This window comes from Hydra vulgaris, chromosome 04, assembly GCF_038396675.1.
Source record: "Hydra vulgaris chromosome 04, alternate assembly HydraT2T_AEP".
Taxonomy (NCBI): Eukaryota; Metazoa; Cnidaria; class Hydrozoa; order Anthoathecata; family Hydridae; genus Hydra; species Hydra vulgaris.
In genome coordinates, this window is record NC_088923.1 from 20,653,313 (window position 1) to 20,715,000 (window position 61,688).

The window sequence follows — 61,688 nt, forward strand, 5'->3', positions numbered from 1 at the left end:
ATATATGTATTTGTACATATATATGTACGTATGTATATATATATATATATATATATATATATATATATATATATAGTTCTATAGTTTGTTGGCTTTAGGAAGAGCGGAAGGAAAAAAGTGATTCTTACGCCAACACATACGTCACTTTTAATTACTTTTGACTTTCGTCCAACATTTCCGTGTTGGACGAAAGTAAAAACCATTAATTTAATTACAAATTAATCGTTTTTTAAAAAAACCACAAAAACGCAAATTTAATTGACCAGAATGTTTTTAAAAACATTCTAAATGTTTTTATAACATTTTGAATGTTTTTAACAATATAAACAATGTTTTTATTTTTATTTTTTTTAATAAAATGTTTTTATTTTTATTTTTTTTAATAAAATGTTTTTATTTTTATTTTTTTTACTGTAAATCATGCGCGGAGTGTTGCTACATCGACTATCTTATAGCCTGACTCGCAAGGGAGTGCTGCTACATCGACTGACAAATAGCCTGACTCGCAAGGGAGTGCTGCTACATCGACTGACAAATAGCCTGACCCGCAAGGGAGTGCTGCTACGTCGACTGAGGGTTTGGTTGGGGCAGGCAGTCTATCATTATTAAAAAAAAAAAAATTCCGGTCTTGCATTTTAATTTTTACTTTTTGTCAACAAAATATCGAAAAAACTTTCGGACAACATCTAAGGGTTCTATATATATATATATATATATATATATATATATATATATATATATATATATATATATTTTATATATATATATATATATATATATATATATATATATATATATATATATGTATATATATATATATATGTATATACATATATATATATATATATATATATATATATATATATATATATATATATATATGTATATATATATATATATATATTGGGTTGTGACTTTTTATGACATGACGTTCGTGGGTCATAAATCAATGAATATTTGTACAAAAGTAGTATGAAAAATATTAACATTACCCAATTGAAAACTACATAGACCACTGGGTATTTGCTCGACCCATTTTATGTAAGCAATTTTGATCAGAACTAAAATCTGTACTACGTTAAGGCTTCACAAAACACATCCCTTCGTTTGTTGAAAACTGACAATTGGCAAGCCCACATGGGCTTGGAACTTATTTATTAGATCTACTAATTTTCCGATCAGACCACTTAATGAATTTATCCCAAGTGTAAATCCACTAAGGTTTTTCAAAAGATATCTCAATGGTAACTTATTCATATGTACTAAACTTACTAACCAGTGTAGAAATTTGTTGAAACGAAGTTCAAGAAGTCGAATAACTCCACCAAAACTACCCATGTTGAGATTCACGCCATCACATCTAATTGACCAACGTACTGATACAAATGCTTTTTCATTGTAAAATGATACAATGCTTAATTTTATACTTTTTAAAGATTTCTGTAATATTTTAACATGTCCCAGATATTCATTCCTTTATTAACAAAATGGACTCTCCTGTCTCTAACGCTGAATGATAGCTGTTTCCTTTAACGCTCTTTAGGTTATATCCTTGTCACCATTAAAATATAATCCTACCGATGTTTTAGGAAAACCAATTTGTAAAACTTAACTCAATTAAAAAAAATTATACTTATACTTAATCAATCTTATACTTCCCATTTAACCACATTAACGAGCTAATATTGGTAGTGAAGTTCGAATTTGAGAATTCAATAGCTTTTGTGAGCTATATTATTAGTTGATGATGATAACTCTATAGAGTCTCTCATTAAATCAACATCTTTATTACTATTTCTATTAGAGAAAGAAATAAAGATGTTATCTTTATCTAAATCACCTAATGTAACATCTATCCAATTATTTTCTAAGCTACAATCTGTATGTCAATTTTCAGAGATTAAAAAACAAAGATGACAATACGTCGTCGTAATCTCTTTTATAGAGATCTTATTTGAAGTCTTGACAAAATGTAGTAATTATTAAAAATACTAATAAATATATAAGTGCAAAGATGAAAATTAAATCAAATAAAAACAAAAAAACAGAAGATAAAACAACTTCAGAGTAGTTACTTGAGCACAAACGTTTCTCAAGTTAAAATTTTTTATTTTATTAGAACCTTTAATGAATTGAACGACATTATCATACCTTTGAATTCTTTTTGATAGGTTTTAAATATTTTTGGGCTTTTATATGTAAAGCTATTTTTTTTTTTGCATTTATTAAATTTTTAAGGCAGTTTATATGTGTTAGTTATATTTTCTCGAAGATATTAGTTTTCATTTATACTTATCATTTACATTTAGATTTAAACTTTTTGTTTACGATACATAAAAACCAAATGCTAATAGACATTAGTTTCAAACAAATCCATCATTTTCATTTTAGTCAATAAAGTTTTAGCATGTTGCCGTTTATCTTTCAAGTAAATAAGTCTGCAATAATAATTTTTTTGTAGGCTATAATTTTTTTTATGAATTGGTGGTTTAATTATTGCATATGATATGTTTGCATGGTTAAATAAGCAATGAATAAGCTCTAAATAAATTACTTTTAGACTTAGTTTACTAATATATAAGCCAACTCGATTCATAATATCACCAATTCTTGTAATTTTGACAGGATATATTTTAATTGAGGAAGCCAGGATACATGTACGTCAAGAAGAACTCCTTAGATCCTTATACAGGCTTTTTTTATAACTATTTTAGTATTCAAGATAAGATGATGCAACATAAAAGGCAGAATTTTCTTTCTGTTTTTTTAACAAAACAATATATAGGTATTTTTTCAACGTTAAGTGAGAGTTTGTTAGCTCTAACCCAAGTATTTTATTAATTTAGTTCAATATTAATATCTGCATACGGTTTTCTACTATTATTGTTAGTAAGAAATAAAATCGTATTATCAGCAAACATGACTACATTTAGTTTTAATCTAACAAATTTATATATTCATAACTTTTAAACACTGAGAAACAATACTATAAAACTTAAAATTTATTGATGAATATAACTTTAGTTAAGAATAGTAAAAAATATTTTATCGTCGTTTTGCCCCTTACATTTGGGGTAGAGGGGGAAGGGGATAAAAGTTAAGGGTTTTTTCTTTCCCAGCCCTCAATCATTGCAACTTTTTTGCAAATCATCATTATTTGACCAAAGGATAAACATGCAAATGTTTGGAGTTTGCTCTATGTTTGGAAAATAGCTAAAAACCAACAAAATCCTGGATCCGTCACTGGGCACTTTATAATGCCACATGGCAACCCTGTGTTAAAATAATATTATCTCCATCTCTTTTCCTTAAAATAATTCTTAAAAAATCGTAATCGTTTTCTTTATAAGTCTTTTGTTTCTGTACAAAAGGAAATAAAATTATAGGTAAAAAATGATTTGAATGTTTGTTTTTTTAACGATTATTGTTAACCAAAAGTAAACTTAGCAAACTCAAAATTTAGATTAATTAGTGACTTAGATTTAGAGTTGATTTAGAGTAATTAGTTTTCAAGAGTTAGGATAAAAGGCACATAAAAACATTATTAGGGAATAATGTTTTCCCGAACCCTTGTTATCCCCAACTCATTTCTCTTTCCTCCTCCACTTCCTTCCCCTACAACACTAAATCTTAATCCGCCACTGCCAATCAGTACATCATTATGTACATAAGTTATAAAGTATGTTATAAAAGGTTAGCTCACATTTTCTTTTAAAAACCAATTGTCGAAAACCTGTCGCAATAAAAATGCACTTTAAAACTATACTTTACGTGTTTACCACACGAGACTTTGTTGTAATTGTTAAACATTTGCGTTAAAGAATACAATGATATGAAAAAAAGAGTTTTTCTGGAACACAGCAACGAAAAAAGTCTGATAAAAACTAGGGATTGTTATACAGTGTCAGTATCTGACACATATTTGTTAAGAGCTCCCTTTATGATTTCCTGACATATACCAATAAAAGTCGGCTAAGTCCTCTATCAACACTTTTTTTATCTTAAATAATATTCTTTGTTTTCTTGCAACTCCCAATTTAAATATTAGTTGCTTGCAACCTTGTTTGGAGTGAATTAGTTTATAATAAAAAATTGAGCTATAAAAAGGTTAAGCATAGTAAGGTAATAAAAATTGTTCCACAAACGGTTAGGTAAAAAGCTTTTTTCTAAAAACCATTAATTAACTAACCATTAATAAGTTAATTAAGCTCAATAAATTTCTTTAGAATTAGTAAGATAGAATTAGTAAATATAGTAAAAATTTTATATACGACAAGAAGTAGAACGATTTTTTTTTTTTTTTTCAAAATACAAATTTCTAAAATTGTGCATGTATTAAAATCGTCATCAACTTTAAAACGTTTGGTGAAGAAAGCGTTTTTCCTAAAAACTAAAAATATTATTAAAAAGAGCATAAATATTTATGAACAATGTAAAATTTAAATAATTTATTCAAAGATTATTTTAGTAAACGAAACAATTTCTAGTTTAGCATTATTCTAATGACATTTAAGTATTGTTTTTTTTTTCGTGTATAATTTTTATTAAACAAAATATAAAAGAAAATAATATGCAAGAAATTAGTCTTAGTCGTTTTATCACCGAGCGCCATTTTAAGATAAGCATTCTACAATTCTGTAACATTAATAATTTACAAAAAATGAACAACTGTAAAAAGCTAAAAAACAAAAAATTTTATAAAAAAGGAAAAGAAAAAATAACGAAAAAATAAAAAAATATAATAATAGTTTCTTTATTGACTGTTTTACAAGTCAAATTTCCTAATAAAACAAATAAGTTTTTTTACTTACCTAACTTGATAAAAAATATAAAAGTCTTGTAAACAATGTAAATGTAAAATAGTTTAAATAAAGTATGATTATTAAGCTTAATAAACAATAAACTAAAACGTTGAGTCAATTTCAAGAATTATTTTAAAGAAAAAGCGTAATAAAAACCTTCATCCTATTCTAATACTCTCCCCCCCCCCCCCTTCCTTGATCCGTCTCACTGATGATATCCTAATTAATTTTTTGCTTTTTGTTAAATAGTCTAGAAAAATAAAGTAACTTTGCTTTCTACTATTTCGATACTTTCTCCTAATAAAGGCATCACAATAGTTTCCTTTTCAGCTGTAATAGCAAAATATGTTTCATTTCGAATAGATTCTTCAGGAAACTATAAACGCTTATTACGTTGATTAAATAGAGATGCTCGTGGCCCAGTAAATACACTGTATCCATTCGGGTAATAATGTTTTATTATTTAAGTAGCAATAGGGTTTCTGCAATTTATTACTGTAGTGTAATTGTCTGGTTTTGCTGCTTAGACACATTTATGAACAATAAGTAACGTAGCAAAACTAACGACATATTTCTGACCAGATGACATTGTTGATATCTTTTACAATGGTTTCAGAAGCGGTATAATAGCTTGCGACCACCTTTTATTTGTCATTAGCAGAGTTAAAAACATCGCTGATCCAGTAATTTATCAAGAAAGGGCATAGCTTGATTTATATTTTAGCAGCTATCATGGTCTGTAGCAGCAATTTTCTCAATAACAATCTCCCTGTTGTCAGCAGAATCCGGAATATTTTCTCCAGTGTGCCATTCGGATAATTCTTTTGTCTGCAAAATTGCGAAATACAGCCCCAATTCTATGTTTACCCAATCCGCAGATACACAGATATACGCTATGTTTTGATTAAGATGTCTCATGTAAAGGCAACGAACTGCGTCTTCTCTGATTTTAGTTTCAGAGACTTAACAGCCTAGTTGTATAGTTGTATATATTCCTTCACAGTATTTTAAAATTTGAACGAGTTTTAACAACATAGTCTGGATCTGTGTGGCTTTAACGAAACAGAATGGGCGTACATTGCATGCATCAAAACGAAGTCAGCTATTTTTTGGACGTGCACGATATAGTCTGCTATTTTCTGATCCATAACTTGTTTTCTTTCTTTTTTTATTTGAGGCAGAGATGCTGTAAAAAAAGGACGATATGCTTAGTGTGTCTAAACTACCGGTGTCATCATTATTTTTATATTATGTGTTCCAGTAACATGGTGATAGAGTGTGCTTGTATTACCACCTTTTGCAGTCAAAATTGCCTTACAGAGTTTGTAGGTAACGTTGTTCTTATCGATTTAGTCTGGTTATTTTCCTTCAATGTTAATAATATGTTTTTATTGGAATCATTTTTAGGGAAAAGTATAAAGAAGACACAGCAACAACAAGCTTTTACGAAACATATATTTGTTATAAATTAATGACCGCTCTTTTTTGATAATAATTTAATTCATTAAATAATCTTTTTACGCGCACTTTTTGAAAAAGTTAACTCATTTATTGATTTTTTTTCTTTAACAAAAAATTTTTTAAGAAAAACTGAAAGTGTTTTATGCTTAATACTTTGATTAAATGAAACTTGAATCTTTAGCAAAGAGTATAACATTTTCCATAGGAAGGGTTAGGAAGGGTTTCCAGATTGTTTTTTTTCTTTCATCAACAAATTAAAATTAAATAAAAAACAAGCTAGAAATAACCAGCACAGAAAAAAAAAAGAAAGCAAAGAATTAAAATTTATTCTTAACTTAAGTTTAATCTCTCCTTAAATAAAATTAAAAAAAGCATCGATATTTACTTTTTAGACACATTCAAAAAAGTTACGCCAACACGTAAAGATTATCTTAATTCTCACATGCCTCTGTTGTGTAAATTTTGTTTCCAACTTTTAACATCGTCAGAATGTTTAACTCGTAGCAAAAAATCTTTCGGCTCATTAAGTAAGATGGTATGCAAATCACTGCAACCTTTACTTGGTTTGATAACCTATTTCTAAGTTTGCTTTTCACTTAGCTGACCTTTAAAAATACTCTTTTGAATACCCTTTGGAAATGGAACCTTTGCAAAGCTACCTTTTTAAAAAGTTCAGGCGCTCAAACTCTTGAATGACTGGAGTGAATAAAACAGCATAAAGATATAAAGGGCCAACTTGGAACACTTTGCTAATTAATAATAAATTGTGACAGACCTCATTTGTTAGTAAAATAATTTTTCTTCCTCATTTCAACAAAGCAACAAAGTAAGTCATAAACAACTTTTCTCAAACTAACCAACAAGTCGAAGAAAAACTCTGAAAAGGAGATGGGGTGCCTACGCATTCATTGTTTTAATTTATTACTAAAACAATTTTTCTTTCTCGTTTCAATTAAAAGTGCTCTTTTTAAAAAACTGAGTTACATCACTCAGACAAAGAGCAACTTGAGATGGAATTGCATCAAAAGTATTTTTACCACAATGTTTAGGAGCGACAAATGCATATCATCATAATATAGTTTCGCAGTTTAGTTAACACACGAGACGAGACTCGCTTCTGTAGGTCAATAATTTTCGAAGCATCAGCTGAACTGTTACCAATGCACTTTTTAAGAGATAATCCAATAGGGTGGAGGTCATAATTTAAATAATTAAAAGAACTTCGCTAGTTGTTGAGATCACTTGAATGAGACCAAGAAAGTCATTGACAATCTGTCTCTCTTTCCCGAAAAAATATCTCGAACATATTGCAAGACGCTTAGTTGAACTCAAATCCGTTGAGTCATCAATGATGATTGAAATTAGCTTTGATTTGATTTCTTTAGCAATTTCATTTTCTTGAATTGATGAAATGACTTTTGGACGCTTAGTACCTTGAAGTTTTAAATTTTCAACCGGACTGCCTACACCATTTTTTGAATACGCATAAGAAGCAAAACGGACTGCCTACACCATTTTTTGATACGCATAAGAAGCAAAACTTCTGCCTTTTTATTTACACCTGCAATTTTTACTTGAACAGGAAAAATAATCTTCTTTTGATATAGATTCAAATTTTTCTCTTTTTTAATATGAGAAGTTATTTTTTGATGTTGTTCTACGCTACCATTGTGTTGATCTAGAGAAGTGCGGCAGAGGCAACCAAAATCTTGTTCAGCTGCATTAGAGCTTTTTTTACCTAGACAAATTATTTTTCCTTTTCACAGAAAAATGTTAATTTTGACCCAATGTGCATTGAAAAAAAAGGAGGCTGGAAATTTACATTTAATATTGTTATTTTATTATTATATAAAATTTATGTTCAAAAAAAAGTTTACCTTCATGTATTATCCAAGTGGAATACAGCAACCCCTACCTCTGTTGCAAGTATATGTTCCCCATGGGCCTAAAAATAATAAGAATTATTCAATTATTTTTAAGAAAAGGTTTTAATGATAACTTTTACATAAATATAAATTGTTTTTATATTTAACGAAAATTATTTAAAATATCGATATTTATTAGGCACCTTGAAATAAGCTTCCCGAAAATAATTAAAAAAATTATCAGACAATGAACAAATGTTGTTCGCCGAAGCACAAGACTTGTGAAAATCTTTATCCAAATTCTATTACGGATTATAGAAATGCTAAAATTTATCGCCTGTATGACGCTATACGAAAAACTTATTTCGTAATGAAGACGAAAAAGAAAATTCTTTTTGTAAAAAAAATTTCGAAAAAGTCCTTTACGCAATAAACATTTCAAAATAGGCCCATACGAAAAATACCTGAAAACATTTACTAAACTGTTATACAAAGCAAAAGTAAAATGCTATTATTTTTTGTTCAAATAAAAGTAATAATATTACATTATTTTTCATATATTTATATATATATATATATATATATATATATATATATATATATATATATATATATATATATATATATATATATATATATATATATATATATATATATATATATATATATATATATATATATATATTATAAATATATCTATATATATATATATCTATATATATATATATATATATATATATATATATATATATATATATATATATATATATTATTCATATATATATATATACATATATATATATATATATATATATATATATATATATATATATATATATATATATATATATATATATATAAATGTATATATATATATATATATATGTATATATATATATATAAATATATATTTATATATATATATATACATATATATATATATATATATACATATATATATATATATATATATATATATATATATGTATAATTTTCCTCCAAAACAAAGTGGTATTTATTATATTAATTTTTTTTTTTATAAAATGTATCTAAAAATTTTCATATTTCCTAAATAAGTATAAACGTGTAGCGTTTTTTACGATTACATGAAAAAGAAGGGAAAAAGTTTTTATGCCAGCTTCTATAGTTTTGTTTCAGACATGTAAAGTTTTTAGTACACATGCTCACATGATTAATTTTCCCATTTCTTTAGAAAAACTGTTGGGTGGATACGTATTTTGGCATTTATTAAGTTGTTAGAACATGCTTAAATAAAAAACTTATATGCATGACTTTTAAATTATGAGTTAATTAAGAAAAAAACTATAATAAGAGGCTTTTGACTTTGATTAACAACAGTAATGCGACTGCAAACCATTTTTTTGATGGAAGTAGATACTATAGCAGTTTCCCACATGATTTAAATTTTTTAATTGTATGCAAGCCGTGTCAACTTAAAATTTCAAATATTTTATGAAAGTGCTTTAGTTTTAATTTTGTAAAAAACGCTTTATTTTTTAAAAGAAATAGTAGTATCAATAATATTTAAAACCTAAATATCACGTGATAATTACACTACCTTTTCTAATCAAATGGCACTGCAAAATATAATAAAAATTAAAAGTAAGTTAACTTACAACCATTTCGTTTTACTTTTTTAAAACTGTTCTTTTGTTCCTTTTTCATTAAATTTCTCTTCACTTTCTCTTCCTTGACACCGCCTATTGTCTTTCTCTTATTGTCATTAAGCTGATCTGATAATTTTTCTGTACGCATCTTGCAACATTTTGGATTTAAATGACACTCATCGTCATCACCTAATGTAATAATAGTAATTATTAAAATGTATTGTTTAATAGAAACATCCATTCCTACTGGTTAACTTGTTTTTTATATGGGCATATATTGCTGTTAAAAAAACGATGGAAAATTTTTGAACAAACTTCTAATCTTAAAAACCGGGAGTTGAAAAAACCTTTTTTCATAATACTCTTAAAAATAATAAAAATTCCTCTTTTAATCAAAAAAATTTAATTTAATATATTGTCTTCTGGTAAACTGAATTAAAAAAATAAAACGTAAAAATTTTGTTGAACATCTGTACCATTAATAATATTTATTATATAATAATTTTTTTACGTTTATGTGATTTTAAAATAAAAACAATTTTCCTCAGAATAAAATTTGAATATTTTAATTTCAGTTTCTAAAGCTTTTTTTTTTAAATTTATAGAGTTAAAAAAAACAAATTTCAAAGAAAAAAAAAACATTTTCTGCAACTTTTATACTGACGTTCATTTAACTTTTTTAAATTTGCTTTTAAGTAAAAAATATTTGCTGTTCTAAAAAAGGTTTTTTTTTTATGTGAAAATTCTTGCTGTTATATGTAATAACTTATATAAACCATTTAGAATTATTGTGTTTTAATAAAAGTTACAAATAAATGAAAATTTTAAAGTTACTTAGATTTAAAAATGTCGCTCTTTATTTCTTTTGCATTATAAATGATGAAAGTCGTAAGTGCAATAATGCTGTAAAATAACAGCAACTTCATTTCCCTCCTTAGTTACTGCAAAAGATAAAAATACAGATTATATCCTCTCTTTTTCCTCTTCCTCACTTTGTTAGGGTAAAAATACAGTTAAAATATAAGACGTGTGTGTGTGTATGTGTGCGTGTTTGTTTGTGTTAGTGTGTGTGTGTGTGTGTGTGTGTGTGTGTGTGTGTTTGTGTGTGTGTGTGTAATAGTTCAGAAAATGAAAGTTTATAACTTAACTAGCAAAGTATTTAGGAAAACATATTAGCTAGATGCAAATGAACCAGTAACTTGTTTCTATATCAACATTATGATTCATTAGTACTTTTATGTAAAAGTTATTCATTTTAATTTAGAAACATTTGAATATAATACAATAAACTAATTTTGTAAAAACAAAAAAAAAAAACTTAAAAAAATTAAGAAATTTTTAAATTATTGCTTTTATAGTATTTAACTTCAAATCAACTCCAATCTTAAATTTATTTGTTTTAGCCTACGGTGTTCTGGGTTGCCTTAAACTAAGAATAGTTGAGCAAAATATTTCGAAAGATAACTTCGTTCTTATCCACGTCATTACAATTGAATACTTTTTTATTTCGTTTTTTAGTTAGATTTTTCGCTAGTCACTTAACGAGCTTATGACTATCCGTAACCATTCCTCCTTTAGTACCCAATACTAATGATATGATACTTTCATGTTCAGCTTCATTAACTCTTCCTTTTTTTTTCACTTTTGTGATTTTTGCATGTAGCAGTATCCAGATTTTTGTTGGTCATGTAATTGAGATGTGTAACTCTTACTTCAAAAAATGTAGTCTGTCATTTTTGTCCCAAAACTATTTGCAATAATATCTAAACGAGTTTGGTTAGCTTTATTTGCTGTATTGAAACGAATATTTTCTTTAGCAAAAAGGTATGAGATGAGTGTCTCATTGAACATTTATGTTCAAGTTCCTTAAATTATCTTCTTTTGATTAGTGGCGTCTTGATTCGTGGCGTCTCGTGGCGTTAAATATTTTGAGATTAGCATTTACTATCTAATAAAGAGACCGCTTGGATTTTAGTCTGACGCTCATTTAAACTAAAACATCATTTAAATTGTTTTAGAAAAAATTGTTTTTTGAAATCGGAATGCTCTCCTATCATTTTCTTTAGATAAAACTAAGTTCTTAATTGTAATAAAAAATTTTAATATTTGCTTATGCATTAACTCCTTTTTAGTTACTGCAAAAATTAGAAACTCAATTTTTTTCTTATTGGATTATGAAGTAATAATACCGTCGAAATATAAGTTCATATTTGAATGACGAAAACAAACTTAAATAACAATAGATTTTTTTGCTTTGTTTTTTATTACATTTTAAAACAGCAATCTCTTATAAAATATAAATACAGCAGTTTGATAAAATATTTTTGGTATTAAGAAACAACAATGAGTGGGGGCTAGTAGAAAACCGCATAGATAAGAACCGCTAAATAGTTTACTTGTTTTAATTTCTTATGAATATATAGTAAAATGTTCACAAAATAATAAAATGCAGAGTTTAATATAAAATTAATAATAAAACAAAAGATTTAAAAGAAGTTAAAATAATATAAATATATTATCTCATAAAAAAGATGACGTTTTTAAGTTTTTAAATTTTTTTTTTTTAATTTGAACACGAGTGATAGCAAAACTCTTGAGAATTGGCATAGTTTTTTAAAATTATTTTATTCCAAAAGAAAACTCTATGAAATGAAAGATAATATATCAAAAATTTTCAGAATTAATAAGCTGAATGTCGAATGTCGTTATCATTTTGTCAGTTTTATTTAGTTTTTTCTTTTTTGGTATACAAAATATTAAAAGAAACGTGAGATTGTTTTTAGATTTTAATATAAAGCAAATAACATTATAAATATTTATCTCAAATATATTAAATCTTTTATTTCAATTAGTAGAAACTTGGCATAAGTAAATTGGTCCTTGAAATTATTAAGGCGTGTAACATGTTTCTATTAATGAAATTAATAAGGCAATATCTTTTATATGATTTTATTTATATTACCATAAAACATCATTCATAAAAATTCAGTAATTTTTAGTAATTTGTCAGCTTTTTATGAATAAAATCTTCAATTAAGTTAGGTTAAATTTTTATTAACATTTGCAATTACTCATCGTTTTCAGACTAAATTGCTTAACTTGACATGAATAAAAACTTGAGTAATTTTGTTCAAATTTTTATTGATTTTTGTTATATGATTTTATTTACATGATCATGATAAACATCATTCATAAAAATTGCAAAAATAAGTGTGTTTTAAAAATACTTATGTATTACAATTACTTATGTGTGAGTGTGTATGTTTGTGTGTGTGTGTGTGTGTGTGTGTGTTTGAGTGTGTGTTTGAGTGTGTGTGTGTGTGTGTGTGTGTGTGTGTGTGTGTGTGTGTGTGTGTGTGTGTGTGTGTGTGTGTGTGTGTGTAAGTGTTTGTAATAAATTGCCAGTAACCTAAAATTTATATCTTAACAAAAATATTGTTAAACTTTTATTTCAACATTATGATTTATTATTATTATCCTATTATGATAATTATGTTGATCTTAGAATTCAATATCGATAATGGAGACCGCCTGGATTTACGTCTGTCATCTTTTTTTAATTCCAGTATTATTCCTATTGTTTTAGAAGAAAATGATTTTGAAGTCAAAATACGTTGCTATTATTACTTTTTATACAATTTTTTTTATAATTTTTTTCTTTTATTTTATTTCTTTTTATCTTACTTATTTTAATTTTTTATTTAGTTATTGTTTATTAAGATTTTTAATTTTTTTTAACTTTATTGTTTTTTTTTAAGTAAATTTTTAAAAATTTTATTTTTTAGATAATTTTTTGATCATGTAAAATGAGTAAATGTTCAAAAGTTGATATCAAGTATAGTAAGAGATATGTTAATATCTCAAATTTTTTTAAATTGATTAATTAAAATATTTTTGTTAAAACAAACTTTTGTTTTAACTGTTTTTTTCAAAAATCTACCTAAAGCAAGCAAAAATATTTTAAAAAAACTGCGTCAAGAATATCTTTAAAAAGCAAAACATCGATAAAAAAAAAAATCATTGCAATATTTTTTAAGATAAACTGATAACAGTATGTTGAATAAATTATGTTTACTAATTCATAGTAACATTCATAGTAACATTCATAGTAACATTCATAGTAACATTCATAGTAACATTCATAGTAACATTCAAATTAACATTCATAGTAACATTCATAGTAACATTCATAGTAACATTCATAGTAACATTCATAGTAACATTCATAGTAACATTCATAGTAACATTCATAGTAACATTCATTACTAATGTAAAAAAAAAAATTGAAGTCATAGTACTAAAGTAAAAAAAATAATTCTAGAGCGAAAATATTTAACACTCTGAAAACTTTAGAATTAAATTAATTAAAAGCTAAAAACAAAATTACTGAATTCTTATTTTTAAAAAAAAAAACTTATTTTTATTACCTCTATTCTACAGTACATAGAAAAAATAAAGCTACCTAAATAATAATACTTGTTGGTGCTAAGGTCTAATGGTAAACTTCAGATTTATTAACTATACTAATACCAACCTTAGTAAGATTCATATTTAATTTTAGCATTGAATCAGAAATATAATAATAATAACTGTAAAAGTAACTAAATAGTAAAAAGTACAAACGTCTTGAAACTGTATTTAGAGTAGAAATAAATGATATCCTAATAACCCAAAAACTATTTTTATATTATTATTATATATATATGTATATATATATATATATATATATATATAAATTATATATATAGTATATATATATATAAATTATGTATATATATATATATATACATATATATATATATATATATATATATATATATATATATATATATATATGTATATATACATATATATATATATATATATATATAAATATATATATATATATACATATATATATATATATATATATATATATATATATATATATATATATATATATATATATATATATATATATATATATATATATATATATATATATACCAATCGAGTGTTCAATGTTCTTAAAAAACAGAACAATTATAAATTAGTAAAAACACATGCCTAATTTTCTTGGTGAGCCATCATTAGGCTCACCAGTAAGAATGTCAAACACTATTATATCTTTTTATGCAGTCAAGTTTGTCTCAGAGAGCCTGTAAGCATTATAACATGTACGTTACCTCTTAAGTAATGCCAACATTACTCCTTCTAATTAAACAAAGGTGGAAATACCCAATAAGTTATTTAAATATACTTAAACACAGAAAAAAGGAATTCATGCAAAAAATTTCAATAAAGATGCTTAAGTTAAGAACGGATTTTGATTTAAAAATTATAGGGAGGGGGATGGGTTTTATTTTATGACATCAATTTTAAAGGGGTGAAGAAAAAAAGGACAACTAGAGAAAAAGGAGGAGAGGGGAAAGGACGGTCAAAATTTTATGTATTATTGTACATTTTATGTATTTATTATATATTTATGTCTGAAAATAAATACGTCTTTTATAAATATCTCATTATAAATGTATATATGTAATATATACATTTATAATGAGACTTTGGACAGTCTCATTATAAATGTATATATTACATATATAGGGGCTATATATATATAATATATATATATATATATATAGCCCCTATAGCATTTTCATTATTTAATTCTTCAACTTTTATAAGTGAAATTTAGTCCTGCACATGGAACTACCAGGGTACAATACTTTATTTATACAAATACATTTTAAAGTTGAAAACCTTTAAAATATACAGACCTAATTAAAAAATTTTTCTTAGTTTTACGTGTTCTACACTTACGAAAAAAGATTACATGAAAAGACATACATTACTGGTACTTTTAGAGATAAACAATCCAAGAATAAAAGAACTTTACGTTATATTAAAACTACACCCAATTTTTTTTCCAAAAATTTATCTAATTAAACACATTGAGGACTGTCATAAAAGCATATTTCACAAAGAATTTTTTATTTTTTATCAGAATGTGAATTATGTTTTCAGTAATCAAACGGGCAGTTTTTTTACTGGAAAAAAATAGTGATAAAGAAGTAAAAAAAGTTAATTTAATTGTCAAAAAGATGATCATTCAAAATCACATTGCTCTGCTAGTGAACAAGCATGAACAACCAAAGTAAGGTACTACAGAGGGGGTGTTAAATCGGGTGCTTTTGTCCTGCCAGGATGACTTTTAAGGTAAGCAAGAATGGTGTTACAAATGTGCTTTATATCAAAACTCATAATCACACTATTGGTATTACAAATGCCATGTACCTGCCTAATCTAGACAATGTTAAGAAAGATATTTCTGCTAAATTATCAATTGTGTCTGTAGTTTAAGTTTATCAAGATCTTAGGGAACGTTTTGGAGACAAACAAAATAGAAATAAAGGAGACAATTTTCTCAATAAGTCTCATCTTCTTACGAAAAGGAACATTTCAATAAAAAAAGAACGTCAACTTCACCCTGATAATAGAACTTTTTTACTTGTTCAAAAGTTAAGTCTAAAGATTTTATTAGCATTCTGGTTTTTAAGCCACAAAGACAGCAAACTATTATTGGTCCTAACGTGTATGATGACATTTATTTTAGTAAGGATTACTTTGTTATTGCTATACAAACAAAGCATCAGCTGCAAATGTTTGAAAAGCATGCCTCACAAATTGAATGTATAGACTCAACACACTGCACTAATCATCACACATTTTCTCTAGTTACTTTACTTGTTTGAAATGATTTTAAGAAGGGCTGTCCAGTAGATTCTCTTATTTCTAATCATGCCAACGAACATACCATAACACCATTTTTAATGGAAATAATAAAGATAATGACTTGTCGGTTCATTATGTTGTAACGGAGAGTTCACGTTTAGAGGTAATTCTAAATCCTGCTCGTACTGGTTTGTGTGAGCATTTTTATAAGTTGTAATGAATGGTTAGTTATTTGTAAGCATATTCAAAAGTTACAATCATTCCTTCTGACAACACAAAAAAAAGATTTTGCAAATATCTGTGTCTGTTGATATAAATGATAATCAAGTTGAGAAAAAATTAAAACCGTAAACTAACGAGGCTGAAAGGTTAAACAAAAATTCTGAGGAACTATGTTTGTTACTAACTGATCCCATAATAATAAATCTGCAACTTCCATCAATAAACAAACTACTGGAAGACATTGACAGACAAGTTAAAGCTATTGGAAATATAAATTCATTAACTCTAGAGGTAACTCTATTGCCATTATTGCACAGTAACCTCTTTAATTTTGAGCTAATTAAGAATGTTGGATATTCAATTGAGGCCTGATAAGTTCAGGAAAACAAGAAAAGAAATAGAAAAAAAAGAAGCAAAATCGAATCAATATCCTGTGCAAAACCAAAAAGAGGATGATTTAATAATATTTAAATATTATTAATTTAATTTGTACTAAACAATATACAATAATATATGACGACATAAAACTAGTCAGTAACAGTTTTATAAGGTGGGTGGTCTTGAATATATTTTACTCGCGCATTTTTGCTACTGTCTTTTTTTATATAAATATTTTTACACATTTTTAAATGTACTTTTAAATTAGTAAAGGCTGGTTTCAAGATAAAGTCATTGGAAGTTTTTTGTATTGCTTAGAAATGAAGTATCCTTTCATGAAATATTTGGGTCAAACTAAAGCATTTTCTAAGATAATCAAAGTAATTGAAATTTTTATGGAAAGATGTTGATATGAAAATTATAAAACAAGTCCTTATTACATTAAATCCAAATAATTTTTCTTGGATTTTAATATATCTAAAACTGATAATATTTTATTCATTCTGTATTACAATTATTTCCTACTGAGATGTTTTTTTAATATTATTAATGATTTTGGTTATTTTTAGTGTTTGCATTGCTATTACTTTGTCAGCAACTATTTAAAAATTGAACATTACATGACTCGTAATTTTCTTTTTTTTAGAAAAAATATTTTATGATACTTTTGATGAAACAGGTTTTCGTAAATATGTTTATAAGATTTTATGCGTTAGGTGTATATAGAATTTTGAAAGTGGTTTTGAAAGTTGTTACAATATTTTCAGAACAAAATTTTGCTTTCTTTTAATATAATTTAATCAATATGAATAATGCAATTAAATTGATTATAAAATTAGAAAATAATTTTTTTCGTTTTTTCTCAAATTTAAGTTAAAAGTAATTTTGTTTTAAAAGTTTTTTATTTTTTTTTATTTATATTACAGATTTGTAAAAACATGTCTTTTAAAAAAAAGATTGGGTGAGATGTACAAGGTGTCCTGAGTAGTATCATTGTGAGTGTGTCCACATTTCAATTGAAGATGCAGATGTCAGTGAAACTTTTTGATGTCAGTAATGCAGTTCTATTTTATTTAAAAAATGAATTTTGAAGATGTAATTGTCAGTGAAACTTTTTGATGTCAAAGATACAGTTCTATATTATTTAAAAAACGGGTATTTTCATAGCCAAAAATCTTTTTCAAAATATTAACTGACATGTATAATTATTTGAACAAAGTTAGTTCCGTCTCAATTCTATTGTTTTGTGTTTTAGATAAGCATGAATAACCTTTGTTCGAATAATCTTTGTTCGAATCTGAGGGTATGCATAAGGTATAGCCGGTATAGCTTCAAACAAGGATATCTCTTCGATGACGTTTTTATTTGTCATTTGCAGTGTTATGATCAATTACCTATTTGCAGTTGGTAAAAATGGGCAAATTTGGTTTAATTGTATTCATATTATGCTTTGATTTGTAATACTAAAATAGAATTAGAATTTGTTTTAAAGGAATGTTGAGAAGACTTGTTTTCATTTTTTTATTTAGTATACCACTCTATAAGTCTTAAAAAAATCTTTATACTTTTTTTAACCTAAATTACTAGTATTTGTATTTGGAAAACGCTAATTGCATATATTTGTATTTAGAAATCTAGAATTTACGCATTTATTTTTGTAATTGATCAAACGTATTTGACCCATACCTAGGTCATGGGGTCTCAAAACCTTTTCTCTTTATGAACCCTGCGCACTTCTATTAGCCATTTGTTAGTTGTTTTAAAATATGCATATTTTCTCATTTGTTTCTTACTGTTATTACAATGCTAAAAAGTTCCGTACATGTAAGGAATTATTTTCCGTTATTTGCACGGAAAGTGCCCATTTAACCAAAATTAAACGAAAATTTCCCTTCTTTTTAAAAAAAATTTTGAAATACGGAAATTTCCGTTTGAAAATAATTTCATTATGAAAGCCAAAGTAAAATTTTAGCATATTTTAGCATAATTTTAGCACAACTTGACATATTAAAAAGCAATTTTAGATTTTTTAGCTAGGGTGTTTTTTAAATATAACAAATGCTTGTGCATTTGTAACTTTTTTAGCTGAAAAAAGCTAAAGAAATAAAGAATTTTAAATTGTATAGTTCTCCTTAAATTTATCCTTTACAAATGAATAACATAAATAAAGGTACGCGGAAATCTAAGTTTTGCGAAACCGATAATAGTGCTAAAATTCTGTGCCACGTTTTTTGAATTTTTATTTTTCCAAGTGAGGAAGAAACGTGTCTTGATGGTTTATTTTTCAGAAGTTCATATTAATATAGATATTTTTTGAAAACTAGAATATATAAACTTTACTATTATGTGTCTTTTGATTACAATGAAGAACTTTATAAAAGCTTTTATTGACATTTAAAACTTGGTTTTACTTTGAGCATTCATTAAATGTTGATAAAATGCTCTTTTATTTTCCTAACATATTCTTTCATCTAAGTTCACACATTTTCAATAACCGTACCAAATTTCTTTGTATAATTTTTTCAAGCACATGTCCTATTTACTTACGCACTTTTTGTACTTAATTTATATTTCTTCATGTTTAACGGTGGAATTGTAGGGGAAGGGGGGAGGAAGTGGAAGTTTTAAGATAACATTTATATTTCAAGCATTATAATCTGATTTAAATAAAAATCAAATGTTTACTTTGTACTAGTAGATAAAAAAATACATGGTTTGCCAAAATTCTTATAAATAAACAAATACTTATATTTATATTATTAAAACATATTTGACAAAAGAATGTATTAAACCACCAACTCCTTAGCCACCCTAACATAAAAATACACCTCACATAGTGAGCGTTAATTAATTTTATAGTTACCAACGCTAACTATAAATTTAATTAATTACAACATTTTTGTATATAAAAATTACCAGTTTTATAAAAAAAACGCTCATTTATGCAAGAAATAGGCATTTTAGTGTGATAAAGATGATTGTTTGGCACCCCTTTAGCCCCCTGGATACACCCAATGGGTATAGGCTAATATAATCTTGTAGCCCAATATTACATCTATCTTTTGATACCAAGTTATACGTTATTTAGATAAGAATTATTTAGATAAGAACTGACAAAGTTATAACATTTTTAATAAAGAAAACGAAATTTTGACCACAATACTTTAACAAATTCATATACCAAAAGTTTGCTTCTAAAACCGCATAACTTTTCGTAGAATTGCCCGATTTTGATAATTTACTATTTAATAACTGTTTATGAAACCGTTATAACGGTTTCATAAAATTGAAATCTAAATAGTCATAACTATATTTAGTTATTATTATTTAGATTTCAATGTTATTTCGAGATAAAATAAAAAATAGCGCACTCATTTAACAACTACCAAATAAAATATCTATAAAAAGTTTACAATAATTTATGGTTATCTTTTTTAAGATATTTTATTTGGTAGTTGTTTATTTTATTTGGTAGTTGTTATACCCTAGTTTTATGGCATAAAACTAAATATTTTTGACCGATTCTAAGAAAAACGAGATTTTAATTTTAGTTTTCATGTTTGTTTGATCTGTGTTTTATAATGGAAATTCAGATGTCTTTTGAACGTTCCACGCCCACCGAAAAATTTTTTTTTGGCTCCAATAAGGTCTAAGACGTTTAGAACGTAAACTTGTTCGCTTTTTTGTACGTGCAGTGCTTGCTGGGTAGTCAGTAACTTTAATAAGGTTAATTCAGAAATAATAAAAATAAGTTTTTGTTATAAAAAATAAGTTGTCAGTAACTTTGTTTTTAGTTTTATCTAAATCTAAAATTTCTAGAGCGTTAAATATTTTAGAGCTAGATTTTTTTTTTTTTTACTTATACCTTATACCTTAATTAAAAAACCAATGTTACTATAACTAGTATACTTAATTAATTTAATTTTAATTATTAAAAATTTATTTAGAAATTTTTTTTTAAAAAGTTTAAGATATTACTTAATCTCTTAATATTATTTAAATTAATTTTTTAACAATGTTATTTTACACGAGAAAATATATTTTTTCATATAAAATAACATTATTAAATTTAAAAATAATAATAGCAACGTAATTTGATTTCAAAAACAATTTCTTTTGAAACAATAGGATAATACTTGAATTAAAAAAGGATGACTGACGTAAATTCAGGCGGTCTCTGTTATCGATAGTGAATTCTAAGATCAACATATTTAACATAATAAGATAGTAATAATGAATTATAATGCACATACACTCACACATACACCCCCCCCCCCCCACACACACACACACACACACACACACATACACACAAGGATGAGTTTTAATAATAAACAATTATTGTTAGGCCGGGTGAATAAAAAGAGCACTTCTACCAGTTCACACTTGAGCCAGTTTTGTAACTGCTTCGCACTTATGTCAGTATGCATTAATGCCAAATCGCACTTATACCAATGTTTGCAAACTCTTTTGGCGCACTTATGCCAATTCGCACTTATGCAAGTTCAGACTTGTGCCAGTTTTTGCAACTGCTTCGCACTTATGCCAGTTCGCACTTATGACAGTACGCACTTATTCTATTGTTGGCAAATTTTTGGCGCACTTATGCCAGTTTGCTTTTGCACCAGTTTTTGTAACTGCCTCGCACTTATGCCAATTCGAGTTCGCACTAATAAAATTCGCGCTTATTCAGTCGTCTCTTTTATATTTGTCAATTATAGTATAATAGCAACAGTGAAATCATATTTCGACTGTACTATTACTCTAACACAGTCAAAGAACAAAAAAATTGAGTTTCTAACTTTTGCAGTAATTAAAAAGGAGTTAATCTGTATTGCATCAGCAAATATTAAAAACTTTTATAATAACTTAGAATTTTGTTTTGTTTTAAAAAAATAATAGCAACGCATTTCGATTTCAAAAAACAAATTTTTGGAAACAATATTAATAATACTTTTATATAAAAAGGGTTTTGTTTGAGTGACAGACGTAAATCCAGGCGGTTTCTTTAATAGATTGTAGATAAAGGGCTCAACATATTTAACATACTAGGAGAGACGCCACGAATCAAGACGCTATGAACCAAGATACGATATAAGGAACACCACGGGCTAGAACAAATAACTTTAAAATTGGAGTTGATTTCAAGCAGGATGATATAGAAGCAATAATTTTAAAATTTCTTAACTTTTTGAAGCTTTTATTTTTTTTATACATAATTTGCTTATTGTTTATTATTGTTTATTATATTAAAATGTTTCTGAAATAAAAATAATAACTTATACATAATAGGAAGGTACTAATGAATCATAATGTTGATATAGAAACAAGTTACTGGTTCATTTGTATCTAGCTAGTACATGTTTTTCTGAATATGTTGTTGGCTAAGTTATAAACTTTCATTTTCTGAATTATTACACACACACTAACACAAACACACACACACACACACACACACACACACACACACACACACACACACACACACAAACACACACACACACCTTATATTTTAACTGTATTTTCACCCTAACACAGTGAAGACAGATAACAAATAAACTGTATTTTTAACTTTTGTAGTAACTAAGAAAGGAAATGAAGTTGTTGTTATTTTACAACATTTTTGCACTTACAACTTTCATCGTTTATAATGCAAAAGAAATAAAGAGCGACATTTTTAAATGTAAATAACTTTAATGTTTTTATTTATTTGTAACTCTTATTAAAACACAATAATTCTAAGTGGTTTATATAAGTTATGACATACATTAACAGGAAGAACTTTCACATAAAAACAAGAATTTTTCAGAACAGCAAATATTTTTTACTCAAAAATTTAAAAAATTAAACAAAAGTAGTTATGCAAGTTGCAGAAAATGTTTGTTTTTGTTTGAAATTAATTTTATTAACTTCATAAACTAAAAAAAAAAACTTTTAGATATTTAAATTACAATAATCAAAATTTATTTTGTGGATATTTGTTTTTATTTTAAAATCGCATAAACGTCATAATCTAATTATATAATAAATATTATCAATGCCGCTGTTCAACTAAATTTTAACATTTTTTTTTTTAATTAAGTTTACCAGAAGACAATATCTCAATTAAATTTTTTTGATTAAAAGAGGAATTATTATTATTTTTTTAAAGTATTTTTTTTTTAAATTAGAAGTTTGTTCAAAAAGTTTGCATCGTTTTTTAATAGCGATATATGCCATATAAAAAAAACAATTTAAACAGGTGTTTCTATTACACAATACATTTTAATAATTACTATTATTACATTAGGTGATGACGATGAGTGCCATTTAAATCCAGAATGTTGCAAGATGCGTACAAAAAAATTAACAGATCAGCTAAATGACGTTAAGAGAAAAATAATAGGCGGTGTCAAGAAAGAGAAAGTAAAGGGAAATTTAATAAAAGAAAAACAAAAGAACAGTAAAAAAGAATATATACAAAAGTATTGTAAGTTAACTCACTTTTTATTAAATTTTGCGGTGCCATAGAAGGAAAAGGTAGCGTAGTTAAAACATGATTTTTAAGTTTTAAACATTATTGATCTCATTTTAAAGAAAAAAAGGGTTTTTTTAAAAAATTGAAGCTGTAGCACTTTCATAACAAATTTAAAATAGGGGAAACGGGGGCATAATCGTGGCATAGCACATAACCGTGGCATAGCACATAACCGGGGGCATAACTGGGCATAGCGCTTTCATAACAAATTTAAAATAGGGGAAACGGGGGCATAACCGCCCTCGCAACGTTTGAATTAATGTTGTTATATGAAAATAAAAACAAAATATGTAATTTAACAGTTTATTCAACAACCACCCTATTAAGCTTTAAATTGATGCAATTAAGAAAAAATTTTAAGGTTTTTAAAAATGTTATTACACACAAATAACAATTAGTGAAAAAAAAGGTTATGCCCCCGTTTATTTCACTAAGTGTAATTTTTAGGCACAACTGAACCATCACAAAATTCGTTGGGGGTATATTTTTTTTGGTAGACTTTTTTTACATTTTTCACAGCTCATTATTTGCTAATTTTGTTGCACGTTTGCATACTGTAAAGGGATTCTTTGTATTTACAGTCTGAGTTTTCTTATTCGGTATACTCTTAGCTTTAAATTTTAATCAACAATATTTATAAAAATAAAGTAAAAAAATACGAAATTTAATTTCCAACATCTAAAAAAAACTATACCCCAGTGGGCACAATGACGTTGAAATAACGTTGAAACAACGTCGCAAACCGACGAAATGCAATGTTGAAACAACGTAGAAATTTGATGGAATTGGAAACAAAATCCGACGTTGAAAACCACGATGTTGAAACAACGTCGATGAAAACGTTGTTTCAACGTTGTTATAACGTCTTATCGACTACATATCATCCATATTTCAACTTCGATAAAATGAAAATTAAAAGTTCAACGTTGAAATTACGTTGTTTTAACGTCTTATCGACAATATATCAACCAAATATGGTTGATATATTGTCGATAAGACGTTAAAACAACGTTCAAACAACCTAATTTTAACGTTAAATTTTGGTCATTTGATAAAAATTATACAGCCTATTGGATATAACTTATATCCAATAGGCTTCAGCCATGTTAAATTGTCATCGTTAACATGTTAAGTTGTCTCGACTTGGATTGCAATAAAATAAGACAATAAAAAAGCAATATTTTGCGCTAAAAGTAGTGTATTTCATGTTCAAAAAAATATTTTAAGGGAGTTTATATAAGAAATAGATAGAATGTTAACATTTTATATATACATTTTATATTAACATATTCGAATCGTCATTTACGCACCGACCGCCACCATTAGATCTGTCGGGTGCATATTTCAACAAACTCATGATATCTGTTCTGACTTCAGCAACCGTAGCAGTCGCTTTACTAAGCATGACGCTCTCTATAAAAAGAGGTATTGCCTGAGTATTTTGCATCAAGTACAGCAAGAACTTGAAATTAAAGTAGCACCAAATCATCAAATTGTGTTTTTCAATAACAGATAACATTACTCATGACTTACCAACAACAACCTTACAAATGTTTGGGCCCTCAAATTTCTCTTTACCCTTGCCGCCAGCCATGTTGAACTTTGATTGTAAACCATTGGTCATCAACCTTCAACAAAAATTTATTATTTTTATAAATACATTAAACTTTGATACAATATCAGGTTAGGTAGCCCAATGGCACCGCGTATACCGCGGAATTCCGAATGGTTTTAAAATTTCAAAAATTCAATGACTTTTTTTTTTGTAGAAATAGGTCAATTTCAATAAAAATTATACATATATATAATAGATCATCAAGGTCAAATTTAAAAAATTTATTTTCCCCCTTATTTTCCCTCTTAACTTGCTTTCATCTAGGTTGCTTTTATTTTTAGTTTTAAATTTCATCCTGTAAGATAGAGTCTGAATTATATTCAAAATTTTTTTTGTAGAAATAGGTCAATTTCAATAAAAATTACACATATATATAATAGATCATCAAGGTCAAATTTGAAAAATCCGAAAAATTGTTTGCGGAAAAAATCCGGAATATTCCCCCCCTCTCCCCCTTATTTTCCCTCTTAACTTGCTTTCATCTAGGTTGCTTTTATTTTTAGTTTTAAATTTCATCCTGTAAGATAGAGTCTGAATTATATTCAGAATCTACTATTGTAGTAGCCTCACAATTGCTGCTGCTACAGACATCTCCATTTAATGAAGCTGAGCAATCAATACCAATGTCACTACTAAGAAGCTCATTAACCAAAACATTATTCCGACTCCATCGCTTTAACCGGGTAGCCATTTCCGTAAACAACAGAAGGCACTTTTATAGTATATATATATATATATATATATATATATATATATATATATATATATATATATATATATATATACAAGTGGAAGTTTTTAGAATAAAATAGCTAAATTAAAATAACATAAAACACACTGTTAAGTTATATAGTGCGTGATTCTTCACCATTTAGTAAACTTGGCATCGATGTTCATTTTCACGGTATATATTATATATGTATATTTATTTATATATTTATATTTACATATAATATATGATATATTTATATATATATATATATATATATATATATATATATATATATATATATATATATATATGATATTATTATATATAACATATGATATATACATAAAATATATATGTTAATAAAATATTATATTGACTATAATAATCATTATACTATATTATAGTATTTTTATTATTGTTATTATTATTTTTTTTTTTTTTTTTATATTTGGGAAGAGCGGAAGGAAAAAAGTGATTCTTACGCCAACACATACGTCACTTTTTATTTCTTTTGACTTTCGTCCAACATTTGCGAGTTGTCAGAAAGTTAAAACCATTAATTTAATAAAAAACTGATCGTTTTTTAAAAAAACGACAAAAACGCAAATTTAATTGACCAGAATGTTTTTAGAAACATTCTAAATGTTTTTAACAATATAAACAATGTTTTTATTTTAATTTTTTTTAATAAAATGTTTTTTTTTTAATTTTTTTAATAAAATGTTTTTATTTTATATTTTTTACTGTAAATCATGCGCGGAGTGTTGCTACATCGACTATCTTATAGCCTGACCCACAAGGGAGTGTTGCTACATCGACTGAGGGTTTGGTTGGGGCAGGCAGTTTATCAATTAATAAAAAAAAAAATTCCGGTCTTGCATTTTAATTTTTACTTTTTGTCAACAAAATATGGACTTTCTGACAACATATAAGAGTTCTATATATATATATATATATATATATATATATATATATATATATATATATATATATATATATATATATATATATATATATATAACATATGATATATACATAAAATGTATGATATGTTAATAATATATCATATAGACTGTAATAATCATTATACTATATTATAGTATTTTTATTATTGTTATTATTATTATTACTATTTTTATATTTACAAATATATATATATATATATATATATATATATATATATATATATATATATATATATATATATATATATATATAACATTGATAATATATATTTTATATTTATATAATATAAAATTAGTATAGTCAAATATACTAACACACATAGTAAAACAATTTAATCAATTTCTAAAAAACTACTTACTTAAACAAACTCTAAAACAAATTCAAGCAAATTCTTTATGCAATACACACTGATGAAATAAAAAAAAAGATCTATTTAACATTTATCACTAATGCATCGCAAATTAAGCAATGTGGTATCGTTAAATTGAAAAACTCAAAACCTTATGAAATGGCAATAGATGGCCTAATCAATGACTCGTAAAGTCACGCATGCGTATTTGAGTTCTCAAAATGCAAAACGAACGGTGAAACTCATAATACAGACGTTGAATTAACGTTGATTCAACGTCGCGTTAAGTTGATCGTTTTCAACGAATTTTCAACGTTAATAAAATGTTGATTTTTGGTTATATGACGTCGCGACTAAAAAACAACCGTAAATCAACGTTGAAATTACGTCGTGTGTCCACTGGGTCCTATTCAAGTTTTTACATGAACGCATTTACTCTATATTCTCTATATTCTGAGAGGAGCGGGTAGAAGACAATGCGTCTTATCGCCCTGCCCCAATGTTCGTAAAAATTTCAATAAAGTTTTACTTATTAAGTTCCTAAAATATACGTTATATAAGTTTTATACATATTACAAATTTTGTACATATTACAAGTTTTATACATATTATAACTTATTACAGTTCATAAAATATACATAAGTAATAAGATGCATATATACGTGTTAACAAATCAATATATAAGTGTTTTTAAAAATATACAAGAGGTTTTTATTATTTAAATTTGATAAATATCGTTTAATTGTTGCTTTAAATGGTTAAATTGAAATTATGTTTTTTATGTCTTTATTCAGGGTATAGTTTCACAAACGTGGTCCTCGACATGTCATTGAGAAGTCTGATTTTTTAAGGGATGTTTTAGGGAAAGAAAATTGCCAATGGAATGACTTGTAGAGTATTTGTGATTAATTAAGGTGAAATGAGGCTAAAAATATAATGGAAGCATGTTGTTATGATTTTTAAACATAAATATCAGGCTTTTATAGATGTTTAGTACATAAATAATTAAAACATTTTTTTAAGTTAAGGCTCGGCGCTTGCATATCTACCTGCATTCAAAATTAACCGGCTCGCTTGCTTTTGTTTGGTATAAATTTTTTTTAAAGAAGATGAATAATTACTTGCCCACGCTATATTGTCATAACTAATTTGGCTATGAAAAAATGAAAAATACAAGCTTTTCAGCACATTATATTCAAAAGGTGCTTCGTTCTGAAATAGATCCCAAGAGCTTTTAAAATGTTGTTTTCCACTAATTGGATATAGTTTTTCCAATTTAAACAATCGTCAAATATTATACCAAGGATGTTCATTGAATAAACTCTTTTTACTTTAATGTTGTTTACAAATAAATCAGGAAGTTTCAGGGGTATGTTATTAGTTTTCGAAGGTTTTGTGAACAGAATGTATTTAGTATTATCAATTTTTACTGACAGTTTATTGGCTTTAAACCAGTCATTGAGATTTATTAGCTCTGTGTTTACCGTAGAAAATACAAATTTTAGATAAGACCCCGAATCAGAAATATTAGTATCATTAGCAAAAAAAAAAAAAAAATTAAGGAATTTAGAGGATACGTGGAACTCATTAATATGTAAGAAAAACAGCAAACGACTAACTATTGAACCCTGAGGGACACCTCAACTATTAACTTCTAACTGCGTACAAGTTAAATCATACATCACACATTGTTTATTCTCGTATTCAACATAAAATTCGTATGAAAAAAATATAAAACTATTTGCCGTTAAGTTTTTTTCATACGAATTATACATAAAACATAACAGTAACTACCAGTTATAAAACACGAAATATGGCATTATGTTAGCGTTATGCAAGCGTTATGTTTGAAAACCTAATATAACGGGTAATTACCCACTATATTTACTAACTTTAATAAACTTTAAAGTTAAAACATAAAATTTATTATATATATATATATATATATATATATATATATATATATATATATATATATATATATATATATATATATATATATATATATATATATATATGTATATATATTTCCAGACAAACATGACTAAGTAATAGGGGACATGGAGTATGCATTTATTGTCATTAAAGCATCAGTTCTTTGAAATATATATATATATATATTAGCAGAAAATCACTTAACAAAAATTTTTTTCGCTTTACACTGTGTTTCATCAACAAAGATTCATCAGAAATGATTTCTGAAAAAAAAAAAATTAAGGAATTGATTTTCTACTAAAAATTAAGGAAGTGATTTTCTACTAATATATATATATATATATATATATATATATATATATATATATATATATATATATATATATATATATATATATATATATATATATATATATATATATATATATATATATATATATATATATATATATATATATATATATATATATATATATATATATATATATATGTATATATATATATATATATATATATATATATATATATATATATATATATATATATATATATATATATATATATATATATATATATATATATATATATATATATATATATATATATATATATATATATATATGAAGACATCAGTGGAAAAACTGGCGTTGTCACATTTAAAAAGTATTGAGAAAGTACTATTGATTATTAATAAAAGTCTTTATTTAAAGAAAATGATACTAAGCAATTTAAAAAAATTTATATTATATTTATTTTATTTAAAATTTATTCACAACAAAACATTTTGTAATTTTTTATACAAAAATTTTTTTTTCTTTGCTTTAAATAAAGACATTTATTAATGATCAACAAATACTTTCTCTATACTTTTTAAATGTGACAACACCGGTTTTTCCACTGAGGTCTTCATATATGTATATATATATATATATATATATATATATATATATATATATATATATATATATATATATATATATATATATATATATATATATATATGTATATATATATATATATATATATATATATATATATATATATATATATATATATATACATTTCAAAGAACTGATGTTTTAATGACAATAAATGCATACTCCATGTCCCCTATTACTTAGTCATGTTTGTCTGGAAAGAAACAAATATTCAGATAACTCAGAATATTTGTTGTTGATGACTTACCATGTTTCACATATCATTACATATGAGGTTTTTTAACATCAACATAAATTAACAATTTATCAAGCTCGTTGTTTAGCAATGTTGCACTAGAATACCACCATTTTGCAGACTCTAATTCCTCAAATACCATATCAAAAGGGCATTTTGATAGTTACTTCTATAGCAAGCTTTCTGTTGCATTTGTTTTTGTCAAAAACTTGTTGTTTTTTTAATGCTTTTCATAGACAAAAGAGTATATAAATAATTTTGGAAAACATAACGCTTAAGGGGTCGTCCATAAATTATGCCACGCTTTAGGGGAGGGGGGTAGGCCAACTTGTGATGATTTGTTGCGAGGGGGAAGGGTTGTCTCGATTTTGTGATGCAATATTTTTTTTTTTTTTTAGTTTTAAATCTAGAAAAAACTTTCTTGTAGTTAAACTAATCTGACCAAACCAAAACCCTCAGTTGATGTATCTAAATGTTGATTGTAAAATCAACTACGCCTAAATTTTACTTAGTTGATGTGTGCACTCCGTTAACGGAGTAGTTACAGCCTGCAAACGGACTGTTATGGCTGTAACAGTCTACTTGCAGTGCACGTTCTGCGCTTTTAACTTTATATGGTCCAAGTGCAGAACTTTTTTTAGTCGGTGCACAAAAGTGTGCAGCAACAAAAAAACATCTTTTTGCACTAACTAAAAAGAATGGTAATAAAACTAATAATTTGAAACCAAGAGGCGAACCTGGAAACCTTAGTTTATTAGCCTAAAACGGAATCCACTAGGCCACGCTAACATTACAAGGTAAAAGATAATTGTATTTATAAATTAATATTTATGCATTTATAATATGTTATTATATATTATAAATATAATATTTTACTTGCATTATATATCGGACGAATAGGTTTTTAAAATTCGTATCATGTTTATTGTAGCGATGTTAATTTATACAGTTTTACACGGAACTATTTGGGTGGAAAAAAAACATTGAACAGACTGAAAAATACTAATTGATTATTTCAAAGAAACTCAGAGAATTATAGACATTATTATACTTAAAATCGTTTTGTATTTTGTAAAATTCTGCACCCCCAAAAATTTTTAGGATAGAGGGTACAAAATTGTTGCGTAATATTAGGGGGGGGGGGTGTAAACAAAATGTTACGGATGCGTTACAAAGGGGAAGAGAGGAGGGAGTTGGTCAAAAATGACATATTTTTACTAACATTACGGTAAGCGTAACGCTAAACTTTTCAAAAACCGTAATATAACTATTATGTTAGCGTTATATTTTTTACAGTAAGCGCAATTTCTCAGAACGTAACAGGCACTCTTTTTGACATTAGCGAAATTAGGGAAACTGTTTTGCTAACGCATGGTATGCTTTTTGCCATTTATATAGATAACATTTTTCAAAAGTAAATATTAAAGCCAAAGTTTGCACAGATTTGTTGATTAAACAACTTTGTGTTAACACGTCATGTGATTCATATTGCTGCATGCCAGTTATGTAATAACAATACCTTTGAACAACGACATTGATTTGTATATGATTGATCGGTTGTTGTTAAAATTTACTTAAGCCATATATATCGTTATCGGATTTTCTAAAACTTATTTATTTAGTTAAGAGACGATGAATGATAAAAATATGTTTATTGTAAAAATTAAGAAAAAATGTTGTGCCTACATATGAGGTTGAACTCCCACTCCCCTTTAAGGTTTAAGATGCATGACTTGCAGCATTTGCAAATTTTAAATCCTACATTTTTTTTATAGTATATATATATATATATATATATATATATATATATATATATATATATATATATATATATATATATATATATATATATATATGTATATATATATATATATATATATATATATATATATATATATATATATATATATATATATATATATATATATATATATATATATATATGTACATTAAAAAAACAAAAACAAGATATTTATTTTCTTTTTTAAATCATACAATAATATTATAAAAATGATAAATATAACTATAACAATAATAATAACAAAAATAACAATAAAAATAATAATAATAAAAATGATAATCAAAAAAAAATTCATAATTCTATTGATTGTAGTAAGTAAAAATAATTGATTAATAAAAAGTATATACATATAAATAATAAAAATATAAAATAATGTAATAATGAGTAAATTAATTAGAAATGTTTCATAGTAATAACAAAATTTTTGATGAGAATGATGTCACTCAAACGGAACTCTGATCAAAGGAGTGACACCAGTTTTTAAATATGTCGATGTTGGGCCAACGCAACGCACAACGTTGTTCTAACGTTTTATCAATGTATGTGTGCTAGCTGGGCAGTTAGCACATAAAAGTTTTGAGTTTTTAAATATTTGAATAACACAAGATAATTTTAGAACATTCGGAAAAGTTTCATTTACGAATGATATATTAAATAGTACAGAAAGAATATTTGAAAATTCATAATTAAAATCAAGAAAAATGTTTGTGGAAATGCTTTTTGGGCCTATTGATTTTCTCGGCTTCAAACTAGATAAAAGAGGTAAACTTCAGGAATATTTTTTTTAGATAGGAGAAGACTATGTCAATTTGGATATTTAAGATATTTTGTATAGTTTATGTAAGACGAATGAATATTGGATTTATGTTTTTGTGCGACGTTTGCAAGAAAAGTGTTAAACTTTTCAGAGATAAGATTTGGTTCAGTTATATATGTTTCTTTATCTTATAAACAGTTGGGAGATGAATGATTAGAGTTTTTGAAATTTGTTAAATTATTAATTTTATTCCAAATTTCGAGAAGATTTTTTACATTTTCTCTAAAGGACTATTTGAAATGCATTTTTGTACTGAGCTTAATTAAGGTAATTATCATGTATTTATATTGCTTGAAAGTAGTTTTAAATGTGTTTATGTTTTTAATATCTTTTGGCCTTAACATTTTTTTTAAAAAAGATTGCGTATTTTAATTGATTTTAAGATTTCTTTTGTAATCCAAGGTTTAAATCGGTGCTTGAAGTACTTAATGCTAATTTTTTTAATTGGGGCGTAGCGATTCTAAATCAAGGTTGTTTCAGAAATAAATGTTTGGAAACAAGAGTTAACATCACGGCTCTCTATAAGATTATCCCAATTAAATTATAATAAATCTGATTTGAAATTTATTTTATTAAAATTTTTAAAATTTTGCGATATAAATTGTGATTACGTGGTATAAATAACTTGTTAAAATTAGGACAAATACAAAATTGAGGTAAATCATCAGAAACTGAAGTTGTCAAATTTCCTGAAATAATTTCATTAGTTATTAAATTAGAAAAAATATTGTTAATGATTTTTGCAGAGTGGTTAGTAATTCTGGATGGCAAAGTGATGGGCGAATATTATAAAGAGAAAGCAAGTTTAAAAAATCAGACGTTGCAATGTCATTATTTGATTGTATTTGATCAATATTATAATCACCTAGTAAGAAAACTGATTTATTTTCAGCATTTATTTTTTGAAGTAGGACAGACATGGTAATTGTAAAATCGTTGATATTCATGCAAGGGTGTTTATAAATGCAACCAACATTATTATTGGATTTTTCAGAAAAAATTATATATATATATATATATATATATATATATATATATATATATATATATATATATATATATATATATATATATATATATATTATTTTGTTTATTTCAAAATAAGTATAATGTCAATATAAATACATCAAATATACATAAGGCTCCTCTATGTTAACCCAGGTAAGCCGCGATTCTGGGTTACATAGAGGAGGCTGATGTAGCTCTCATTCATTGGTTTAGATAACACTTACACAGATCTACATAGAATTGTTTTTGTATTCTTCAATAAAAACATGACAGGACATAGGTTATTTTAATGTACACTTGTATTTATATGCACAAACAATAAACCGTCATCAAATATGATTTTGTATCATAAGTTTCTGGTCAAGAAATTTATGCTACAAAATCTTTAAAGAAATATACAGAAGGTGAATTAACTGCATCTTGCCAAAGTGCATTCCAGTATTTTGTTACTCTTTTATGAAAATGTTGTAAAAACTTTGTTGTTAAATTGTGAAGAGTTTAAGGAAAATAAAAGTTAACTTCATCGATCTGGTGAATATATTTGAATTGTTGGATTAGGTCACATCTTTTCTTGCCATCCTCAAGTGATGTTAGTTTTAGTCTTTTTAATCTTTTTGCATATGGTAGATGTTTATCTCAGATATTGTTTTCGTCACACTTTTTTGGACATTCTCTATCACCGCAAAACTCTTTTTTAGGTAAGGAGACTAAACCTGTACTGCAAAATCTAGATGTGGAGGAATGTATGCAAGGTACAGTGTTTTCCATAAAACTAGTCTGCAGCTACAAAAAGCTTTTTTGTGACAATTAAGCATAGTCTAATACTACTCTCTTTAGCCAATTAGTTAACCATTTCTAGATCAATTTTAGCATTTTATGGCTTAAGCTGGTAGTTTGTGTAACAAGCGCCTGAATGGGACTTTTTCAAACTCTATAGCAATTTCTGAATAAATGACATATGCGGAAGCCTAGGGTGCATGCTTTGTGTTACTGTGTTTATTTGTGACACACCCTCGCTTAGTAAAAAAACCTTGTTGAGCTTTCGATATAAGATATTGTCTAGAGCAAAATTTCGTTATACGATCCTGTGTGAGACTTTCCATGACTTTTCAGACTATAAATTTTAGTAATATCGGTCTTTAATTTAATGGTTGAAGTTTACTCCTTTTTTTCAAAATTGGTGTAACATTAAATTTTTTCACAAATCTGTGGAAAAAATTTTATGTTACACTAATTAATGTTATCCGTGGATATAGATTTCTTGTAGGTTAGTATGATTGGAATTTCAAAAGTAGAAACACACTTTTTAAGAACGCGTAGATGTATTTCCTTGTAAGCCATGGCTTTAGTTTCAGATCAACATTTAAATTATTTTTTCTACTTCACGCTCATGAATGCTGTTTTCAAGCTGACGTATGGCTTGTGACGTTTGACTTGTGTGACGTAGATCAAAAAGTAGCAAAAAATCTTTTTGTTCAACTGCAAACACTGTCTGTAAATAATTATTTGATATAGCGTAAATTTCGTCTTTTTTTGAAGTTGTTAACCTGTTTGTTGTTTCCAGGCTGAAAGTTTATTCATGCACTCGTTGTTTGCTGCGAACGTGAAAGTGTATGCATTTTGGTTTAGACTTGCATATGCTTATGTGATATGCATAAACTAATTCTTCTTCATATAAAAGTATAAAAGTAGACTATTTTTTAACATTTTTGCGTGCAAATTTTACCTCCGATGTAATCCATTGGTGCACATTTTTTTTAGATGGAATTATAGTTGCTAATATTTGTTCTGCAACAAATTTTTTTAGATATCATTAAATAAGTTAAAATTATCGTTAGCTGTATAATCTTTAAAAATGGTATGCCAGTTGTTTGAAGCTATTTTGCTTGATATTGCATGATATTCGGCTCAACGCTATAATAGTCAAGGATGTAAAAGTTTTGTTTAAACGAGCGGGCCATTATACCAGTAATAAAACAGTGTGATTGACCTGTTTTTGCCAAAAATAGTGGGTCATTTTCTATGAGACTCATAATCTCATAGAAATGACCCGCTATATATCTCCTATATGGATCATCACTATTAATTAAGTTAAGTACTGATGTTGGTTCAACGAAATTTGAATGACTGTAAGATGGAAACCTTATTAGCTGTGTTAAGTTATTATCTAAGTTATTATCTGTCTAAACCAGATTGGAACCTCGACTCTCTAGAGCATTCATCTATCACATATCCAACGATTAAAACTCTACTAGTTATTTCAATAGATTCATACCATGTGTGGCCTAAATTAAATTCACCATATAATAACATAGAGGAGCAGTTATTAGTTAACATGACCTGTTTGGCCGCTGCAAATGATTTAATTGTTTGAGTTGAGCTTCAAAAAAGTCCATTACTTATTTACTACTCAACTTTTTTACTACAATTCCAATAATAATGGCATTTAATTCTCTTTAGTAGGTGTGTTGAAATTAGTGAACATAATTGCTTACAGTGTTGCTTGGCTTTAGAAGACTTTCCAATGAGTGCATTGTTTTTTTATATTTAAAATTTTTAGTTCATTTATTATATTTTCTTGTGCAATAACTTTCTCCTTTAATAAATTTATTGCCAATTGCAAATCTGGATACGCTACAAGTACTGCTTTGTCTAGCTTAGTTACGTATATATATATATATATTGTGGAAAGCCAGCAACTGTGAAGGAAAAGCTCTAAACAACGATTATTTTACATTGGACTTTTCATTGCTCTGTCCAAAGCCTTTGACACAGTAAACCATGATATACCGCTAACTAAACTTGAAAACTATGGTATTAGAAACAAAAATTTAGTTTGGTTCAAAGACTGCCTAACAAAGAGAAAACAACTCATATGCTATGGTTCAAAAGTAACAGTTAACACTCAATAACTTGTAGGATTCCTCAAGGTACTATTGTGGGGCCATTATTTTTTTTTCATTAGATTTCAAAATACTTTTTAAACACTTTTGGTGAACAATTAGAAAAAGTTAATGAGTGGTTTTTAAGTAACAAACTTTCTCTGAATGCTGACAAATTAAATTCGTATTATTCCATAATTCAAATAAAGTTCATAACATCCCATTGCAATTACCAAATCTTATTATAAACAAAACTATTATTAGAAGAAAATCTTTCGTTAATTTTTTAGGCTTTTGGATTTGGATGAAAATCTACGATAGAATTTTCGTATAAATAGTCTAGAAAAATTTTTTTTTAAACTATTAGAATGATATATAGAGCTGAACCATTTCCTAATTTTAAATTACTAAAAGGTTTATACTTTGCTTTTATTCATAATTACTTAACGTACTGTAACATTGCTTGGGCAGGTACTAATCATGCAAAACTAAAAATGCTTTACAGTAAACAAAAACTTGTATTTGGTGCTAAAAGAGAAGAATCTCTTTTAGAGAAGGTTTTTCTCTTCAGAGAAGACAATTTAGTTAACTTCTTGTATTTTAAATCAATCGGATGATTTGGTCTTGATGATGTACCCTGAAATCACAATATCCTTTTCAAACCCAGAATTATCCTAAATCCTTTTAATCCTAGATACCAAGTAGCAGTTTTCAGGATTTGTTCAAACATCATTTTCACAAACAAAATCCTTGAATTTTGATCTGAACCTGGAACCAACATTAGTAGAAGTAAATTTGTACTTAACCTGTGACTCGTAAACGATAAATTAATAGTGTCTCAAAATATCACAACCAGATTGTAGTTGTCTTTGAGATAATCCCACAGTGGGTACTTAAACAGGTAAATATACATCAACCTTTCTGTATCTTCTGTATTATTTCGTTTTTTGCATCTTTTGTCCTATTATTATCTCTTTTCAGCTGTTTTATTCTTTTTCTATTTAAAGTTTCAAATAATAAGTTTTTTTATTGGATTTATTGATAAATATTACTAATTAATATCCTAAAAAGTTCCAAACTATATTTTATTCCCTCTTATACCAATTATAATAAATTTGCTGCTACGGCTTTTATAAGCAATTTCACGAGAATTCCTTTGTGCGGAAAAAATATCTAAATGAAATTATTTGTGTACCAATCATGTTTAATGTCCAAAGGGAATTATAACAACATTTAATAAAGTTCATAAAAATGTTTTAATTATGTCGTAAAGGCATTATATGGTACTAAATATTAGATTTAATAAAAGCATTTTGTGCTGTTGTATACCAAGTAGTGTTGTTTGTAAGTGCACAAAGCAGTCAAACTCAAAATTTACTTAATTATTTTCGGAATACCTAATTCGCCTTGCTTATTAAATATCGATGTTTTAACTAATTCTTATTGAATATTGAAACAAATTATACTCATGTAAAAGTTATTATAAATTTTTTTTCTTAAAAATAATTGATAAAATAATTGATAATTGAAATAAATTGTATTAAAAAAAAAATTGAACAACTCCTAATATTTTTAGGCCCACCAGGAAAATTCATCTGTTTAGCAGGTAGAGCTTGCTGCGACAAATCAGGACGTATATTTTCATGAAGGTAAACTTTTTTATGAATATAAATATAAAATAAAAATAAAATAACTGATTACTTTAAAATATTTAACAAAGAATTATTGGAAATAAATAAGTTTGTTATATTAAAAAACAAAAGCACCGTAAAAAATAGCACTTATTTGAAAAAACTTCAAACTATATCACATAATTGCAAATCGTTAAAAAACACCTATTTTGTTTATTTATTAAAAAAAAATCATTTATCACCGAAAACAAATTAATAACGAGGTTATTTGAATTTATTTTTTACCTAGAGTAAAAAAGTTTTACTGTCGAAGGCTGACCCACCTACTCTTGGTTAATGTACGACTCACCTACTCTTGCTTGATGTACCACCTCGTCTTGATGTACCACCTCGTCACATGTCTCGTCTTAGTTGATGTATTCGACCAACCTATTCTTGGTTGGTTAATGATAAAAGCCATTCTTTTTGAAATTCAGTTCGGACTTAAACCCTTCCACTTTTCTTAGTTTAACAATTTTTTTTTTGTCTTCAGCTTGCAACTTCACAATTGGTATTCTAAAAGAGATATGGAAATTATATTTTGAAAATCTTATGAGGCCTTTATTTCTAACTGCTGCGCCAAGGCTAAGGCTGTTGACGGACACCCGGATATCCGTCCGTTGGTTATTGCCCGGATAGCATTTTTATCTGACGGGTACCCGTAGTTTTACTAGTTCAAGTTTATTTTGATTCTTCTTTTAAGTTTTAAAAAATAATTTCAAAACAATTTAAAAATATCAACTTGATATGAAAACAATTTCTTAAAGATTTTGTTGATTTTCACTAGTTATGATTTTGTCACAATCAGTATATCATAAAAGTATAAAACTTTTGGAATGTAATAGGATACCTTTTTGGTTGTAAAAATAGATTTGATAAACTTTTGGCAAAGCTTTCTGGGATCGTTATGCAGACAAACAGACAAAAAAATGCAAAGAATCTTTCTACCAATTCTGTCGAAAATGTGTGCAAAAGAGCAGTAAAACCATGTTTATAGGATTTATTAAGTGCTGCAGTGTTTCCTGTTGGAAGTTGACAGCCTTATTTAAAAACCATGTTTATAGGATTTATTAAGTGCTGCAGTATTTCCATTCCTGTTGGAAGTTGAGAGCCTTATTTAAAAACCATGTTTATAGGATTTATTAAGTGCTGCAGTATTTTCTGTTGGAAGTTGACAGCCTTATTTAAAAACCATGTTTATAGGATTTATTCTCATCAGATTTTTGCTACCTTCAACGTTTCCCAGATGGTGTAAATTAAAAAATTAGAATAAATTAATGACAAGCTTGGAAAAAAGGATATAAATAAAATAAAGCAAAATTGTATGAACAAAAAGTTTACATCTTGTAGATTTTCATTTAGAAAAGAATGAATAATATTAACATAAGTGTAAATAATATGTATAATCATCATAACAAAGAAATTTGTAAACTCTTTATCAGTTCTGATGTAAATACAGAATACAGCATTGTTGATTTTAATATTGGAAATATATTATAATTTATTAAATTATATTATATTATAATATATTATATTATATTTAATATATTATAATACATGTATACATGAACATGAAAAATTTAATTTGATCGCTTTAATGAATCTCAATTTTCTACTTTTATGACTTTCTTGGACCAGCAAATTATCAACTTTTGTATTTTAGCTCAAGAAGTGTGAGAGCTAAAACAATGTTTTAATAGTTATCAGTTGAAAAGCATAAACACGTATCAAATTTTATTAGTTTAAAAACTAATTTTTATTGTAAATAAAAGCAAAGGGTTTACTGCACTAAACAATATTTTAACAAATTTATTTTTAACGTAACACGCATTTGATTAAAAAAAAAAAAGGTTGTTTCAAGAGCGACAAAATTATAAGACAATTTTACAAAAAACGTTTTATTTGCAAACCGCAGTTGAGGCCAATTAAGAATATTTATTTGATGTAAACACCACAGAAAATTATTAATCTGTAAACTTTTTTGATCTGTCAAAAATTTAGTTTAGGTTTTTTTTTTTATTAAGGATAAAAAAAAATTAAATAATAATGGGTGGTGCTGCACCGTTGAGTCCAGATGAGAAAAAGTGCTCTCTAAAATATCGAAAATGGGTCACTCTAGCCATGTTAGTTACATGGCTAGAGCTATTGGACGCAGCCGAAATGTGATTAAAAACTACGTTAATAGTCCCCATATGTATGAAATAAAAAAATGTCCCGGACGTCCATCAACATTAAGTAACCGTGATAGGCGAAGGTTGTTGAGACAAGCTTCAAATTCTTCATTAACTGCACGTCAAGTTGCTGCATAAGCAGGTGGGATTGCTAATTTACAGTTCAGCGAGTTATTCGTAATACTTTTCACCTTTCGCGCAAAAAAACTTCAGCGAAAACAAACTTTGACAACAAATCACATAAACAATCGAATTACTTTTGCAAAGGACCAGTTAACATAGAAAGAAGAGTGGCAATATGTAGTATTTTCTGACGAAAAACGATTTTATCTTGATGAACCGAGTAGACGAAATTATAATTTTCACGATTTGCGTAAAGAACCAGTAACACAGCAACGACGTCAAATGGGTTGTGGTGGTGTAATGATTTGGTGTGCGATTGGGTATCATGGTAAATAAAAAACTCATTTTATTGACGGAAAAATGAAGGCTAAGGATTATCTTTTAGTTGTTCAAGAATTCTTACGACATGAAGTCTCTGTCATTGGTGGTGAAAATTTTGTTTTTCAGCAAGATAATGCTAGCGTTCATACAGGATAGTAAAGGAATATTTCAACAGAAGTAAAATTGAGACATTGAAGTGGCCAGCTAGATCTCCAGACCTGAAAATTATTGAGAATGTTCAGGCATAGTTGTCACATTTAGTGTTTGAAGGTGGTAAACAATATAGTTTACAAGCTGACTTGAAATCATCCATCGCATCTGCATGGGATGCAATTAAAATTTCGTACATGAAAAAAATCTATGATTCTTTTCCTTCTAAATTGATTGAAGTGATCCAAAAAAATGGTATAAGTACCCGCCATCGATTGTCTAAAATTGAGATGTCTTTTTAGATAAATGACAATTTGTATGAATTTTTTCCAAAAGTGTCTTATAATTTGGTCGCACTAAAAAAACAGTTTTTTTTTAATAAAATAAGAGTTAGGTTTAAAATAAATTTTTTTAAATGTTGTTTAGTCTTGTAATCCCTTTGCTCTCATTTACTATAAATTAGTTTTTAAATTAGTTTTTAAATATAAATGTGTAGTTGAGTTTTATAAATATTTTGGGGTATCTTATCATCATGTCGCGCAGTGTATTTGTATTGCAGTATTTTTGGCGTGAGAAAAGTTTACGATAGAAGAGGCCATGTAATCAAAAAGAATTGTAAAAAGCAAGAGTTTGTTTTGAAATATTTAGTCAACATATTTATTTAGATTCAAATTAAAATAAACAATTCAATCAAAAGTTCAGATTTTTGATTTGATGGAGTAATGCTTTATTTATTGACATTAGCATATTAATTTGTTAATGTTACTTCATAATTGGTAAACTTTTATCAATACTTGTGTGCTTGAATATCTTTATAAAATTTAAGTTTTGTTTTTACAAATTTAACTGTTTATTTATTTTGTTATTATTTTTCGCTATTTGCAAATTTTTTATTTTTGTATGTGTATATAAAAATTCCTTTGTGCAATCCGTATACAATTACTAATACAAAAAAATGTTTAAAAAGATTTAAAACCATTTTAAACAAATTCGTCAAAGTTGAAATTTAAACTTTTTTAAAAATTATGGATTAAAACTTATTCATAATTATTTTTGTAAATATGTACTTATTTTATTTGGTCGCAACTTTTAAAAAGAATTATATATACTTATTAACTAAATATATTTTGAATATTTTTGTTTTAAAAATGCCATTTTAACTGTCAATGTTTAGAGTGCTGCTCAATGTTTTACTGACCTTGTCAAATTCTTTTTATTTAAGTGTTAACTTTCAGGTACTTAATACGAAGGTGGGGTACTTAGATAACTTTTGGAAAATATAGGGGAGAACGGGGTGGGATGGGACAAAAAAATTTGCTTGCGTGCTGCGCTTTAAATTTTCCACAAAAACCATACAAATCGGTTTAAAACTATAGTCCAATGAATTGTCATGTTAAATTATTGCAAAACCCATTATTTAACCATCAAATTAAGTTCAAGGGCTTGGTTTTTTAAAGTGACACTGTTTGTCCCATGTCACCCAATGATGGGGTGAAATGGGACAATGGTTGGGGTGAAATGGGACAATGGTTGGGGTAAAATGGGACAATGGTTGGGGTGAAATGGGACAAAAAAAAAAAACAAATAATTTTAAGCATTATTTTTTTGTTTATTCTACTCCTTATAAAACATAACAATACACAAAATTTATTCATGTTTAACAAAAATAAAATACCATTCTAAATGCATTTGTAACTTTGTTTAACAGGTTGCTTGATGTTTAAATTGAGTCAAAATTACGTTGATGTTTGAGGAGGTAACTTTCTTTTTCTTATCTTTATCTTCTTTTTTTCTTTTACATTCTGATAAACTTTCAACTAGTTCATTTCTTGTTGGTGTGTCTGTCAATACCAGAGACTTCGAACATTTTCTTTTTGCACTTTTTCTCTTTGCCACCCTTTCACCCGCTTTTGGAAATGGCCTTATATCTTCTGCTGTCCAATGGTAGGCAGAAGTGCTGATTTGCTGTTTCTTTTCATTAATAACTTAATATACAATACACAGTGATGTGGGGATTGTTTGTTTGTCGGAATTGCCATTTGCTGGAATTGGTCGATCAGATACATGAGAACATAAAAAGTCGACATCACTGATAACATATAGATCGTACGGGAAAATGCCAGCTGCTTTAAAATCATTTTGAATGTTTTGGGAAGTAAAGGCTCTCGCATAAGCTATTCCTAAATTTTTAGAAATGTCATATATTGTCATAGGAGTATTTGGATGTGCCTTTAACCATGAATCACATGCTGAATTGTAACACTTCTTTAATGGCCCAAATACTGATCTGTCAAGTGATTGGAGTTTGTGGCTGCAATGGGGTGGCAATGTCAAGAGCACATCCTTAGCTTTATCCATCTGTACAATCGATAAATATGTTTTGTGGTTGTCCATTATTAAAAGTAATGGATGATCCTTGCTAGGATGTCCATACTCTACAAAATGATCAAACCATTTCAAAAAATTTATGTATTTATCCATCCACTAGGATTAGCATCACCTTTTGTACCTGTTGGTGCATCTTTAAGCATATCGCTACGAAAAAGGACACGAGGAAATATCAAAAACGGTGGAATAAAATCTCCAAGGGCATTAATGCAACCCACCATTGTAACTAGGGTTCCCCTTTCAACAGAAGTTACCTGTCCTACTTGCTGTACTCCTTTACCAGCAATCACTTTCACTGGCTTATGAACAGTTGTCAGACCTGCTTAATCAATGTTGTAAATGCAATCAGCAGAAAAGTTATAGCGCTTCTGCACACTGTCAAGGTTTTTGAAGAAAGTATCTACATTTGTGTGATTGAAACTAGTTGTTCGACTGAGGCTGGTAGCTTCTGGCATACGAATAGATAACTTTGTACGATTTAAGAATAAATAAAACCATTCAGTTCCAGCTGTTTCACTTTTTTCCAGTTTTCTAGTATTTTAATGTCATTTTTAATTACATATTGATATGCAAGTTGCTTTGTTTCTCTAACATCAAGTCCATAATGCAGATGCTTGACAAAGATATATTGAAAGTTCATCTTCTTGTGCCTTATTAAAAATATATTTATGTTGTTCATCAAAGTATAAGTTACTGTAAGAAGTTTCTTTATTAACCTTTATTTTCCGCTGCGAACTTGATTTTGAAATTGTATACTTTTGTGCAGCTGCTCGTAGTGATAAACTGCCTGTTTCGACAGCCATCACAGCAGCTTTTATTATATGAGCATCAGGCTTTAACCAACTTGTCACTTGTTTGTACTTTCTTGGCATCTGAAAAATTATTACTCATATTACTCACTCCATAATTAAAAAAAATTATACTCTTTTTAATTGCATTAACCAAAATCCAGATTAGGCTATAAGTTTTAAATTTATTTTCATGAAAATAAAATAGTATCACAACCCTATAAAACTTATAATGTGAATAAATTTAATAAGGCTAATAGTGAAGAACTTTATTTAAACTGAATTTAAAATACAAAAATGATTGGCATTAAAACAATACTTACTGTGAAAGGTGTCTTCAGGACAAAGAAACAAAAAAATCCAATATAATTATTATTATTTTCTATGATAAAAAAACACTTTACTATAAAGTAAACATTGAAATCTTATCATAAACATAAACATAATTTTCTGTTCACTTGCTTTTTTACAAAAATATTGATTATAAAAGTTAAAGTAGGGGAAACCGGGGCTAGTTGGCCGCAGGGGTAAGTTGACAAACTGCGTTTATCTTTAGAGCCTTTCATCAGAAAGTGACAAAAACTACTCAGAAACTTCCTTATTGACCATTTCATCATTCACTGTAGTATTGTCAGAATTCGCGCATGCGCAAGGGAGATATTGAGATTTATGCGTTTTTTGGACAAAAACGTAACTTTTAGAACATCGCTTCCTTTTTACTTTACAAAGAAAATATTTAGTCGTATGAAAAAAAAGTTATTGTAAAAGTTCCAGTCACAATTGGTTTACTATATCCAGTCAGCCCTTTTTTTCAAAGCTGCCGTTTTTCAGGATCTATAGACTGTTTATTAAAAAAAAAGCTTACGGGGTAAGTTGACAAATTTTTCACGGGGTAAGTTGGCTCATAGCATTTACTATGGAAAAAATATTTATTTTTATAAAATTATTATTTTTTTTTTTTTTAATTTTTAACAATATTGAAAATATTTATTCTTACAAAAAAATTAAAAAAAAAAATTTTTTGGTTTTTTTTCCACAGATAAAAGGTGGGCTACTGTTTGGCTTTTATACGGACTAATATTTGGTACCAGCTAAAAGTAATATTACATTTTGGGATAAAATTGTTGCAAAAATTAATTAAAAAAAAATTTCTATTAATTTTGCACTTAAGGTGGTAGACCACTATTAAAAATCGAAAAAATCATTTTTTCAATTTTAAAGTTTTTAAGTAATATAATTATGGTAGATTACGAATTTCATATTAGTTTTATATAAAAATAAAGCTAACCCTATTAAAAATCAGTTTTTAATAATGCAGTTTAGGCATTTTTATAAATTTTTCCGTAGCAACGGATTGTTTATTCCGTTGCTATGTAGCAAAAATGGAAGTTATCCAACAAAATACCTTAAAATTAAGAAAAAAAACTTCATTTGTGGTGACTGCGACTCTAAAACTACTTTTTGTTTATTATTAAATGCTTTTGGTGCAGTGTGTTACATGGTTTTTAACAAATTTCTTTAGTAAATGTCTAATTACTTTACAAAAATCACAACTTTCTTCGGCTAATTTTTTGTCTTCTTTACTTTGGTTAAATAATAACTGAAATAATGGGAAATAAAGATAAAAGAAATAAAATAAGGTATAGCAAGAAACGCAGACTCTTCAGAAGAAACCAACATAAATCATCTAACGTTGTAGCTGAAAAAAATCTATCTAATTTAGAAGAATTACAATTCAAATGTAGCTCTGCAAAAAAAAAATAAAGATATTGTCATCCTGTCAATTGTCACTTTTTATTTATTTACTATAAACAAATATTTAATTAAGTTGATAAGAGTTAAAATTGAAACTAAATTGCAAATCAAAATAAAAAACTTTTTTTTTCATGTGTTTTTTTTAGATGTGTTTTTCTCAGTTCTTTAAAATTCACGACTTTGCGGTAATTATCTCTTGATTCTCTTCACTAATTTTCATAAAATTTTCAGGAGTTGTTCCTTTAGTTATTATGGATGTCCCCTACCACTTTTATTGCATTATGATAACTCGATAAAAAGATATTAAAGTTCAAATATGGTCAAAAATGCCCCTTTTTTGTTTTCGAAGTGTTTTTTTTATTTAAAAAAAACTGTTTAATGCTTTTCTTTTGTTTTGGTACAGGATCTTTTTCATTATATTAAAAGCAAGTCTGAAAAATTTCAAGTTGATACCATACATAGTTTTTGAGATATTCACCGCAACGAAATAACCCTATTTTGGGGTTTACGGGACCAAATTTCTTAAGCCATTTAATAATCAAAAAAAAAAAAATTGTCATTAAAATGTAAATTTTAATCAACTTATATAAAAATAATTTTCAAAATGTAATTTTTGAAGGATATTTTTTTATTAGTGGTCTACCACCTTAATAGTGCATTAATAATCATTTTTATAGTTTGCGCCAACTTACCCCGTGGTGGAGTAAGTTGGCGCAAATTTTTTTTTTTTTAAGGGTCCGGAAAGGCCCCAAGAATTTTTTTTTGTAAATGAATGCAAATTTTATAAGATACCCTTATCCATACTCTTTAAAACTACACTTTAATATTTTTAAAAAAATGTACTGTTAGGGCAACAGAGCTCATAGAGTATAAACCGAGCCAACTAGCCCCGGTCTCTCCTACAGTAAATTAAAAAAAAATGCTAAAATTGAACAGTGTCCCATTTCACCCCAATTCTCCTGTCCAAAAAAGCAGAAATTTAGCTTGATATGTGTATCTGTTATCACTTGGCAAATTCAACTGCTGACCATTTGAGTGAAAACATTTTAAGAAATGGTGTAGGCAGTCCGGTTGAACATTTAAAACTCTAAGGCACTAAGCGTCCAAAAGTAAATCCAGAATGTCATTTCAAAAGAAATCAAATCAAAGCCGTCTTCAATCCTTATTGATGACTCAACGGATGTGAATTCAACCAAGCACCTTGAAATATGTGTAAGATATTTTTCAGAAAAAAAGAAACATATTGTTGATGACTTTCTTGGTCTCATTCAAGTGCTCTCAACAACTGGCATTATGTCTTTAATTCCTTGATTTATGAACTGCACTGGATTATCTCTTAAAAACTGTATTAGATGTAGTTCAGATGGTGCACCAAATGTTATTGCCATGGATTTTTTTTTTTTTTTTTTAAATGCCCCAAGAAGTCCTAACGGTCTTGTCACAGAGGACTGCAGAAGTGCATTTAACCAGGAAGTTCACGCCTCCTTCCTTACAGTGACGCAAAAATATGTCTCGAGCTCGTTTCGAGCCTAGATCTCCTGCTTATAAAGCAAGTGCTTTAGCGATAGCACCATAGCCGCATACATTACTCAGTCTGGTCTCGTGGTTAAACTATACAGTCAAACTGTATTATTATAATGATGCGCATTTGTCAACCCCTGTATCTCGTGTTGCAAAATGCTTTTAATGCAATTCCATACCCAGTTGGGCTTTTTTGAGTAAAGTTCCTGGTTTTTACAAAAGAACACTATTCGTCAAAACGAGTATGAAAAATTATTTGAACTCATGAATCTAAACATTGAATGCAAGGGACTCCAATCCTTTTTTCAGAAGTTTTTTGCGATTCGTTGGTTGGTTCGAGAAAAGTTTTTTATAACTTGCTTGTGAATTGGCAAGAACTAAAAGCATTTTTAATTTGTGCTGAAATGAATGCAAACTCTGAGATCCTTTACAAAATCTTTACAAAAGCAAAGTGTTCCAAGAAAAAATTAGTTTACTCAAATTTTGTCTTAAAAAATTAAAGTAAAGTTTACTCTAAAAAGTAAAAAATTAAAGTAAAGTTTACTCTAAATTTTTGTTTAATTAATAATATTGGGTTTAGGTAAATGTTTTAAAAAAACTTTTCAACACCTAAACTAACTTTTAAACATATTTTTTTGTAAAAATAGTTTTTTACCTAAAATAACATATGGAGGGGGAGGAGCTAATATAAGAAGGGTAGGGATTTTTTTCAAAACTAATAGGGTATCGCAACTCTAACACAATTTTTGTTAAAAGAATACAACTTTGAAATGAAAAAATACGATCTTTTATGATAAAATCGAGATAAACTCCAGAGTTAACTATATAATCTCAAGCAATAAATGAAACAGTTTAACATGAAATATTGAAATTCCTTGTAAAATAATTTAATCATTTTAATGTTCACAATAGTTAAAAATTTTAAAAAAGGAGAGAAAAGGACTACTTGAAACTGTTTATACCAAACTCAATCATACTTTTCTTCAGCTGTTTTGTATATTTATTGTGTTCCAAACGAAGCTTGTATCACTTTCATAACTGATAGTAATAGTGGTGAGCACTTTCTTCAGCCTGCTCAGCATATACACCAACCCCAAACTGACTGTGCTGAAGAAAAGGAACAAGATGACATACTAAAATATGAACTTTTCAGCTAATATTTAAATGTTAGTTAAACTAAGATGAAGCTGCAGATTTTGAAAATTTTTTTAAAATATAAAACTGATTCAGCAACATATTCTCCAATAAACATACTAAAACCTTTTGTTTTAATAATTAAAAAATTTCTAAAACAGGTAACTACAGGTTGAAGAATTTTTATATTCGGAAATATAGAGCTTGCACTTAGAAGGTTAACTTCTAAATTATCTAATTTATCTGAAAGCCTCCATGAACTCTCATCATCCAAACCAGTGGTAACCTCTAAAGGTTATATAATTCGACTATAGCCACGAGTCAAAACCAGGTCACAGTGTAATTAATATTTTTACAAACATAGAACCAATACCAATAGAAATACATAAATCTGGTTGAGGAATGAGATGATCTACTAAAGTTTCTATAGGTTCAGCAAGATACACAACTCTAAGAAAAATACAGTTTTTAAATTCTATCATGTAATTTTTTTTTGCATTCACCTTCAACAAACTTGTTGTAGTTGATATCCATTTAAGGTTCTTTTTTTTTTTGCTCTCAAGAGTACCTTCCCCTTCACACCTGAGATATACATACTTGCTGCTGTGACTGCTTAAACCAAATAAAGAGTTACAACATTTTAAATCAAATGCTATTGAATATTTTGCATTACTCAGAGCTAGTGGTTTCAATAGTTTGCTAAGATTACCATTATGCTCTGAAACATCTTCAACTAAAGCCAAAACCAATGATCTTTTTAAACCGGAATCATTATTACATTCTGAAGTTGTATGTTTACATAGTGGATCAAAAATAATTATAAATCATTTTAGAAAACCCTGTCCACCATCAATGGAAGTTCTAGCAATAGTGCAATAAGGATTCAAACTTCTTTCATTGATCATACGAAGAATTAAATCAGAAGTATCTTTTACAAATACCAAACTGCGACTTATCTCTTTATCTCCTGAAATGAATGATTCAGTTTTGACATCATAAAAATCTGAAAATATGTTATGCAGTTCATCTATCTGAGTTGATATATTAGGTTCTAACATTTTCTTCTCTAAGTTTAGTCGCAAACGTTTACAAAGTAGCTTATAGATTTCCATTATAGTTTCTAGAGATAACTTTTTAACGGATGCTCTGCTTCATATATTATCAGGTGTACCAACAACAACAATAAGGTTGTTTCCAAAGGTTTTTAAAGAAAAGTTGTCTCCAGATTCAATACTGTCTCTTTTAATTTTTATTTTGATTATCCCAGAAGCAACTTGTTCACTGGATACATTTCCAAAACCTTCAGCCAACATAATTATGTTTTTACACCTTTACTCTTACAGCAAAAGTGAGAGATTTCTTTGCCTAAATAAAATTTAAAGTAGGAAAAACTCTGACATTATTATATTTGTAAAAAAATAAAAATGGCTAGCGGTTATTACCAATAAGCAATTTTTTCTTAAATAACTCTGAAATGCAATCATAGATTGCAGATTAGCTACAAGTAGTGCAAAAAATAAAATAAAAGTGGTCTGCTTTTAACGCAAACCCAGATTTTGTATCTGCTGGCAAATTATCTAACGGCAGTGCAAAAAAAAAAGAACTTCATGCAATACAACCACAGACTTTAAATTATGTTCCGGCAATGCAAAGTAAATATAATTGTGAGTTGCTTGCAATGCAATAACAGGCATTGAATTATCTACCAGCAGTATGATTACAAGCCTGTAACTCCTTACAATGCAATCAAAGACTTTGAATTATTTGTCGGCAGTGCAAAATTTAATATTAAAGTGAAAGTTTTGGAATGCAATAAAAGATTTTAAAAGATCTAACGGCAGTGCAAATTATAACATGAACTGCATGCAATGCAAGAAAGACTTTAAAATATCTGCCGGCAGTACAAAAAGTATGTAATTGTGAGTTGCTTGCAATACAATAACAGACATTGAATCATCTACCGGCATACAATAACGGTATTGAAATGCAACAAAACAAAAAAAGTTAAATATTTGCACGCAATTTGGTCGCGTTAACCATTCAACGTAAAAGTTAAAACATTTGTTTTGAATATTTACTTTAAAAGTAATAGAACAAATGGTGCACAATTTGGTTCTAATATTTTTTTAAAACAAAAGGTTACGTGAATTAACATTTTACTTTAATTATCATTTTACTATCATTTTACTTTAATTTATTAAATTAATTTTAGAAAATTTTAACATAATAAAAGTTTACCAACTTTTGACTTGAATCGTCGTTTGTTCTTGTTCCATATTTGATCTGATTGTTGCCTAATGATTCAATAGGTAAACTTTGTGTAAAATTTTGTTACTTAAATGAGCATAATTTTTTGTGGAATTGTTATTTTTGTTATGAAAATTTTACTACTGTAATGCGGGTTTTAGCCTCTTTTCAATGATATATAATAATCAATAAAAAAAAATTGTTTAAATTTTTACACACATCCCTAACTGATGAGAGCACAATAAAGCAATAAAAAATATAATATTTTTAGCCCTCTTAACTGTAGCGCTGGTAAGGTGACCTTAACTGTAGCGCTGGTAAGGTAACCTTTACACCTTTCTTTTAATACCAAAGATATTTGATATGAACCAAGTTTTGTTTTTGACCAAGTTGTAGTTAAAAACCTACTTAATAATAAAAATCTGTTACCTAGGAAACCTTTTAATAAAATTGACAGATTAAAAGTCATTAAGCAATAAAGATTATGAGCGATTAATTTTTAATCTATTTAAATTCATTTTACTTATTCCAATTTATTTATTTTACTTATTCCACCTTAGATAAAAGATCATGTTAAACATGATCAAAACATGATGTTATATTTATATTAAGTGTTTACTTACACTTGTTGTGTTCTGTTCTTTCTGTTGTGTTCTGTTCTTTTTGTATCCCGATTAATTGGATGGCAGTTGTCTTTACAAAATTTTAGCAGAGCTTCTTCTGCTTCTTCAAAAGATGAATAAATGGCACCGTGACAGAAGTTAGCCATTTATATTAACAAGATTGTTGAAATTTAAAATATTTAATCTTAAAAGCTAGATGTGCCTTTTTTAAAAATTAAAGTATGCAAAGAATTTGATACTTTTTTGCGCATACTAATTGAAAATTGATACTTCAATACTTCCTGCCGGCAATTAACCCCAGAATTAACTGCTGGCACTGCCGGCAATTACCTTTTGCGTATAGAATAATACGCTAATATTAAATAAGTCATATTAATCATAGACTATGCATTGACTAGCATAAATTCAAATTTTATTTGAATTTATGCTACTATGCTAAATTTAAATTTTGTTTTTTTAACAATAATTGAAGAAATACTTTATCAACTAAAATATTATATAAGTTATACAATATTGATAATTTGTTTAAGGAAATTATACCTACTGTAGAAAAGCAAGAAGGACACAAGGTCTTTATAATAATTTTATCAACGATATTTTAATTATTTGTTGTAATCTATTCAGATATTTCACTAATATCAGATTATCTTCTGAGACTTTGTCGGTAAATTTGAGATATTTTCTCAGTCCAATCGGTTAGTTTTAATGTTACACCCCTGTTCAATGCACATAAATTTGTTTTGCAAGAAATACACATTTTTTTGACGCAACACTCTTTTTCTACAACATATTCTCTCCATAATAAATTTTGAATATGAAGTTGTACTGCGTTAGTTACTTCGAAAAGTTTATGTGATCCTCTTCCAAAGATAATAAAGCAACATACACTAATAAGACATTTTTCGTCGGACATTTTGACAAAAAATATAAGTTTTATATGATCGCTTTTAACCGCAATAATAAATATTTTAACTGCAGCATTTTGTATCAATTTGAATAGTTGATGTAATCATAAAATGACGCAATTTATTTTAGACATTTTTATAATATAAATTTAAAATTTAATGTTTTTTTTGATGTTTTTTTTGTTCTTTTATTTCTTCATAATAACTATTACAATAAAATAAATGAAAGAAGAATGCATATAAATTAAAAATTAAAAATTTTGTCACATATAAAATAAGAACGCGGAGACTTGCAGAAGATCAGGTGATATTGTCGTCAAGAACCGCTAGACGTTTTTTAGAGTTAGACGTTTTTTAGAGTTAGAATGAAAAAGAGACCATTTTGTTTTTTCAATATTCAGTGAAAGTTTGTTTGATATAAACCATTGAGAAACTTTCATTAGTTCATTGTCCATACAAGAAAATAGTGTCGTTATGTGGCTATGAGATAAAAAAAAATTTGTGTCATCAGGAAACATAACTCTCATCACATTGGATGCTTCATAGAGGTCGTTTATGTAAATGAGAAAAAGAAGAGGTCCTAGTACAGATCCTTGAGGAACTCTGAAAGTTATTTCTAATAATTGAGATCGCGATGATTGGTAGAAATGAACAAATTGTTTTCTATTGCGTAAATAACTTTTTAATAGCTTGAGAAAATTTCTTGTGATTCCATAATATTTTAGTTTTTTGAAAAGGATTTTATGGTCAATCATATCAAATGCTTTTGATAAGTGAACAAAAATTTCTAAAGTAAATTTGGACTTTTCAAATGAATCTGTAATATATTGAGTTATTTTTAGTATAGCGTGCTCAGTAGAGTTATTTTTCTTAAACCCATATTGATTTTTACATAATATATTATTTTATGACAGATGCTGGAAAATTTTGTTATAAAGAATTCTCTCTAAAATTCTAAAAAAAACAGATTGAACAGAGATAGGACGGTAATTACTGACATTCAACAACTCTCCTCCTTTAAATATTAGTTCAAACAGGGGCAATGAAAAGTAGTTTCGACAACTACTTTTTATTGTCCCTGTTTCTAACAATTTTGATGAAAGAGCCTTTTCACAGGTCATCTACGCGAAAAGCGAGCAGAGAAACAGAATGTCAAACCAACTATTGGATGTTCGCATAACATCTTAATTAATGAGCTAAAAGAGTTGTTGCAATGACTTTAATATCACTGTTTCAATGATCTCAAAGATTGAAAATAATATTTAAACAACAGATTCAAGCAGGAATGAAGATGATCTTCACGTAATTAGCATCACGATATTAAATGTGTCGAAATATACATAATGATGCTTTTTTTAAATTGTATTTAAAGAGTGATTAATACTAAAGCAATATTTAGTAAACAATTTTTTAAGATTAAATGTTTTCCTCTACATCTTTTTTTTTTTTTTTTCTTTTTTGGTTCTGGTTTATTTTTGGTTTGTTTTTTATTTAAATTTGGCTTGCTGCTGAAAAAAAACCTCGCAACCTGCTGCCAGGCATATGGAAAATATAATTTCTATATTTTCTCTTTGCTAAAAGTTAAAGTTTCAGTTAAGCAAATGTTCATACATAAAATACTTTGTTTATTGTTAAAAACATTTTATTTGAAAAAAAAAAAAAATTTTAATTAATTTTTTTTTAACGTGTGCGTAAAAAGAATATTTTAAACAGTAAAATATTTTCAAAAATAGTAGTTTATAATTTATTACAAATATATGCTTTGTAAAAGCAAGTTGTTGCTGTGTGTCCTTTATACTTTACCTTTAAGATGATTGCAATAAAAACATATTATTAACAATGTAGAAAAAGTTAGTTGCTAAAGTATCAAAAGTGTGGTCTTATGCAAACCAAATTGATAAGAACATCGTTAAGTCCAAACTCTGTGAGGCAATTTTGAGTGCGAGTGGTGGTAATACAAGCACACTCTATCTTCATATTACTGGAACACATCGTTTAAATAATGATGGCACCGGCAGTTTGAACACACTAAACATATCTTTTTTATACAGCTTTGCTGCCTAAAGTAAAAAAAGGAAGAAAACTAGTCTCGCATCAGAAAGAACAGACTTATCGTGATGCACGTCGTAACAAAGAAGCTTCACTTAAATTTTGTAATGACAAAAAATTATTGGAAGCCGTCATAAACTAGTTTACTTAATGGAATTTCACGCTTGACATGTTAGAGTTGGGTGATTAGAGCCGTGCTGTATAATTGTTATTGCTATATAAGCGCTAAAATGACTTGGTCGCAAGCCATTATACCGCTTCTGAAACCATTGAATCAGATAACAACTACTTCATCTGGTCAGAATTATGTCGTAAGTCTATCCAGTGTTGGCTTTTGTTTAAAAATGTGTCTGAGCAGCAAAACCAGAAAATGGCACTGCTGCCATCAATTGCAGATTCTCCATTGCTATTGAAATAACAAAACGTTATTACCCGAGAAGATACAGTGTAATAACTGGGTCAAAAGCATCTGTATTAGATCAACGTTATAAGCTTTATAGTTTTCTAAAGAATCTATTTGAAATGAAACATATTCCGCTTGAAATGGAAGTTGAAATGGAAGCTATTGTGAAGAGTTGAAATGGAAGCTATTGTGATGCCAGTATATTGAGAAAGTATTGAAATAGTAGTAGTCAAATTAGTGCCAAAGCGAGACCAAATCTTGTTGGAACCAAACTTACCAAAAAAAAACGTCTTTAATAAATTGGCATTGCCATGCACAGCTAACGAAGACTAGGAGATGAGGATTAACTTGCGTCTTATTATTCGTAATTGCCGTTGAGTGTCAACGGAAACATCTGAGATTTTTGGGGAGATAATACCAAACGTTACGCAAAGCTTACTATTTTTTTTGGCTTTACTTGTTTGTATAAACATTTACTCGCACCCTTCGCGCAATTACCAATGCATACCAACAAGCTGAACAAAAAAAACATAACATTAGCAACTTTAGTGCCATCAGTAAACGCTCTCTTGACTGCTGGGTATGTAGTGTATTAACAGCGTGCATCTTTGGTTCCCGAGACAATGGGCGTACGAGTGTTTTTAAACCACAATTAATACTTTTGTATCCTGGATACTTAAAGTAAAATAAATTTTAGATGAAAAAAAACGGAAAAAAATAAAAAGTTTAAATTAAATATAAAGTTTTGATGGAAAATAAATGAAAGAGAACAACTATTTTAAAAACGTTTATTTTTAAATATATCCGCGTACCTGCCCATTCGTTTGACAGGTTTTTTTACAATTTTCAACAGCCCTAGCTAAGGCTCTTATTGCTCTTATGGCCAATTATTTTATTAATAACATAGTATTTTAAATAATATGGTATTTTAAACTTATATTATTCAGAAGACTTCTATATTTTTTACGAAGTTAAGTAAGAAATTTTATTTACTTTATTTACAAATATGACTTGTAAAAAAGTCGATAAGAGGTAAAAAAATACTACTTAATTCTGATTAGTTACCATGGCACCAACATTTTTTTTACCTCTTACACCCACGTATTATAGCGCTTTGTGAGCTTTATATTATAAATTTGTTACATTAACGACATTTATATACTTTTATCTCACACAGGTGATTATCAGTTTTCAGTTTATTATCTAGAGTTTAGACCATAAATAGTAGCACATTTATTAGCCTGTTTTTTCTTTTTATATTGCCCGTACTATCATTTTTGATCATTTTTCTTATTATTTTGTTATCTATTTATTTATTTTTTTATTGTTTTTGTATGGTGCGATAATTTTAGCTAGGTTGCCGTTCATAAACCAGCGGATCTATATTGACTTGTTTAGTCATAAACTAAACATTGTTTCATCATTTGTTTAGGATGACTAGAGCGTGAGTTATTGTTCACCCTATCCCTGAGACCTAACATTTTATTCCTTCTGCAGAATAGTCTTTACATTCATTTATGATTCTCACTCAATGACATTTACAATCTACTTCTATTTTCACATCTCCCAGGTCTACGTAACTGGACGGCTTCGTTGGTCACTTTTTGCGACCATTGTGTCGCATAAACGAACAAATTTATTCTTTGTGGATGGTGAGCCCCAACTTCTTCCAATGTACACTACAACGACAAAACGGACATTAGGCTATCCTGCTGGATGTGGTTACTGCGCCCAATAACCTAATGGCTACGCTAACACTCACGCACACGTTCATTCGGAAGCTCCACAATGCACGTTGGATCAGCGCTCGCTGACTATGTGCTCGGATCTAAAATCTCACTTCATAGCACATCATTCCACACCAGCACGGGGCAGTAGCTCTTTTGATTAAGAGCGATGGCTTGTGGCCTACGGTGACTAATGTATGCATTCGATCAATTGAAATCCATTCTGCTGGTCTTACGTCTGGCTCTGATGTGCTAGCCCATAAGCGCAAGGAGTGAGTGTGTTTAGCTTTCTATTCACCCGATTTGAAAGTGAACGAAAACATAGCGAGACCATACGAGACGACCAAAAAAAACCTTTTCTTTCCTTTTTTTTTTTTTTACTCTTAGCTATTTTTCTTTTTAGTTTTAGAAAAAAATTTTTGCTTCTTGCAGTTGTTATTTTTGTAAATTTTTATATGTTACGGAACGGTAAAATGCGTTTCTTAAAACGGCGCTTGGTGATAAGCCGACTTAGATCGTTATTTTCTCATAAATTATTTTCTTGTATATTTTGTTTAATAAAAACTATACACGAATAATACAACTGTAATACAACAATAATACAAATTATACACGATAGCAAAATAAACTAAACAGTATTTAAATTAGAATAATGAAAAGCTAGTTTATTTTTTTTTTACTTTAATAAATCTTTGAATAAAAAATTTATGTTTTACGTTGTTAATAAATATTAATGCTCTTTTTAATAATAATTTTAATTTTCAGGATAAACACTTTTTTACAAAAGGTTTCAAAGTTGATGACGAATTCATTACATGCACATCTTTACAAATATGTATTTTGGTTAAAAAATAAAAGTTATTTAATAGTTTAAAAAAATAGCTTTTTACCTGTTTGTATTTTTGAAACCTTTTTTATTATCTTAATATACTTAAGCTTTTAAAAATTTAGTTTTTTTTATTTTTGAATCATTTCACTTCCAACAATTTTGCAAGCAGCCAATAATTAAGTTGGAAGTTACAACAAAACCTACAGGCAATGATGTACCTACAGGCAGTGGTGGATAGAGGTGTAAGTTTGTAGGGGAGGGCGGGCGAGGGTCAGGGAAATGAGTAGAGGTCAAAAGGTTGGGGGTCGCACATTACCCCTTAGAAACATTTGTTTTTGACAAATGCATTTGCGATAAATATATTTTATCAATGCTTTTATTTGCTTTTAAGTACGTCCAAGACACAAGACAATCTAAAATTTAAATTTGTCAAGTTTACTTTTGGTTAACAATTATCGTTTAAAAAAATAAAACATTTATGCCATTTTTTACATATAAATCTCCTATTGTAGAGAAATAAATATTTATGGAAAAGATGATTGGGATTTTTCAAGAAAATTTCCAAGAAAAAAAGATGTAGATAATATTATGCTTACACAGGGTTGCCAGATGGCATTATAGAATGCCCTGTGACTGATCCAGGATTTTTTGGTGTTTGAGCTAATTTCCAGTTATAAAGCTAATTCAGAACATTTGCATGTTTATTCTTTTGTCAAACAATAATGCTTTGGAAAATATTGCGATAATTAGGGGCTGGGAACAAAATCCCCTAAATTTTACCTCCCTCCGCTACCCCAAACGTGAGGGGCAAAAAGTTGATAAAATATTTTACTATTCTAAACTATTCAGATATTCGTCGATAAGTTATAAGTTTTATAGAATTATCTCTCAGCGTTCAAAAATTATGACTATATAAACTTTGTAACCCCATCAAATTAAGCGGAGCCCAAACTTTATATGGTCATAATTTTTGAACGTCGATAATCTTAAAAGTAGATTTTTTTTCAAGTTAAAGTGAATATAATATTTTATATAGATTCACTACGTCGTTTCCCTATTTCTAAAACCTATAGATGAAAGACAGTATAATAAAAAGTGATACGTAAAATAGTATACATAAAAAATAATAATAATCTTTAATAAAAAGTTTTATTACAAATATAAATGAAAACTGATATTTAAGAGCAAATATAAATAACACATATAAACTGCCTCAGAAATTTAATAAATATACAAAATATCGCATTGCATTTAAAGGCCTAGACAAAGGTTATATCCATCAAATATTTGGAATATCAAACATATGGAATATCTATCAAATATATAAAATACCTATCAAATATATAGAACACCTATCAAATATATGGAGTAACTATCAAATATATGGAGTAACTATCAAATATATGGAAAAACAATTAAATATAGGAATTACCTATCAAATATATGGAACACCTATCAAAATGGATTCAAAGGTATGACCATGCCGTTCAGTTCATTTAGAATTCTAGCAAAAAAAAATTTAAAACTTGAGAAACGTTTGTATCTACACTGACGTCCTTTTATTATTTTTTTTTTTATCTCTATTTGATTTGATTATCACCTCAGTAATTATATATTTATTATTATTTTAATAATTAGTTTATTTTGTCCAAACTTTATATAAGAGCTCAGTAAAATCTGACGACGTATTGTCATGTTGATTATCTTTGAGCCTTTGAAATTGACATCCAGATTGTAGTTTGGAAAATAATTGCATTGGTGTCACATTAGGTGATTTAAATGGAACTAACATCTCCATTACTATCTCCAAAAGAATTATTCATAAAGAAGTTTATGAAAGACTCTTTAATATCATCTAGTAATACTAGCTCACAAGAAATCCTCAATTTTTTAATTCAAACTTCTTAACCATCATTAGCTTGCGAGTGGGGTACCCATCATTAGCTTGGTCGATGGGGTACCCATCAAGACCCCAATTTGAACTTGATAGGTCACCAAAACAGGCTTAGTCACCAAACAAGGCAAAAGACATTGCTATTATAGAGCAAGTACAGCAAAAAGCCACTAAAATAAACACGGAAAAAAAAGTACTTACGATATGAAGAAAAACTCCAAATTCAATTTGCGTGTACATTATTTTCGACTTGAACGTCAAGTCGAGTTAAAAACGAGTCGAAAAAAGTCGAAAACGAGTTGAAAAAAGTTGAGTTAAAAACTACAAAGAAAGATTAAATTTCTTCTCTTATCCCATCCTAATGTATAGAATACATTACATTTAAACGCTAAAAGTGCTGTACCAGTCAACTCGTTTTAAGGTAGTGTTTACAAATTGAAACTCAATATATTTGAATGATCTGACAGACGAGTGTCTTTTTTTTCAGCATGGAAGTGCCTTGTGTAATATATGCATATACAATAGATTTCTGATATACATAAACTCAACTTTTGTTTAAATGAAAACCAACATTATTAATAGTACATAAAGTTTCGTATATAATATAATACATAAATAACCAATTAATATATATATATATATATATATATATATATATATATATATATATATATATATATATATATATATATATAAATATATATATATATATATATATATATATATGTATATATATATATATATATATATGTATGTATGTATGTATGTATGTATGTATGTATGTATGTATGTATGTATGTATGTATGTATGTATGTATGTATGTATGTATGTATGTATGTATGTTTGTATCGTACATATATACATAATTTATGTATATACATACATTTGTGACGAGGTTGTTGGCAGGCGGTTTAAAACCGTAAAAAATTGCGTAACGAATGTTGTCTACGATCCTATACTCTCTAAGAACAGTTTTAAAATATAATATTACGTAGTATTAATTTATAGCTTTAAAAGAAAATCGTTCAAAATGATAAAACATATTTTTTACTATAAAATATGTAAGTATCAACAACCTTGAACTTTCAATTTTAATTTTTTGTAATCTTAAAAAATAAAGTAAAATTTAAAAATTTGTTTATTTATATTACTTGACTCGTATACCCCTATGCTATATCAATTAATATGACTTAAGTTATACGATACAAAAAGGAAATAAAACTTAAAAATTGAAGTATGCTAACTGTAAAAAACAATAGACATATATTTAATATCCGAATAATACAAAAATATGACGAAGATTCCATAACTCTTTTAATTTAAAAGTATAAAAAGAAAAAGTACAAGGAGAAAGAAATGTTTACATAAAAACTATGGACATGAAGATATAATTACTGGTTTAAACCTCTTATAATTTACAAGGAAAAACCCAATCATTAGATTATTAGAAGCACCTCAATTACCATAAACACCCAAAATATGCCTAATATTAAAAAGTTGAGCTTCAAATATTTAAAAACTAAAGAATATTAAAACTCAAAGAGAACCTAACGGTTTTCTTTGAGTTTTCAATATTCTTTAGTTTTCATTTTTATTGATATAACAATTTTTATTTATTCTTTTTTTATATATACTATAAAGAGATAAACAATAAATGTAATATATATAACAAAAACAAACAAAAAACAAAAATAAAGAAATGAAAAAAAAAATAGTAATTATTACAAGCATTTCAAAAACGACCAAAAAGTGTTACGACATTGAAGTTGGTGAAACGACACCCCCAATTTGTGAAAAAGAAAAAGATCAATTATGATAATATACAATTTAAATTTTCGTAAATAAAAATTAAAAGTTAAAAATGTAAAATAAACAAACTTAATAATGCTTTTACAAATTCAACATAGAAATAACGCCATTTTTTTATAAAATCTTGTAATTAATAGCAAACTTTACATTAATATTTGCTTTTATCATCAAATTAACGTATGAACTGGATGCTTCTAACGTTCCAGTATTTTCAATTAAACCTGCTGCCAAAGAGTTTGAACTAAGACCAGATTGTAATTTAGAAGTCATTCCAAATTTACATAACAGTGGAGAAACAAATCTTCTTTTCAATTTTGTACAACTCTTTCTCTCCTAGT

General features: G+C 27.3%; 1 protein-coding gene and 1 long non-coding RNA gene across 3 annotated transcripts; one reads left to right on the forward strand and one right to left on the reverse strand.

Moving 5' to 3' along the window:
- Positions 1-4,280: 4,280 nt before the first annotated feature.
- Positions 4,281-10,858, reverse strand: LOC136079640 (uncharacterized). Of its 2 annotated transcripts, none has more exons than XM_065795739.1 (4): positions 10,595-10,858; positions 9,766-9,945; positions 8,141-8,208; positions 4,281-4,383 (listed from the first exon to the last, which is right to left on the reverse strand). In XM_065795739.1, exons 1-3 carry the CDS (start codon positions 10,680-10,682, stop codon positions 8,150-8,152), a joined length of 327 nt encoding a protein of 108 aa, XP_065651811.1. In that variant the 5' UTR covers positions 10,683-10,858; the 3' UTR covers positions 4,281-4,383; positions 8,141-8,149. The 2 variants fall into 2 exon arrangements, with proteins under 2 accessions (XP_065651811.1, XP_065651810.1); XM_065795738.1 differs by having other exon boundaries at positions 4,281-4,390; positions 10,595-10,852.
- An 11,734-nt stretch (positions 10,859-22,592) lies between these two features.
- LOC136079641 (uncharacterized) lies at positions 22,593-57,763 on the forward strand. The gene is made up of 4 exons (XR_010638101.1): positions 22,593-22,750; positions 23,357-23,536; positions 38,419-38,491; positions 57,583-57,763. It is a non-coding gene; the product is annotated as an uncharacterized LOC136079641 (long non-coding RNA).
- Positions 57,764-61,688: the final 3,925 nt, after the last annotated feature.

Coding starts and splice junctions, on each gene's coding strand:
- LOC136079640 (XM_065795739.1), bottom strand. CDS start 10,682: ATGAAGTTGCTGTTATTTTACAGCATTATTGCACTTACGACTTTCATC. Junction 9,946..10,594: donor AAAGAGCGACATTTTTAAAT/CTAAGTAACTTT, acceptor TTATTACATTAG/GTGATGACGATGAGTGTCAT. Junction 8,209..9,765: donor AAAAGTAAAACGAAATGGTT/GTAAGTTAACTT, acceptor TATTATTTTTAG/GCCCATGGGGAACATATACT.